This window comes from Anguilla rostrata, chromosome 13, assembly GCF_018555375.3.
Source record: "Anguilla rostrata isolate EN2019 chromosome 13, ASM1855537v3, whole genome shotgun sequence".
NCBI lineage: Eukaryota > Metazoa > Chordata > Actinopteri > Anguilliformes > Anguillidae > Anguilla > Anguilla rostrata.
In genome coordinates, this window is record NC_057945.1 from 8,489,489 (window position 1) to 8,543,772 (window position 54,284).

At 42.6% G+C, this 54,284-nt stretch overlaps 2 protein-coding genes across 5 annotated transcripts; both read right to left on the minus strand.

Annotated features, from left to right (window-relative positions):
- Positions 1–1,972: 1,972 nt before the first annotated feature.
- LOC135237712 (protein-serine O-palmitoleoyltransferase porcupine-like) lies at positions 1,973–15,744 on the minus strand. 2 transcript variants are annotated; one of them, XM_064305085.1, is made up of 15 exons: positions 15,585–15,744; positions 13,510–13,662; positions 12,822–13,014; positions 11,624–11,667; positions 11,111–11,292; positions 10,895–11,025; positions 10,445–10,465; positions 7,595–7,609; positions 6,754–6,879; positions 6,411–6,511; positions 5,341–5,417; positions 5,149–5,212; positions 4,689–4,774; positions 4,114–4,218; positions 1,973–3,693 (listed from the first exon to the last, which is right to left on the minus strand). In XM_064305085.1, exons 2-15 carry the CDS (start codon positions 13,643–13,645, stop codon positions 3,592–3,594), a joined length of 1,383 nt encoding a protein of 460 aa, XP_064161155.1. In that variant the 5' UTR covers positions 13,646–13,662; positions 15,585–15,744; the 3' UTR covers positions 1,973–3,591. The 2 variants fall into 2 exon arrangements, with proteins under 2 accessions (XP_064161155.1, XP_064161157.1); XM_064305087.1 differs by lacking the exons at positions 7,595–7,609; positions 10,445–10,465.
- Positions 15,745–17,009: 1,265 nt separating this feature from the next.
- Positions 17,010–20,471, minus strand: LOC135237937 (zinc finger protein 467-like). 3 transcript variants are annotated; one of them, XM_064305512.1, is made up of 2 exons: positions 20,295–20,471; positions 17,010–18,725 (listed from the first exon to the last, which is right to left on the minus strand). In XM_064305512.1, exon 2 carries the CDS (start codon positions 18,700–18,702, stop codon positions 18,097–18,099), a length of 606 nt encoding a protein of 201 aa, XP_064161582.1. In that variant the 5' UTR covers positions 18,703–18,725; positions 20,295–20,471; the 3' UTR covers positions 17,010–18,096. The 3 variants fall into 3 exon arrangements, with proteins under 3 accessions (XP_064161582.1, XP_064161581.1, XP_064161580.1); XM_064305511.1 differs by having other exon boundaries at positions 20,290–20,471; XM_064305510.1 differs by having other exon boundaries at positions 20,299–20,467.
- Between the last annotated feature and the right edge of the window lie 33,813 nt (positions 20,472–54,284).

The window sequence follows — 54,284 nt, forward strand, 5'->3', positions numbered from 1 at the left end:
TAGGCACTTGTGAGCACAACAAAGTGTGCCAACAACCACCACCAAAATTAATGTGATTTACTAAGCTGCACTGTTGTGTACAAACAAAACCCCTTAACTCCACAGCATGCTTCATTATTTGTCATTAACTACCCGCTAATGAAGCATAGTATTGCTTGGTTCTGCATTATTTTGAGTGGATGTCACAGTACTCACAGTTTTCCTCATAACACTCAGCTGTTTTAAACTACAACACTTCAAACAAAGGCTCTGAAGGCATCAGTATCTGAGCTGAGACTTAGCCTTCACAATCTTTAAACAATCTACAATCTTTGGCTTCCAAATGAACTTAAATTTTTCATGGTCAGTTAAATATTCAGCCAATATACTAGATTCAAAAAGGTTTCTTTCCAAACAGTTCCAGGACCATAAATGACCTCTTGTTGTACTACCCTCAGTTCCACACACCCTGACACACACGTCAGACCGTGGCATCAGCAGTGTATAAATCTGAAGTTTTACACTTGCAAGCCCAGCTCCAGAAACTTCATACATTTAGATTAATCAACCACATTGGCTATTCCCAACAGCAAAATCAGGTAGTTAAATAACAAAAAAATTAATGTGTGAATTTTTTCCCGCATTTATATATTAGTTTTTTTTTAACACTATTATTGTTTACCACTATTGCAAAAAAAAAAAAAAAATTTGTAGTGCCGACATGTTTTTCTCAGATGTGGTTGTTTGTCTACATTTGTGAATGTGCAGATGTGCTTTTTTGACAAACAAAACAACGTGTTAACATATTTTGCATTCCACATCTTCATTTCTGGAGAGCCCAGTCCTACCTGGTTATCTGTCCGTCTTATCTGTCCGTTTGTCTTTCTCTCGTAGGACAGCCGAAGGGAGAGAAGCAGTAACTGTCGGGCGTTTGTGAGAACAGCCCTGGAGACCCTCCTGGGGTCCCATCGCTGCAAACACGGGGGTCCTCCAGGCAGGCAGGGATGAAGACAACCCCAGCCTGCACCCTGTCTCCCTACCCACTCCCCCCAAAAACTCATCCCCAACACAACTCATCTGGGGTGAGTTCAGCAGACAAGTCTGCGAAGTAACACTTTTCCTGGGTGTTCTTGGGAAATGAAGTCCATATTCATGTTGAAGAATGCAGCTTCCAGACTTCAACTCCCAGCAGCACCCAGGTCGCATTGGGTTTCGCCCAACTGAAGTCACCTGACAGCAGACAGTGAACCATAAGTCGGCGACATGTCCGCCTTTCCTGCTCCAGACCCCCCTCCCCTCGCTGTCTGCCTAAGGTCTCCACCCAGCTGGTTAATGGACACTAGCTGTTAAAGCCATGCCAATGCCCTGAGCTCCACTGATCCCCCCCCCCCCCCACCCCCCGTCCACCTTATCACCTGATATTTGACTCCGCCCCTTTTTGATTGACTATATGATGGTCCCAACCACTACTGTAAATAAATCTCTTTCCTATGGCAGTCCTTGGTTGTTGCTTTGGCCTGGTGATCCGCACACAACCCTGATCACTTCTAGACCCATAATGCCATGCTTTAGCTAAGAGGCCCCCAGACTCTGGGGCCTGCCCCACTCCTAGGCTGTGAGAGGGACTGGGGGGGGGGTGCCACATAAATCACATGAGGGGGGAATATTTAACATATAATGCAGTCTATTAAATGCTGCTACAGCAGTTATAGTACATAAAGATGCTCTGAGGATTTCATTCTGAATCTGAATGTATAGGTGAAGCTATGTTGTAAATTGAGATTTATTACAAAAAAAAATCTGCTGAGCCAGTCATGGGGTCCATTTCTGATTTTGCACCTCCCAAAAGCTGTGTTCTGTGGACTCATAACCAGACAGGCCAGTTTAGCCAGAGCAATACGCAGACTCAGAGAAATGCACTCACACAGCTGCCATTTTTACTGTCACATAACAAGAATAAAGGATTTTATTTTTAAAAAATCTCAAAAAAGGATTAACGTTTCATATAAAATTTTAATAAAAACAGCCCAGGTCCATTGACAGGCTTAATCATGGTCAGGTAGGGAGTGGTTTGGGTTTTTCAGGTGGGGGGGAGGGGGGAAGAGGGTGATTTAAACACATAAGCAAAGTTTCACCAGCAATGGAGGGAGGTTATAATCACCACTATGGTCATCTAGGCATGAGCACTCTGACCACTAGAAGTTCCGCTGCAGCTTCGAAAGAGAGCGTTCAGGACGGTATGAAATGTAGCCCAGCACTGACTGACTGACCTCCCGGTTATCAGCAGTCAGTGTTCCTCAACCACGTGCTCACTGGACTTTATAAACACATACAGAAGGGTACCAAATATCCTCACCGCTCAGAGATGCAGAACTGAACTTGGTCCTTATTTCTCTGAGCACTGAAAAGTCATGTATAAACAGTACCTAAAAATACACGTTAGAACACCTGACCTACAGTATAAGCTGGAGTCGTACATGAACAACAGCATGTCCAATAAATGCTGTGCTCTCTACTGATCAATTCAAAGCTTTTTAATGGCACAAGAATGTTGCAAATCTTTGAATCTGTTCAGGTGTTTAACTTCTGATTTAAATTTAGGACAGTTGGAATCCATAATGCCCTTACCACTCTATATTAAATACTGTTTTGTAATTACATGGCCCAGGAATAAATAGCCAGCATTTGAAAACCATGATTTTAATACCTGATTGACATGTAGCCTAGTTGTAGAGCTCATCTGCATTACAGGTTTAACCCTTTGAAAAGTAGGTTTTTTTTTAAATGTTTTTTTCAAAATTTTAAGTCAGCGTTCCACAACTCCATTCCTTTCAAATACCAGTGATTGTTACATCAGCGTTATAATGTTCAGATAAGAACATTCTAATAACATATTTGTGATCGTACACCTTAAAGGGTTAATGAGTGCTATGTTCTAAAAAATAAGGGTACCGCCACCTGGGGCCAGTGTGAGTATCTACATCATCAAACACAGAACAAAATAAGTGTGGGGGGGGGCATATTTTACATTTGTTTCCTTTGGTGTCAGTATGTCCCATTAAAGATGCCCTTCTGGTAAAGTCCACTCCTCGTTTGTTCTGGCCAAGTGAACACAACATGTGCTTGGCAGAGGCTTGCGTATCTGTTAGACAGAACGTCCATGTTGGAGAGGGGCAGTCGGTCAGGGTCCTCAGAAGTCCTCCTATGGTTCTCATACTGCATCGTACCCCAAAAACGGGTCTAACCGAGAGGTCCTAAAGCAAGGGGGGGTGAGCGAGTGAATGAGTGAGTGGGGGATGAATGGGGGACTGGGAGTGAATGAGTGAACTCAAAGACAATGACCCGCTATAAGTAAAGCAAATTTAGGAAACTAAGACGGCCACTGAAGCTATGTTGGTGGGAGGATATTGCGTACCCAGATGCTGGGGCTGTCCTGAGTACTGGAAGAAAAGAAAGCGTAAAACTGTGATGGTAGGTAATGCACTTCAGTCCACTGCGTTCGGGAAAGTCTTGGAGGCAGAAGTGGAAGAGTCTTGTCCCAAAAATGGCCCCGCCTGCAAGCTCTTCGTCAAACCAGTCCGATTGCGTAGCTCTCCCTGTATCCCTTTGGGCTCAGCGAATGAGGCGGTAGAACACCCAGCAGCCGAAGGTGACCCAGTGGCTGGCCCAGCTCAGCTCGGTCCACTTCTGAATGGTGTGGTTTGCCACGTAGCCCTGAAACGCACAGGTGCCTTAATTATGACTGCTTGCCAAACGACTGAACGTGCTGTAATGTGGTGCTTAAGACACACCAATGTTTTCTTTGAAAAAATGTTAAAATTTTTCTTAAAGCACTCCTATTCTGTGAATATATTTATAACAACATCCATTTAGCTTCCACTGGGGATGTGAAACCACAACCTCCTAGCTTGAAACCCACTGCACTCTCCTTTAACCTTTACCCTGCACTGAACTGCCCACTCTTTCCCACTGCACTACACAAATCAGCTAATCTTTAAGACTTAAGACAGTTCATCTTTAATCACGTATTGTATGTCACTTTGGATAAAAGCATATGCCAAATAAATGCAATGCAATGTAAAGAGTGTTGGGCCACAGGCTGAGCTTCAGAGGAAGCCAGCGAGCGTCACTCACCTCGTCCGCCTCCATGGAGTCATTGTCAAACAGAGAGCCCAGGTAGGCCAGGTGGAAGATCGCCAGGCCGCCGAAGAGCAGGTTGATCCCGTACACCCAAAGCGTCTTAAAGAGAGACACAGGCAGGGGATTGACTTTTCCGAATAAACGTCCTGCTTGTGGAACGGGCAACCAGTCCACAAGAAAGATCAATTAATTAATCAATCAATCAAATTTTATTTATATAGCGTATTTCACAGCAATTGTCACAATATGCTTCATAGACAACCCTGGCCTAGACCCCCACAGCAGCAAAACTTAAAACAAAAGTGGCAGATGGGAGGAAACCTCGGAAGGAACCAGGCTCAAGGGGGAAACCCATCCTCCTCTGGACCGCTCAGGGTGTAGATTGGTGACCAACATGGTCAGTCAGTCAATGTTTACATTGCTTATATTGCAGCTCAGATGTCTGGCTCATATTGCAGCAAAGATGTCTGTTCTGTTAACAGATATAAATAATGAAGTAGAACGCAGAAATGCTGTCAGATTCCAGAGAGGACCAAAGCAGACAAACGGCTGAGAGAATGTTCCGGCACCTTCTTGTTCTGGTGACTGCAGTCAGCTGGACACCGCTTGGACAGGATGCAGGCACTGAAGATCGCAGACAGCCGCTTCCTGAGAACTAAAGTAAAAGATTTCAAACTATTTACGCTTTAGTGTTCTAAAAACTGCCATCATATCTCAACTTTTAAACTATAGAACTGATTAAACACTTAAAAAACATGTAAAGATCTAAAAGACTGATATGTCAATACATATTATAGGGTCTCCAGACCAGGACCCTGTGTTTAATAGTCTGATATGTGAATACTGTAGGGTTTGCAGACAGGACCCTGTGTTTGAGTTGTGGTGTTGTGGAGTTGTGTGCAGGTGTGGAGTTATGGAGGTGTGGAGATTTGGAGCAGTGGAGGTGTGGAGTTGTGGAGGTCTGGAGATTTGGAGTTGTGGAGTTGTGGAGGTTTGGCGGTGTGGAGTTGTGGAGGTGGGGGCTCGTACCGTGCTCCACGTACGTGATGAAGCCGAGGGACAGAAGCACAGCTCCCAGGTGGAAACTGAGACCCTGCAGGAGGGAGAAGACCTTGAGCTCAGCCAATCAGAGCCTGTCAACTGCAATGTCATTATGACATCACAACCCCCACAATCACAACCCCGGTTGGTATGGAAACCGGGCAGAAAGGGCATACTCACGTGCAGCAGGGCACTGGCCGTGTACGTCACCAGGATCGCGGGAAAGGTGCCGAGTTTGAGCGCACTTTTAAAAACATCTGCGCGACACAAAAGTAGGGCTTCATTCACTTTGGGGTGTGCAAGTAGGCCTGTTCGCAATGACATGCAGGCATATCCCCATCCCCATCTGACTAGTCAGACTCCATCAACCCACTAATTCTCACCCAGGTTACTCAGTCTCAACCCACTAATTCTCACCCATGGGGGGGGGGACCCACTGGTGATGGTAAAGTGGCCCCCCTTCACTGCCCAGTGCTTGCGATAGAGAGAGACACAATGTAAATTAGCCCATCATCATCCTTATCTTCATCATCAGTCACCTAGCTCCCTAATCCTCTGGGTTCCATTTGTTCCATATCCTCCTCCTTTAGTTTTCATCTCTGTTCTGTCCATAATAACCATGGTCTGGCAAAAGGAGGCTCCTTTCAAAGCCGCAAAAAACCTCACAGCCTGATCCTCAAGCATAGTCTACACTCGACTGTATCTAGGGTATAGCTAAAATAGATCCTGACACAGTTCTTCAAATGTTTCTTCCAAAATTAAAAACTGAATGAGCATAAAAATGAATCTGTCCCATACTGAACTAAACTAATCAAACACTGAATTAGTGACAGTAAAGTCTGCAGAGGTAAGCAGCGTTGCTTGGCAACAAATGTCATTCTGGAAGAAGGATAGCTTTTTTATTCTGTATATATTGTAGTTTTTCCTTAAATGTAATAATAGACAAAAGGGAAACAGAGTAAACACAAAACACATTTAAAAAATTATTTCAAAAGTTACCAAGCACCCACATCACCCTCATGAAAAAGTAATTAACCCTTAAAATAATTGGTTGCACCACCTTTAGCAGCAATAACTGGGAGCACTGTATCCATCCATCTATCTATCATCCATCCATCCATCCATCCATCCATCCATCTATCTATCATTCATCTACCCATGTATCTTTCCATAAACCTGGTTTATGGCGCTACACTGCCAATAGGCTCAGGGCGTGGCTCAGGTGAGGACCGAGGTCAGCTGGTACTCACAGGTGTTGAGCCAGCGGGACATGGGCAGGTTCCAAGAGGTCACGACCTCCACCATGGACCTGGGAAGTTCCACGCTGAGCGGCCGGGCGACAGTCATATCCCTGGAGACAGAGAGATACTTCCGCTGCTCACCCACACACAAAATGGCCGCCGTTGCACAAAGAGACAGGAGAGAAGGGTAGAGTAGACGGAAGCAGTGGACGCTATCACACCGTAGATAACCAACCTCGTCGACCCACATCGAGCCACGGTGGACTCTGCACAGTGTTTGGGAACGAGACTAAGAATGTGTCGTTTGAACTGACATGTGTTGCCGAGGCAACAGGAGTTTGTTTGCACTGACCACTTGACGTTGTCCTTCTCTTCAGTGAAGCCTGCTCCGGCCAGCGTGGTGGTGGTTTCGCTCAGGTAGCTAACGAAGTAGTTACTGAAGTGGAAGGACAGGGCGTTTTCATAGGCATAGAGCCACCTGCACATAAAGAGAAGAATGAAGCCCGTTAAGAATTTCCCCTTCTGAGACATTAACGAGGTTCCGGCAGGTTCCAGTCAAAGTGCGATATGCTGGGGGGGGGGTGCTGTGAGACTCATTCGCTGTTCTGTGCATAGACAGGTCCCACAGGCTGGTATAGACTCTGGAACGCACTGTAGCTGGCAGCCCTACAGGGTGACGCATGGTTAGCATTGCTCAGGAAATGGGAGGGTTCCAGTCAGCTGGCCTCATTGAGCAGCGGTGACCCCTGCTGTTTCATCGGGCGCACGCAAGTTCAGCAGTTGTTCTGAGGGTCTTCCTCCGTCTCGCGTCTGTGCGAGCTGGACTCGCGTACTGCCGTGCGTTAAGAAGCGGCGGCTGACATCACAGGCGTTTGTGTGCACTCTCCCAAATTGAGAACACTGCTAATGCTCAGTCGGATTGTCTGTCTGTAATCTTAATGGCCTGCGGATTTAAATCAGGTATCCTGGGACACAAGACTCAGCCAATGGCAAGCCAGTTCAACATATGAGCTCACTGCAGCAAATGCTGTTGTTTTCCTTTCAGACCCTCAGGGAGAAATAAATATCGAACTTTATCAAAGCTGATGCACAAACGGACAAGAGGGCCGCTGGCTGAAAGGACGGAGGGAGCAGCAGACCCCACAGAGACGGGCGTAACCCCCCTGGGGAGTGGAGGGAAATGGAGGACGTACCTGGCCACAGCGCCTCTGCGCAGCAGTAAAGGGGAGAGAGATCACAGAGGTCAGAACCCGCCAAACCCGCCGAACGACTGCCCGCCTGTCCAGTGTGCACTGAACTTCGGCTCCTGTCTGCTACGTCATCCTTAAGCGATTAAATCCAGCAGAGGAGGCCAGCGGCCCTTTCTGATTTAGGCAATCGCTTTTATTTATTTATTTAAAATACGCTGGCACTCAGTGTTGGGCTGTACATGTCCAACACTGCACACATTTTTCAACCCTGGTTTACTCAAGAGCTCCCGAAAAAGATCAGAGCATTATCAAATAAATCTGTGTAGAAATGTCAAAAAGTTCTTTATAATAAATATAATTAATTATATATATTATATACAATACAATTTTGGACCGCAGCATTACATTACATTACATTACAGGCATTTGGCAGACGCTCTTATCCAGAGCGACGTACAACAAAGTGTATAACCATAACCAGGAACAAGTATGACGAAACCCTTAGAGAGAAGTACCGGTCCAAGTGCAGGGAACAACCGCATAGTTCAACTTGGACCCTGAAGGTTAAACTGATTAACACTAACAACGAGAACAGCAACAACGCAGTCTATGGAAAAAATACAAGCAGTAGTTAAGACAGTTAATGTACCAAAGTCACAAAAAACAGCTGCCTAGTTACAACCCTAAGCTTACAGTCATTTACAGGGGGTAGGGAGGGATGGGGAGAGGTGCAGCCTGAAGAGGTGAGTCTTCAGTCGTCCTTTGAAATGGGTCAGTGTCTCAGCTGTTCTGACCTCCACAGGGAGGTCATTCCACCATCGTGAGGCCAGAACAGACAGGGAGTGCTGGAAGTGGAGGTGCAGGAGGGGGAGGTGCAGGCGCCATGAGAGACTACAGCACACAGACTGCAACTCAGACAAGACACAGACTGCACAAAGCCGATCCACAGCCGCAGGAACAGATACCCAGACACAGGAACCTTTCGAGGAACAGGCGTTCACACGCAGAACTAGGGTCGTAAATTTAGTCAATGGCCGGGGGTCAACCCCAACAACGTCCTGCTGGGAGGACTAGTTCCGAAAGTACAGGAACCTTTTGCGGGGAAGACAGCTGCACGAAATGTGGTGTGAATGAATACTTGATTTGGTTGTAGTTAATATCCCGATTACCCGCACACTTTGAAAATACACTGCAAAAATTATTTCATAACACTCAATCAAACTTGTAGTATGCGAGCGACCTACCTACTCTGGTAACGTCTGGAAGTATAACTGTGCTCTTCTGGTTATTTCGTTTTTCAAAATTTTTTATCCTACTTGGTGCGGCCAGCATTCAGTAGGTACAAAAAACATTTCAAACGGATTAACAAATTCGGACTGAATATTACTTGAATTTTCTTTGTACCGTGTAATTGACTCAAAACGTGTTAGACTCATGTTACTGTGACTAGTTCTGTACATTACATTGGGATAGACAAGCAAACTGGAAATACGAGTCCAGACACTCTTTACCGGGTAAAATATCGTTATTCTAGTCAATCCCTAGCATTTAAGACTGCCGTAATTATTGCCATTTCATCACAGAAAAAGACAGGAGATATGGACCATTCAGGCACTTGCCATAGGCTAAAGTCAAAACTTCTGTAACCTTCGCAGAATGACTGTAAAGGAAAAAAGGTGGATAACACTACTAATCTTCAAACAGCAAGTCGTTTTGTTCATCTGTCATTGCGATTAGCCTATAGGAATTGACGACAGGAAGTTAGAAAGCAAATTTTGAAAACGTGTCATGTTTTGCTGTTAAGAAGTGTTTGAGAGGAAATGAAAATCAATAATACAAAAGTAACCATATAGTGCATTGGGTAACCGTCTTATAAGGGAATCCCCTAACGGGATGTCTGGGAAGAAAAATGTAGGTTGGATGGAGATGGGTTACAGACAGTCAGCCATTCAGAACCGAGGAAAACTCGTCAGGGCTAATGTGCCCTAAACTTCCGGGTACTTTGACCCAGGCAAACGCAGACAACCATTGGGGAAGGAACCTTGTCGGTAAAGTAGCTCTGGGACTAAAGTTCGGGATTTGGTGGAAACGGGTAGCCAAAAGCAAGACAGGCAAGCCAGGGGACACGACCCGCGCCGACAGGAGCACAGATAGGGCACAGACAGGGCACAGACCGCAACACAGACAGGGACCAGACTACAGCACAGACAGGGCACAGACAGGGGCACAGAATGCAGCACAGGCAGGGGCACAGACTGCAGCACAGACAGGGGCACAGACCACAGTACAGACAGCAGTACATAGGAGTAGAGACAGGGGCAAAGACAGCTGCACAGATGATGATAATGTGGGTGATGAAATGCCACCAATACTTGAGGTTTGGCAGAGTAAACAAACCCAGTTTCTCTGTGAATTTAACCTTCTGAAAATAACTCTTCAATAAAGCTTTTAGCCAAACCCATGCTACAGCTCAAAGTGATTAAGAGAAGCTAGCCGAACTCACCATACACACCCAGCAAGACCAGTAAGTAGGTAGCAAACTACATTCTTCACAATGGAGTGATAATGTAGTTTTTCAAAATCTTTTTTCTCCTTCTCTGGGTTGCGCAGTCCTCAGCATTCAGCAGAGTACAAAATATAATTTTTAAATCAATAAACAGTAAAATATTCAGGAACATGAGATGGGAAACATGAAGAAAAAGTGAGAAACTGCTGCCCTTGGCTGAGGGGAGGTACGGGGTTAGACTCTGCGTTTACTCTAGCTGACTCAGGGATCGTTACGGTCGCCATGGCGATCTGTGGAATGAGCAGGGAGAACAAGCACAGACGGAGGTTAGGCCGCCACGACGTTACCTGTTTTTTCGTTTCTTTTTGCTGGACAAAAACAGCCAGGCAAAGAAAAGCAGAAAAGAAACAGACAGACAGAGTCAGAGGAGTAAAAAGAATAACAGCGCCATTTCCATGCAAGTCCATCCAGCAAAGCCACCTACTTCCATAGGCTTAAATTAAAAACTTGCATTAAAATTCATTTCAGTCAGGAACTGGGACTGTAAACTGATGATAAAATGATAAATTACTCTCTAGCTTCCAAATCAGAGAATGTTTTACTGTTGTACACACCTGTCAATCAACGCAAATGTGCTCCTTATGGGTACAGACAGCACACAGCAGTAATTGGTAGGGTGATGATTTATCGTGGGAAACGTGTAATAAGCATGTTGCGCGCAGAGCTTGTCGTGTACAAAGCGTGTCGTGGACAGGGCGTGTCGTGAGCAGAGGGCGTCGGGCATCTGAAAGACTCACTTGCGTAGCAGCCGGTCCCCGTAAATGGGGATGATGTAGGGGAAGAGGTAAGGAGCGATGCAGTTGGAGATGAGCAGGCACACCTGGCACTTCACCCAGCTCAGGCCCACCTTCAGGAACCAGGAGAAACTCTGCGCAGGAAACAGCAAGAGCCCTTACCGCCAGGGCTGGAGCCCACAGCCAAACCACACACGAGCTTGGGGACCTGAGACTCACCAGCTTGCGGCTCTCGATGGCCTCTCTGTAGCTGGTGAAGCTGATCCAGGGGCCGAAGATGACCGTGCCCACAAAGTAGATGTAGCCCATGAACTCCACGGGGGACGGCACGGCCGGGACCACGCCCCTGTCCAGGTCGAAGGCCAGGGATATGGCCTTCATGGCCACCACCATCTGCGAGCCTGCAGACGGAGAGAGAGACGGCACGGGGGGCCACAGGTCACACGACCAGGCCGCATTTCACACGACCGGGCCGAATGTCACATGACCGGGCCGCATGTCACATGACTGGGCCACAGGTCACATGACCGGGCCGCATGTCACACGACCGGACCACAGGTCACACGACCGGACCACACAACTGGGCCACATGTCACATGACCGGACCAGGCTGCATGTCACATAAACAGGCCGCAGGTCACACGACTGGGCCACATGTCACATGACCGGGCTGTTGACCCATATGGCTGCAGACCCCACAGACAGACTGAGGAAAGGGCCAAATCATCTCACCTCTCATTTTATGCCACGTCGCCGTGTCCATCATATGCAGCTCTCTGAAATTAAAAGCAGAGAAAAATAATGAGACCCCCCAGGCACAAACACATTTAACTACGACAGCACTACTCCAGAATAATAACCATGGTAACTGAATTTACAGCCAGCACAGACACACACGTCAAACTAAACCACCATCCTCATAAATATAACATTGGAAAACCAATTAAACTTCAAACATGGAGCAAGAAACAAGTAAATGAACCAGCTTGAATGAATAATGAGTGAACGCACTGAAGTGTAAAAGGCCCTCCAGCTCTGTATGTGACTCAGAGGTCAGTGCTTAAAGCTCTATATGTAAGTTAAAGGACAGCGCTTGAAGCTCTACATCTGACTCAGAGGACAGTGCTTAAAGCTCTATGTGAGTCAGAGGACATTGATTATTATTTTAAATCCTTCACCAAATGCCAATAAGCGAAACTGAAACTACAGAGAAAAGTGAAAAGAACATAAACACTGAGACACAGAAAAAGAATAAAATATTAGATGAGTTGTAAAAGAACACAACTGCACAATTATGATGTAAGGCCAAATTTAAAAGTTTCACTACCTGAAAACAGAACGTCCCTCCCTCCAGTCCCACAGCCCCGCCCATAGCCCAACTCCTAACCTAGAAACCCACACCCAACTCTTTCCTCAGAGCCCCGCCCCAACTCTTTCCCCAGAGCCCCGCCCCCTACTCTTTCCCCAGAGCCCCGCCCCCGACTCTTTCCCCAGAGCCCCGCCCCCGACTCCTTCCCCAGAGCCCCGCCCGACTCTTTCCCCAGAGCCCCGCCCGACTCTTTCCCCAGAGCCCCGCCCCGACTCTTTCCCCAGAGCCCCGCCCCCGACTCTTTCCCCAGAGCCCCGCCCCCTCTCTTTCCCCAGAGCCCCGCCCCTGCTCTTTCCCCAGAGCCCCGCCCCTGCTCTTTCCCCAGAGCCCCGCCCCTGACTCTTTCCCCAGAGCCCCGCCCCTCCTCTTTCCCCAGAGCCCCCCCCGCTCTTTCCCAGAGCCCCACCCCCGACTCTTTCCCCAGAGCCCCGCCCCCTGCTCTTTCCCCAGAGCCCCGCCCCCTGCTCTTTCCCCAGAGCCCCGCCCCTGACTACTTCCGCAGGGCCGCGCCCCTGACTCTTTCCCCAGAGCCCCGCCCCTGACTCTTTCCCCAGGGCCTACCCCATCAGCAGGTAGATGAGGATGGTCACAGACAGGAAGGTCCCGCGGTTCTGGGAGTGTCGGCACAGGAACAGGATGAGGTAACAGAGGAGACTGAGCAGCACGACCCACACCATGTGCAGCTCGAAGAACAGGTACAGCGAGTAGAAGCCTCCACACACCGTGCTCAGGTGCTTCACGTAGGACGGGAGACCTGGGGGGGGTCGGAGAACATTGAGCTTAAATTAACCAGGCAGGTCAATTCGTAACACAGTCCTGCAAGAAAGAAGGCAAAATATATACAGCGACTTCCCTGTACACATTGACACTGGATGTGTATCAGTTAATTTCTGCAATTAACTGATACACAACATCTAACAGCTGGCACCCGGGCTTGTTATACATATGTTATTAGAATGTATAAACTGCAAATGTGATTTATTTAAAAAAAAAAAACAAAAAAAAAACAAACAAAAAAAAAAGACATTTGGAAATGATACTGAAGAAACAGGGACCAGCCCACCAAGGTGCAGTCACTCAATTACGTTTAATCACACATTGCTTTGATTATGTTTATTAAGATTTGCCAATGCTTTTACTGGAGAAATATAATGTAATCGGGCAGCGGCTGACCTCCATATTAAGTAATTTGATGGGAAAGTCAGCTGCACTTCCATGATTCCATTAGCCCCGCCCCGCCCCAGCTCACCGAGTCTCCAGAGCAGCCGACAGGCCAGGCAGATCACCAGCAGCTGCCACACCTGCTCCACGCCCTGCTGCGCGGTGGGGAGCAGGCAGCCCTCGGCCAGCTCCTGGAAGAACTCCTGTCTGCTCAGCGAGCCCATAGCGTCGCCCCTGGGTCCTACAGACAGACAGCAGAGGCAGAGCTTGCTTTTATTAACCTTTATTTATACAGGGAAGGTTGACTGAGCACACGTGCTCTTCTACAGCAATGCCGCTCGTGTAGACAAGCATAACAAATAAACAAAAAGACCACTGCTAAAAACACATTAGATTCTTATTCTGAATCTAAAAAAAAGAAAAGTATTTCTCCTTTCCTGATTTCCTCTCTTATTGCATATTTGGCACATTGAAGTGACTTAGAAATGGCTTTGTAAACCTTTCCAGACTGATATATTTCTTGTCTCTTCTGGAATTTCCTTTAATCATAGTGTGGCATAGTGTGATTGTAGGAACTTTGCAGAACTTCACTCTGATGGTATGGTTCAATGAGTGAGGTTTAGATTTAACAGGGCTGGCTGCAATCAAGCCGGATGGATAGATGATGGATGGCTGTGTTCAATCATCCATCCATCCATCATCTATACCCCCTTATCCGGGAGGATGGTGGGGGTTGGGTGGGCTGTTGCCTATCCCAGCGTGCATTGGGTGAGAGGCGGGAATACTATACACCTTGGACAGGCCGCCAATCTAGCGCAGGGCAGACACACCATTCACTCACACACTCATACCTACTGGGAAATTTACAGTCTCCAATTAACCTAACCTACATGTCTTTTGGACTGTAGGGAGAAACCCGAGTACCCGGAGGAAACCCACACGTACACGAGGAGAACACACAAACACCACACAGAAAAGCCCAGGACCTTCTTGCTGTGAGGTGACAGTGCTACCCACTGCACTACCAACTGGTTAATTGGTTGATTGAGTAACTAAGGGGGAAATTACTTTTTCACATGGGTGATATGGGTTATTGATAACTTTTTTCATTAAATTAAAAAATTATTTTTAAAATTGTGTTTTTTGTTTATTCAGTTTCCCTTTGTCACATATTGCATTTTGCCTGAAGATCTGAAACCATTCAGAGTGACAAATATGTAATAATAGAAGTAATCAGGAAGGGGGCAAATGCTTTTTCACGGAACTGTCACTGGCATATAACCTGTAATGATCCATCCGCAAAAAGTGTGGAATATTTTCTCTGTCCCCCTCCACAAACAAACTACAAATCCCAGCATGCACTGCTGCTAAAGCTGCTGTGAGCCTGTGAACATCTGTATAGCCTCTACTGCAGAGGCTAAATTTCAGCAGAAATGAATTTTTTTTCACACAGCATTACCCGTTGCTTAGTTATGTGGGCAGACTAATCATCTTGTTTGGCATTCATACTAGTATAGCTGAAATGGCAAAATACGATAATTATTTAAAAACACTCCAAGATTGAATTCATAGCATTTAGCCCGAAGGCATGGAATGGGAAAACAGCTATGGTTTGAAATATGTCTATATGTACATAATAATTGTAACCCTCTTATTAGATACCAAATTGGATGACGCTGTCAAAGAACAAACTAGCACTAACGACCACGAAGCTACATCATGTTACCATTTCCCCTTAACTAGTTAGCGAGAAAGCATGTTAGCCGATCTATCAAATGGGATGCATTTACCCTCGATAATGCTCTACTCATTACGCTGAACTTACTTTAATTCACATGTGCTTATGAGCCATCGAGAAAATCATAAAAAAAAACTACGGGCACAGTAAACTCAGGCTAAAGACAACACAGAGCTTGCTAGCCGGTGCTGGGCGCAGTGCAGTAAGTTTAGGTTCGCTCGCTGCACACCTACGGGTTGTGTTGGGCACACAGCTCAGCGGTGGAATGCAATGGTAGCAATCATATTGACAATTCCAACTGCTGCTCACCAGAGACATGTAGCCCGCTAGTAAACGTTAGCTAACATGCGAGCCATGATTCAGTAGCAGGGTTTGTGTAGACCAAACACATTGAGTCTGTCTGCATGTGTAATTTAGTCCCTTACCTGGGTCAGTTCTTCAGTCGGCTGCGCTGAAGCGGCTTCGGCTCCGTTCCGCACACTCGGGTTTAATGTGCACAAACTGCCCAGATGTTGCTAATTTCTGATTCCCATTGTTACCAACCACATCACAGCCACTTCTGCCATTCCTACACAACGCAGATGAATGGGAAGCATACCGTCCAATAATCTACAAGTCTTGAAACGCTGCAGCCAATCCCGTGACTCCATTTGTTAGGAACTACCCAATCGACGCACGGGATACTGCAGCGGTTATCCAATCAACTAAAACAAGCCCAGTAAAGAACAAACCATAGAACAAACCCGTGTCAGTGGGGTGAAATATTGACCGCAATTTGATCTGAGGCGCAAATGTGTCCTCGGGGGGTCATTGTTTTCTCTCATGCCAACATTCAGAGACGTAACTAGACTAACATCTGCAGTAGGGCTGTAAACGCGTTTCAGTCACAGAACTGTGGTTTCACCAGTTTCTTTGCAGGGCGCTTTCTGACTTTGTTCAAGGGTCTTTAAAACGTGATCTTTCAGGTTTGTTTACTTTTGGGGGAAAACTAATACAGTTACATTGCAACAACTGGAAATCACCGTGGTCTGCTTTCAAAGTGAACAAGGACATGTTGCATTTAGATATGACCTCAGTATTCATCGTTTTTGGATTTGTTTTTATTTATCAGTTTGTTGTTTTTACTTAAAAAAAAATTTAATTTCCAGATTTGGCAAGGGACCGAAGCTCCAAAGAGTGGAGAACGTGGGTGCCAAATAAGTTGACGTTTTGATTTGTACATTTTTAAATAGCATCCTGTTTACTAGTATATCTCATTTTTAATAGGCCGCATATCAGGCCGCATGCAGTCAGTAAATCGCCAGTGTTGGGCAAGCTACTTGGAAAATGTAGCAAACCAAGTAAACCAGTTCTTCTACCAACTGCTCAGCTACATCAAAGATGTATAAACAAGCTACATGGCCAAAGTAGCTGCTACATTGATGCTACTTTTTTCTTGGATCTCGGCTGAATTTTATTCATCTCATCATTCCAAAATAAAAAGTAATTGAAAATGTAATTTAAAAAATCAATTATGACCCAAGTCACTTACCACTTAACATCAGCATACTGTCACACCTTCAAATGGTTAGATTAGAGGTGCAATATGGGAAGAGTTTGGGCCTACACACTATGTAGTGTGCTTAGATTTACCGCAGAATGGCAGAGTTCCTAGGTGACTGACCTGGTGGACATAAAAAATAATTTTAAAAATCAAATTAAAACTCAAAGTTAAGAGCAAGTAATTAGGGTGTGGGAACATGCATATTTTCGTGGGTGTTCTGTTAGCAGGGGGAAATGTGGAAGCATACATGCATATCCCGCTGCAACTCTTATTCGACCTGCTTTAGTAATTAAGGCCATCACACAAATTTATGAGTCATTTCCAGTAGGATTTATTGCACCCGCAAGAAATGACCAAACAGCTCATAATAGTGCCCCATCTAATTTATAAAGTAAAGACATAAAATAATACACAGTACAGTCCATGGCTATGTAAACCCTCAATGCGTGTATTCATGCAACTAATCTAAAGATTACAGTGTACAAAAAGCACAACTTAAAAAAAAAGGACTGGTTATATCAATGACTGAAGGGGAGAAACATGGTAAAAAGCTACAACATAATTGGGTAATGAATACATTCATTTCAGTGATTTCAGTAAAATTTTCCTGAAAATGGTGAAGAGAACTAACTGAAGAGAGTACTCGTACAAGGACAGACTCTGGAAAGGCACACTAAAGATACATTTAATATTCAAACCTACAACAAAGGCTTATCAGACATTCGTAACAGTGTAAATATGAGGTAGAGTATTACTGGCCCAGTAAACATGATTGTAGGATGCCCACAGAACTAGAGCCATACATAGTCTGTTTTACACAATGCTTCAATTATCCACGGCTATAAAAAAGAAATCAAAATTAAAAAAATTAACAAAAACAGGTGTAAGCACTTGAGCTGGAATATAAAGCTTTAAGTATGAGAGGATAAAATGAATATCTAATCCCAGACATAATCAGATTCTCCAGTTTTAGACTATACCATGCTTCGGGACTACAAGCACCCCCCCCCCCCCCCAAAAAAAGTCCCTTACCATTCAAAATGATCACTTCAGATTGATTTTACTGCCATCACAGATTCTATAGACTAACCAGATGCTCAGCTCCTGTATTCCTGAGTATAGCCAAGAACATCCATTGCCAGAGTGCCACATGTACTCACACCCCCTTTATTTAGCTTTGTGGGGTGCACTGGGCTGGAACTGTTCGGCTTCACCGGTAGGGAGCCGGAACTTTCTGCGTAAAGAATAAAGAGCCTCTTGGGTCTATAGAATCTGTGCTGTTTCTCCACACCCAGGTTCTATGATATTTATTACGGTATTTACGTTCATAAATACCGTACGTTTTTCTAGGTCAGAAGGGACACCCCCCCACCCCCGGTTTTTCCCTCACAGAATTAAAGCACCACTTCTATGTCATAGGCAATTTTATTCTGCAGCCCCCCCGCATTCCTGCGCAAGGTCACCACCCCAGGCTCCACCCCCTTGCGTTGCACGCGCGCCGCCCGATCCGACGGCGAGGGGCCCTGACCGGCCTTCTTCTTGGAGGCGGGGTGGGTCGCCGCGAAGGCGGCCTTCGAGGAGGACAGCGGGCCGGGGGGAGGCCCCGCGGCTTTGGGGTGCCGGCGGTGCTTGGGTTTGGGCGGGGCCCTGGAGGCGTTCTTGTGCACGTGGCAGAAGAGCACGCCGCAGCGGCGGCAGCGGTAGCTCTCCTCCTTCTCGTGGATGGTCAGGTGGCGCTTCAGGTTGTGCTGGGTGGTGAAGGAGCGGTCGCACTGCCCGCAGGGGAAGGGCCGCTCCCCGGTGTGGACGCGCTGGTGCTCCCTGAAGTGGCTCTTGCTCAGGAACCTCTTGTCGCACAGGGTGCAGGGGAAGGGCCTCTCCTTCAGGAAGGCCTTCTCCGGCTCCGACGCGGTCAGGGCCAGCGCGGCCTCGCGCACTTTGGTCGTCGCCGCGGCGGCGGCGGCTCTCTTCGCGTCCGCTTTCTCGCCCACCTCAGCCATCGGTGCCCGCTGTGTTCCTGAAGCTGGCAGAAGGCCTTGTGTTAAACCAGACTGTGCCTCCTCACAACGCGCACGCACCCACCCGTACTGCAGCCATCTCCACAGACAGTGTCTGACTAAAGCCCAGCCTCCCGACCGCGCGACCTTTGTTGCACGTCTCTCCCTCTCTCTTCCCTGCTCTTCCTGTCTCTCTACACTTGCTTCAGTATATATCCAGCAACGCAATGTAAATGAAAAAAAAAAAGTTGTAAGTCGCTCAGTATAAGAGTGTCTGCTACATGCCTGTAATGTAATGTAATGCAGTGACTGAAGAGGCTGAGTAAACTATTAATTATGGACATGAAGGACCAAGGCCTTTTGTGCCTGCAATGTGTCCAGGGAACAGGCAAGCAGAGCGACAGTTAACGGGGACCGCCAAAATATAAATATAATATAAAGAATACAATAGTTGTCAACAGACTTTTGCTGACATAGCACAATCACATCCTGGATTGGTATTCTCGGTCACCTGAGGAAGAGTTGCTTGTCTGCTTTTTCTTTGTGACTTAAGAACCTGCCATCTGTGCCCCAATAATGAACCCTCTTTCAAAGTCACTTTGTTTCCTCTTGCCATCTAGATCCAAAATCGAGGTCAACTGAGCCTGCTCAGCATTTTTACACATGCCACAGAGCATGATAAAATGTTAATTGCTCATGTGAATGACGAGTTTTGTGCATCTCGGGTGATTGAGAAGGTGTGTGTGTAAATCCCCTGAAATGGTCTCAGCGTTGCCTTTGAAATAACAAGTACAACAGCGACATGTTGTTTTTTGTGTCACAATGACATGCAATCAGTGAACAGCCACTAAATATGCTAAATCGTATCACTAATTATATTACGCAGACTACTACATGCCTTGATTCGTCATACATGCACTACCAAAATAATAACATTCGGACACGTGTCTACAGTCTATGGAGGTAGCCAGCTCTAGCCAGCCATCCAGCTACGCTAGCGAACTTAACCTGCTCACTAGCACAGGCTAGTGAAAAATGCAACAGGCTAGTTACAAACACGACATACACTAAAATAACCTATTTTTACTACATACAAACAAGCAAACTCTGACGGGGAACAGCTGGTGAAGGATTTAGTAACTGAAGGCGTGTGAGCAAACAGGTTTATAAAACACATTCTGCTCAGTCCCGTTTGCGAACTAGCGCTGAGCTAGCTAATGATAGCTGTGCGGGTCATAAGCATTTTATAGAAATAAATAAAAAATAATAAAGTAAGAAAATACAACGTTCAGGATTCCAGAGAAACAATAGTTTATGAAGAAGTATTGAAATATCTTTGATGAAAATATAAGGTGTAAATAAAACGAATGGCAAGCACTGGTATGATGTTTCAGCGTCTCGCTTGCTGCAAACTACTAGCCGATTTAGCCAAGTTAGTTTACGGTTCTGCAACTTGCTCCAAGAAACACAGATGGCTACATTCGAAATGGTAAAAATAACCAGTGTAGGTGTCGTTTTAAATTATAAGGAGATCTTAACGAAAATTGTGAAGATGGCGAGAAGATAAATAAAAGTAATAATAAAACAAGCCTTACTCACAAGAAGTATGCTTTTCCTCGTTGGGCGAGTGCACCCCACGGCCCCGCTCAGTGCAAACCACACGCTACTTCTAGAGGGACTTTGGTTCCTACCCCAAACACAACAAAGGAAAGAGCAACTCACACCGACTACGTTTAATGAACTGAGCACATTATTTATGCCTGTTCTATAGCTACTTAAAAGTATTTCGTTTCAAAAATAAAAAAATTGTGTCCAGGAAGTTTGTTTGGGCCAGTAGCTAATAGTGCCCTTTACGGATAGTAGTTTATGTTGTCGAGGGAATCGTAAACAACACGCGTTTTATTTATTACCGTACTTGGTGTTCTTTAGTTCTATGGGCACCAGTTTCTAACCAGGGGAGCAAAACGTTGTCTTTGAATATCAATGCATGCCATTCTGGAGCTGAAAATATGTTGACCTATTTTGATATGTAAATATATAGATACAATTATTTCAACAATATATTACGTAAAGAACAGGTGTATTCATCCACACAGAAAATCCATGTAACTTCATGATGTACAGTTTATGCTATGATAAGGGCCACCAGTTTGACTCCCCTTGTTTTCTCGCATGGTACTTCAGTCCTCCGCCAGCTAGAGGTCACTATAACCTCTCTGTTAAGCCCCTTCTCAAACAATCATCTCATTTGCACCACCTCAATGATCTGAGTTGATAAATTGCTATTAAGTACAAGCCATGACAGTGATGTTTACAAGAGATATGAAAAGTGCTGTAATTTCTATGTGATGAAACCAACATGTTTTAAAATACCCTTCAATAAAAGCTGAGAATATGCACTTAAACATCTGTCAATTGTTTGAGCACACATCTATAATTGTGTAGTACAGAGCCAAATCAAGAATAAAATATGTCTTTGTCCCATTTTTATTTTTATTTTTAATTTATTTAACCTTTATTAACCTAGGGTAGGTTCGCGGCTGCTCTTTTGCAGCAACACCCTGCTTCACACTCATACACATTCATATTCACACCTGGGAGCTGCCCAGTACAACCACAATCCTCTATTGTTGGTAACTGAGCAGCTCCACTGGAGGGAGAGAACATTTTTTAGCCAATTAAATCGGAATGATTAGGTGGCAAGTTTTTGTGAGGGCCAGATCTGGGATTTTAACCAGGACACCGGGGAACCCCCTACTCTTTGCGATAAGTGTCATGGGTTTTTTTTTATGACCACAGTGAGTCAGAACCTCGGTTTAACATCTCATCCGAAAGACAGCATTCTCGCACGATCCTGCCCTACACTGGGCATTGGGTTTTGACAGAGGGAATTGCCCTGCTGCCCACAATGCCACTTCCAGCAGCAGCTCAGTATTCCCTGGTGGTCTCCCATCCAAGTACTAACCAAGCCCACACTTGCTTAGCTTGAGCCAATCGGCAGGAGCAGAGTGCATGGTGGTATGGTGGTATACATTATTGAGGCCACTCTAATAAAAGTGCATCTACTATATACCAAAACTAAGGAAAGAACAGACATGAAAAATGGGATTTCAGCCATTTTCTGTAAACGGTTTCTTGCTATCCCACTCCAGTACCCTTCTTTCCAGGGATGATGTAGTGCTTGGAATATCCACTAGGTGTCCCTGTTGTTCTTTTCTGGTGGGAAAAATGGGAATCGTTGTCCGTATTCTTTGCTGAAGACCATGGTAAGTTCTCTCACCTGGGCATTTGCACTGGAGAATTCTCTAGCGCACCACTGCACACACCCCCTCCCGCCCACCTCTTCAGGCAACAGGGGTGGGAACTAGTGTGTGTGTGTGTGTGCATGTGTGTGTGCGCGCATGCGGGCTTCATCCATATTCACCTTCATTCCTTCATTCACGCGCCATGTGTTATGACAATAAATTGTATTTTATCAATGTCACAACGCAACGGTAAAATATTAGTCGTGTGCTGTTTGAGTGCCTTTAGGAATGACAACTGAAACACAAGTTTTTATCCCTGTGATTGAAAATGCATGTTTTTCCAATTGGTGGGCCAGTGAGATGCTATTAGATCAGGTTATAATCCTCCACAACAAGCACACAAATATGTTTTGGGTTCAGAACAATAAATGCACATTTACAAATATCTATCACGTTTTAAAATCACACGACAGTTTGAAACAATCCATAGTGTAATAGAAAAGCTTAAGGTAATTGGCAACTTTTTCATTTTCCGGGGACCGTACTCTGTTTTCTGCTCTGAATTAGTTTGCTGCATATTTTATTTGGAAATCCATCTTGGTCAGCTCCAGCATTTTGATGCTTCTGATTCATTGTACGGATCTCATTCAGGCCTGTGTTAGCATTCGGAGCACAAGCAGACTGCCGGTTGAATGCTGATGGTGTGTAAGAGCTCATAGCTCACATATGTCCTTGTCTGGCTGGAAACAAACAATCAGAGAAGCTCAGAACCATTGCTGAACTTCCATCCATATGCTTTCATTTGATCTTTGTCATTATTATGAAGCATGCAGAGAAATATATTGGTCAGCAATGATTATCACAGCTTACTGGAAAATGTGGACTTTCTAGACATGTGATAAGAGATATGATTCTCACATTGCCATCTGATGCACATCTTACAGAATGTGTATGCACTTTTTGGCATAAAAATATTGATTTGAAAATGTTTGTAAATACACAATTGCTTCTGTATCATTCACCATTTCGCAAACTGACTTCTGATCACAGGTCTTGAAAAAAAGGGAACAGTTCCTAATTACCTGTTGAAATGCATGCCTTTAGGTTAATCAGTTTTTACCCACTGCTGAAGTTGATGAACTGAAACACTTGTGCATTTCCCCTTGCATCTGTTACAGTTTGTTATGAATGAGCATTGAGTATCCAAAAACATATTGGGCTCCTAAATATGTCACTGCTTTTGTACCACTCTGATCATTCATCACAAGTCCCTGGCCATGAACACACATTTTTAAAGTGTGTGATAAAGGATGTGTGTGTGTGTGTTTGTGTGTGTGTGTGTGTGCGTGTTTGTCATTTCATTATCTTTTCCCCTGCGTTTTCTTTTCTATTGTTGATTGTTCAGAGTATTGAGATGGATGAAGAAGGGACGGAGAAAAGAGAAATAAATGGAGACAAAAGGAAAGAGGGACTGAAAGATGGAGTGATAAGGGAATACCATTAACACGGACAGAGGAAGCTGAAAGTGAGGACTCGATAATGGACGATAATGGAAATGTACCAAGGGGAAAGAAGCAGTAATTGTAGATATAATGGAGAGGAAAGATGAGAGAACATTTAGAAAACAGTGTCAATCTGCTTTCTTCATCTCTCTCCCTTCTGCCAAACACATTAAACAAACACTAGACCAACAGGTAGAACTGACAGATAACTATAATCAGATATACATGTACATAACCCACTGGTTCCTATACAAATATATCCCATAATCCAATGCAGAGCATTTGTGTTACCATGGTAGCTCAGTTATAGCAGACTACAGTAATGTGTTCACACATGTCAGAATCTGTCTTGAGAAAGGCATTATTCTTTTTTATTCCAGTACTTCACTGTTTCTTTCAATATTTCAGTGATTGCAGTTGGAATAATGTGTTAAGTTTCCACACATTGTGTGTATCATCACAGATGTGCATTGTGCATGTGTGAGGGAATGTGTGTGCTTGTGCAATAAATGCAAATGTGTTGTTTGCCATTCCCTGTCAGGATTCTATGGAATTTTACTCCAGGATTGTATTCTCTGTTCCTCTGTTGCCCTAGAAAAGGACGTGTTCCAAGCACGCAAACACACGGACTATATGAACACATACTCATGTATGCATGTGTGTGCGTGAGTCTGTGTGACATGGTTGTAGATATTCTACTAGAGCAGGTTGCAGCGATGTTTAATAGGGTGAACGCTGGGGTAACAGCTGTAGGCGGTTATCTCTCCACCGCCATAATTGGAATAATGGACACGAGAGGGCCAGGAGTGGAAAGCTCTGGTGAGACTCCGCTTATGTTTCCAGTCGCAGGGAGACCACCCCAGCCTGATTCACAATCAGCCCGCAGTAGGATGTGTCCATTGATTATTTTTCATACTCAACTGGAGAGGTGAATCGATACGTTTGTTGTGTCAGTGCTGCCCGAAATCGTTTCTGCAGCTGCACAGGTGGACGTGTAAGCACTGTGTGGATCAGAGCAAGCACAACACAAAGAACTGCAGTTTTCAAATTATTTTCAGCTGATAAGACAACAACATAATTTTGGCAGGAATGTTGATTCCAGACTTATTAAAATCATTAGTGATAGAGATCATATATATATTGCCCATGCCAATTCCCTAATTAAAATAAACCCAAAGAAGAGCCTTATTCACCAAAGGTGTCCAATTATTTTTCTAATTTTCAGTTATGAGCAGGAGATGAGCCTGGCATAGACTCCTGGGGACAGGGTTACCTAGCAGTTAAATTAATTAAATACAAAAAATTGAACACATTTGTAGAAAAACAACAAGCCAATTCAGGGACCTAACAGCTGTTATATTTAAACAGCAAACATATCTTTTTAAATGAAACAAGACCAGGTCAAAACCTAGTATATGGCTGGGCCGGCCGACCAATGGTGTAACTTCATCACTCAGGGTGTAACTTCATCACTCAGTCACTCTGTCAGACATTCGCGTTTGTAGGGCTGGCTCCGCTGTTGCAGTCCAGCCAAAAAGCTCTATAGTGCCACCATGTGTTTTGATTGGGTCAGTACCATGGAGGTTTATTGAGAGTTTCAATACATCGACCAAATATCATCTCTTTTGGTCAAACCACTGGGGATTTACAAACATTTTTCTGATAAGCTACTCCCACATGCGAGGTAATTGGTTTGTCATTTGGCCATCCTTTGACTAACCACAAGAAAAGTAATATCTGTACAGAGGAAGGTCCACTGATGCAGCATACTAAATTTCAAACTGGTGAGTTTTTGTAGAAGCATTTTAAGCATATTAATGTTTTCATTATAAGTCACTGATCAGAATACACCAATCAGCTTCCAGAGTTGCACTGTGATTGGATTATTGGAATACACCAGTCACTAACAGTGTCTAGAGTAACTTACAAATGCTATAGGCATCCATTGTCTGAATAAAATGACAAATTATACACTTGATCTACCAGTGTGTGGCAAATTTTTTGAAAGTCACAGGGGTGTTACAAAGATTAAGTGGCATCCATTAAAATTTGTATAATCCTCATTGCTTGGTGAAAGCATTCTTCTCTGAGATTTAGCGGGTCACCTTTGATTAGTTCAGTGCCCATTGTGGCAACTATTTTTCGATGGGGTGTAACAGAGGGGAACAAATTCCTACCCAAAGTCAAACCCCAAAGAAATGAGGCACAGCACAGTCTACAGACTACTTGTGCTTTACAAATACCCTCATCTAGCATCCAGAAACCCGGTTTGCTCTTCGTGCACTGCAGTTCTTTAATATTATTCAAAATATGGGGAGTCTAGCTTTTCATTATTGTACATGAAGTCAAGTTAAGCAGATGCTGTACTAAGCAGAAATGATGCTTCACAAAAATTATATATATTCTCTTCACATTATATTCTCATCCTTTTTCCTGTAATACTCAAGCAAAGCTTCTACTGTGCAAAAGCTTTGGGGTTCTCTGATTTCGTTAATTAAGCCTTGATAAGTAATTTTCTTGTGAAGTATTTTAGCGTGTCTCCAAGAAAGTTAATTAAAATGACTTATTGTTGATAATACAGCGTTCAGACAATTAAAGAGTAGGTTTGTGAAGCAGAAAATAGGACCTAAGATTATTATGATCCTTTCTTGACAATGATTAACTAATTTCCGATCTTAGAAAATTACAAATGGCTGTACAATTCTTTTTAATACAACACACAGTCCAGAGGAATATCACATTGATTTATGAGTTGTCCACCTCTACATATGACATGTGTGTTATTGAAATACCAGGCTTATAAACAACACACAAATAGACAAAATTAAACTTTTTCAGGCCATTGCTGATACTCTGTCTTCATCATCATTTGTCACCAGAAATCTCTAGCATTAGCTAACTATTGGGCCCCATAGTCTGGTTTATGTTACAGCACTATTCCAGAGTGTGGATGGGTCCTACAGTCCAGCATCTGTTATGGCACTGTTCCAGTGTATGGATGGGCCCCACAGTCTGGTTTCTGTCCAGGCACTGTTCCAGTGTGTGGATGTGCCCCACATGGTCTGGTATCTGTTAAGGCAATGTTCCTGTTTGTGGATGGAGCCCAAGGTCTGGCACATATCTGTTAAGGCACTGTTCCAGTTTGTGGATGGGCCCCATGGTCTGGTATCAGTTAAAGCACTGTTCCAATTTGTGGCTGGGACCCACAGCCTGGTATTTATTAATGCACATCGGTACCACACACAGGTAATGCACACTTCACAGTTAAAAATTCCAAAGCTTTTTGTTTGTCATTTGTATATCTGCAAATAACAAATAGCATAAACAAATCTCAATTAATATTGTTTATTATGTGCCATTGTCATAAATGGCTTCAGCACTCAATTCATTCATGCAAGTCCAGCCTGGAGTCTGCAGTGTTAGGAAGTGGTGACTGGCACGTACTTCAGGGGAGAACACATGCTTGTGGGTGCTTTCCTGAATCGACAGCTCCGGTTTCAGCAACGAGTTTTGATGAATATAACTGGGGGAAAAGGGGGCAGGGGGGAATAAAAAAATAAAAAAAATGAATTGTACCTGTCAAATAAACATATGCAAATGTTCCCCGACGCTGGGAAGCCAATAAGCCATTGGCTCAGTGCGGCACGAGAACCGTTATTTACAGCAGAGTAAAAGCTTTATGCATCCATCTGTCAGGCCTGTCTGCTTTGCCCTTCAGCGGAGTTCTGTGTGACAAACTGGATCCATTCACTTCTTTATGATGCTGTCAGTGTGCGCCCGCCTCACACACCTGTTTATTACAGCACAGGGGAAATTACACCTGTTTATTTATACTGTGTAGGTCAAACTGGACCCGCTACACACCTCTTTATTTACACACTGTACAGGTGAAATTGCACCTGCCGCACCTCAGCCTTGATATGGCAACCTCAGGCTAGTAATAGCAACGGCAAGTTTTATACAGCAAACCCAGGCTAGTAACAGAAACCTCAGGTTAGATACAAAAACCTCAGACTAGTAACAGAAACCCCAGACTAGATATAGCAACCTCAGGCTAGTAATAGCAACTGCAAGTTTTATACAGCAAACCTCAGACTAGTAACAGAAACCCCAGACTAGATATAGCAACCTCAGGCTAGTAATAGCAACTGCAGGTTATATACAGCAAACATCAGACTAGTAACAGAAACCCCAGACTAGATATAGCAACCTCAGGCTAGTAATAGCAACTGCAGGTTATATACAGCAAACCTCAGACTAGTAACAGAAACCCCAGACTAGATATAGCAACCTCAGGCTAATAACGGAAACCTCAGGTTGGATACAACAACTTCAGGCTAGTAACAGAAACCTCAGGTTGGATACAACAACTTCAGGTTAGACACAGAAACCTCAGGTTAGGAACAGCACCCTCAGGCTAGTAACAGAAACACCAGGTTAGGAACAGCAACCTCAGGCTAGTAACAGAAACACCAGGTTAGGTACAGAACCCTGAAGACAAACCTTCAGCCACACACAGGGTTACTACTGTGGGGAAAAGAAATGGCACATGCACGTATGAGCTTGCTTTTTCTCGCCCCTGAAAAAGAGATTACAGGTGTCGAGTGTGCAGCGTTTTCTGCCCTGTCACAGTGGTGTCCCTGGGACGGTAAACATGTGGAGCCGGTTCTGTTTACAACACCCCGCGGTGAGGAAAACTGCAGTATTATTTTAATGTGTGCATTCAGGCAGCTCAGTGACAGAGCCCTGCAGTCTCCGCACACAGCGGGTGCACTTCACCCCGCGCATGCTGACTACTGTGAGGGTACACTCCACCCCCTCCACCCCACGCATGCTGACTACTGTGAGGGTACACTCCACCCCCTCCACCCCGCGCATGCTGACTACTGTGAGGGGGCACACTGACTAAAATTCTAACTGGAAAAAAATATTTCCTGACTCTGGGTGACTGAAGTGTTCACACCGTGTTGAGCCCTAGTGCTCAGGAGGACACACGTCACAGTTCCTCCCTTAAAATTAGTTCCTTCCCTACGTATTTCACACTACCACTCATGAAGAATGGCCCACACAACCAGGCCAATATGTATCTACATAATTATTTTTGCATTTCAATATTTAAAACACCTATTTTTCAAACATTGTCTTAGCTTATGTAAAGCCATTCCCTTGTCTGTTTTCCTCAGAATCACCACTGGTGAAACTCTCAGTTTGTATTTGTGTCAAATTTTAAATATTAATATTCCGCTACGTTGCCTAGGCTGGGATAATTTTAAAGGGTGCTAATGAGCAAAGATTTTGAGTCCAATTAATGTCAGGAGTATGAAAGTAACGCATGAATGATGACGCAAGTGGCACTCAGACACTTGAGAAAGTTTACCCGTTGGGCGGCAGCCAAGTGAAATCTGCATGATTTACAGGGACGTTAAATCTGGCTAGCTGTCTGTCACTTATCCCCACTCTCCACCTGGCTGCCGCCAGCACACGCTGTCGAGTGTGTGCTCTTGTTTTAAACTCACACAAGGTTCACAATGACCACGGCGGTGGAATGATGTTTTACTTGGTGTGGTTGACACCAGAACAGACCGGTGCTGAATACAAGAGGACCGTGATGGAGGCATTTATGACCACACGCTTAACCTTGAGCTTTAAAATAGTGACCGTAACCTGGCCACTCACACACAGTGACCCAGACGAGGGCTTGTCCAAGGAGTTCCACTGTACTGGAATTCTGCCGGCCTCTTTGACCCAGGAACAGAAACTCTGACCGACAATTTGGGCCACTGCAAGCCGGGAGGTCCTTTGGAGGGAGGGGTCCGAAATCGTACAGTACCACAACTGACGAGACCACCGTTTGCAACTCCACTATACACACAGGATCTGAGTACATTTACACTACACATCCAGGATCTGAGCACATTTACACTACACACACAGGATCTGAGCACATTTACACTACACATCCAGGATCTGAGCACATTTACACTACACACAGGATCTGAGCACATTCACACTACACATCCAGGATCTGAGCACATTTACACTACACACACAGGATCTGAGCACATTTACACTACACATCCAGGATCTGAGCACATTTACACTACACACACAGGATCTGAGCACATTTACACTACACATCCAGGATCTGAGCACATTTACACTACACACCCAGGATCTGAGCACATTTACACTACACATCCAGGATCTGAGCACATTTACACTACACACACAGGATCTGAGCACATTTACACTACACATCCAGGATCTGAGCACATTTACACTACACACACAGGATCTGAGCACATTTACACTACACATCCAGGATCTGAGAATATTTACACTACACAGCCAGGATCTGAGCACATTTACACTACACATCCAGGATCTGAGCACATTTACACAAATCCAGCATCTGAGCTACTCAAAGTTAAGAACAATGTTGACTGTATCCAGCCCTTTAACAATAAATAAATAAATAAATGCACTAGTTTCTTTTTCTTTACAAACACAAGTTTGGAAGGTTCAGATACTGCAAAATGTACTATACATGCCAAAATGTGTTTGTGGAGAAAAAAAATATATTGCAACCCTTAAAAAAGAAGAATCCAAGCCTTGGTGCGAAAGAGGACTATTGAAATGGAACTTGCTTACATCACCACCCTAAACAAAAACCACGGCAGATTTAGGACTGACACACCACAGCGTTCTCATTCGCCACCTACATGTCGCATAATCCGATACTGCGCGGGTGCAGCGGCGCAGTCCCGCATGGCGTGTGCCGCATGCAGCATTGTTTCGGCGCATTGTGAGCACAAACACGGCCTAATTCTGCATTGTTCACAGGCTAAATCCCCACACAACACCGCGGCCAGCAGGGAATTTTAATTGTGATGTAATTCCCATAAAAGAGACTTTGTGTCCAGAGAAGGGGATTACTTTCTGTTTTCTGCTGTAAGAAACGCTCTGAGGAATACGGCTGAAGTTGCAGGGATCAGCGAGCTAGCAGTGTGTGTGTGTGTGTGTGTGTGTGTGTGGGTGAGTGTGTGTGTGTGCGTGTGTATGAGTGTGTGTGTTTGTGCACTTGTGTGTGTGGTGTGTGCGTTTGTGTGTGTGTGTGTGCGTGGTGCTGTGTTGTGTGTGTGTGTGTGGGGGGGGTATGTGTGGGTGGGTGTGTGTGTGTGTGTGTGTATGAGTGTGTGTGTTTGTGCACTTGTGTGTGTGGGTGTGTGCGTTTGTGTGTGTGTGTGTGTGCGTGTGTGCGTTTGTGTGTGTGTGTGTGTGTGCGCGTGTTGGTGTATGCATGCATGTGTGTGTGCGTGTATGTGTGTGTACGTGAGTGAATGTGTGTGTGTGTGTGTGTGTGTGTGTACGCGCGCGTGTGTATGTGTGTGTGTGCTGTATTGGATATTTTTTTCCTGTACAGACCTTCATCAGGCCAAATGCTGTGCAGTACATGAGTATGGTGGAGTGCCGTGTCGATTGCAGTGCAACTGCAGCACACAATCGTGGCTCATTTGCCATGTCCCAAGGCTCTGTGCAAATGGCCCTGTCCACCAGTCTGAGTGCATCGGGCTGCCACGTCCCCATCTCCAAGCCAAATTGGCTGAATTTTCAGATTTAGAGCTGACTGTTTCCTCCTGTGTGTGCAAAAGAAAGAGAGAGGGACAGCGTGTGTGTGTGTGTTTGTGAGAGAAAGACTGTGTGTGTGTGTGTGTGTGTGTGTGTGAGAGAGACTGTGTGTGTGTGTGTGTGTGTGAGAGAGAGAGAGGGAGAGAGAGTGTTTGTGTTTCCACCTGCCCCTTTAACTGCACTAATTTGTTTAGCTTAAAAGCAATGCATTCTTTTAAATGGGCTACTTGGCTGTAAGAAGCCAGTTGTCAGTTTTATCTTTTTATTTTTGGCATAATATTTCCAAAATAAGAGCTGCCTATACCCAGACCCCCCAATACAGACACTGGCAGGCTGGCAATCCAATGGCTTAACATTGATGAGGACTTACAGGTATAAATGTCAGAAATACTTTCAATTATCAGAAACATTATGTTAAAATGTAATGTTTTATAAAGATGAGACTGACAGAAAACTTGAGAAAGCACAAAAAGCAGTTACATTCAGGCAACATTAATGCAAAGTTAGAGTGACGTTCCATGCTAAAAAGGAATAAAAGCAAATAAATAACAAAGAGCAACAAGCACAGATGTTAGGATGAAGGCCTGTTTTTCCTGTCATAAAAAAGAGCTTTATTTAGTCAGTCTTCATTGTACTGAAAGTGTCAAAACCACAAGTTTCTGACAAGTCAGTTTTCTGAAAATGTCCATATAAATTATAGTAGCTTTTTAGCTTTTTTGTGGGAATGCATTTTCAAAAAAATGCCAATGAATTGGTTGATTCTCTGGCAAATCTGATTATGAATAGTCAAAATCATCCTAATCAAGACCTATTCAAGGGTGAATACTGGCAATGGCTGAAAGTCAAGTTTTTCAAAGAAACAGTTGGCGCTGTATTAACCCAACCCTCCTGGTTCTGTTGTCAAGGTGACACATTTCCATCTGTTTCCCTCTTCTCCTCCATCTCCCTTTTCCCCTATCTCTCCATTTGTCACAGTTGAAGATGAACGATTCCCTTCTTTCTTTAAAGAAATCCAGAGATTTCTTCCGCGAGCACAGAGCACATCATCTCACCCCTCATGATGCTCCTCTTCCTCCCCACACTCTTCTTCCTCCCCACAACCCTCTTCCTCCTCACACTCCTTTTCCTCCCAAGGCTCCTCTTCCTCTTCACATTGACTGCTTAAAAGGTTCTTTATCAATGTGACCTGTGGTCAGATTTGGGTTCGAACAGAAACAGTATAAATTAGCTGAATTTAGCATTTCATTATAATTATTATTGTTATTATTGCCCTTCGATAGATTGGCGGACTGTTCAGAGTGTATTCCTGCCTCTCGCCCAATGCATGCTGGGATAGGCTCCAGCCCCCCCGCGACCCTGCCCAGGATAAGCGGGTATAGAAAATGGATGGATGGACGGATTGTTATTATTATTATTATTATTATTATTATTATTATTATTATTATTATTATTTAAACCAAGCAGGTAAATTCAATTTGCCTGGTATCTGATGTTCTCTTGCACCTTCCTTGCTTAGAATCAATGGTTTACATTTTTATTTAAACTTAAATTGAAATCTGATTTCATGATTTCTCCCTTTAAAAAGTCTTTTTCTTGCCTTCGCACAAAAGAATGAAGAATTATTCCGTCTGTTCCCCTCCCTTCTTCAGCTCTCTGCATTTCTCACCATTTCTCCATCTCTCTTTTAATTACCCAAGTCCTCACCCTCCCCCCCCAATCTCCAAGGAGATGAGAGAGTGGAAGAGAGGGGGAGAGGGAGAGAGGGAAGAGAAGGATGGAGAGAGGCAGGGAGATGAGGCGACTCATGCCTTCCTTTGTGCAGTGCTGTATAAAATGCATGTGCGATGTCATGCTTCTAACTTGCTGCACCCAGACGCAGGCTCTGCGATTTATCATGTCTGCTTATTATCGCATACTCGTGACTGTAAATTAAAATGAATTATAGCTTTTGGGAAAAATAGGTGACAGTACCTTTACACAGTGTTCATTAAGACACAAGTAACCATATATCAGCGTTCAGTCTGACACATACTTTGTGAATTACGCAATGAGTGAAAAAAACATTTTATACTGTGCGGCTTAACACTACGCTTCCTACCATGTTGAATAACTGTGTGTTTGCGCACACTTTTGTGTGTGCTCCTGTACATGTGAGTGTGCAAGCATCTGTGTGTGAGCGTACGTGTGTGTATGCGTGTGCGAGTGTGTGTATGCGTGTGTATGTGTGTGCATGTGTGTGAGTGAGTGTATCTGTGAGTGTTTGTGTGTGCATGTGTGCATGCGTGAGTGTGTGTGAGTGTGTGTATGTGTTTACAGTGTTGATGTGCAGGGTGATAATAGGGTCCTGGGTGTAGTGTGTGTGTGTGTGTGAGAGAGTGTGTGTGTGTGTGTGTATGTGATAATAGAGTTCTGGGCGTACTGTAGTGTGTGTGTGAGGGTGTGTGTGTATGTGTGTGTGTGTGTGTATGTGATAATAGAGTCCTGGGCGTACTGTAGTGTGGGACAGGACCAGAGAGCTGGGAGCTGCTCCACCACAATTACACATTCATTTCACCTCCTCCTCCCATCCCCCCGCCTCGCCCCTCTCCCTCTCCCTCTCTCTCTGCGTCACCCGACTCGCTCTCTCCATCTCGCTCCTGCCCCCCTCCACCTCAGGAACCAGCTCTAGATCCCTCCCCCTCTCCCCCCTCTCCCTCTCCCCCTGAAGGCTCAAGTGCTTGACAGAATGGCAAAGGTACATAAGCTGGACGGAAGGCAGGAGCGGATGAGAGCGGATAGATGGATGAATGAAAGGAAAAAAGGACTAAGACAGAGAGGGAAGAGGGGAATGGGAGAGGGGATTGAGGATGGGTTCAGTGTGTTTCTCTGGCGATGCCTCTAATACAAGTGATGAAGAGAGCGTGAAAGAGAGAGACGTAGAGAGAGTGAGAGAGAGAGGGGGAGGGGAGAGAGAAGGAGAGAAATGTGTTAATTCTGCAGATCCAGACAGGTAGTGCATGAAAGTGATGGAGAGAGAGAGAGAGAGAGAGAGAGGGAGGGAGCGAGGAAGAGAGAGAGGCAGGAGAGGGAGGGGAGGAGAGAGGGGCAGACAGTCAGAGAGGGAGAGAAGCAGAGAGAGGGGGTAATGATATATTGATCTGATATGGCCCGAGGCTGCACTGCCACTCCTAACTACAGACACCTCACACCCCCTGCTGTGCGTGTGTCTGTGTGCGAGTGCGTGTGTGTGTGTGTCTGTGTGAGTGTGTGTGTGCAAGTGCGTATGTGTGTGTGTCTGTGTGCGAGTGTATGTGTGTTTGTATACGAGTGTGTGCGTCTATGTTCGAGTGTGTGTGTGTGTCTGTGTGCGAGTGAGTATGTGTGTGTGCAAGTGTGTGTGTGTGTGTCTGTGTGCAAGTGCGTGTGTGTTTGTATATGAGTGTGTGTGTGCGTCTATGTGCGTGTGTGTGTGTGTGTGTGTGTGCGTCTGTGTGTGTCTGTGTGCGAGTGAGTGTGTGTGTGTGCAAGTGTGTGTGTGTGTATGCGAGCGTGTGTGTGTGTGTCTGTGTGCGTACTTGTTAGCACTAGAGTCTATGCAGTGTGTGTCATTTCATGAAACAGTGTTGGGATTCATGAGTATACTACAGCTGATTTTTTTTTTGTATCATGCAATAGCAAACACCTCCAATAATCCCACACTGTCTCTCTCCAAATTACAACACCCTCAGGCCCCAAACAACAGGCTTAAATGAGAAAATAATTAGGCAGGTATTTTTCTCTTAACGCTTGTCAGCCCAAGGTCTCCGCAGTAGGGCTGGGCGAGGATAATATTGGCTCTGCAAAGCTGGAGTCAAACCCGATGGCGGGACTTAGAGAGAGAGAGAGCCAGAGTCAGACACCAGAACACAGCTGCTAGCAAACAGATAACTCAGCCAGAACAATACTCCTAAAGAAATAAAACTCTCAAATTCCACACCGAAGCCGGTAGGAATCGAACCGCGCTCTACCCCAGTCGTCTGACTGCTCCTTTCTCACCGAGTGATAAAATGAGAGCTGCAGCTTTGTTTGGCTTCTGGGTGGAACCCTTTCATTGGAACACCGATATGGAAATTTTAGGCAATATTTTGTAACATATGTGGGCCTTGCATTGAAAGGCTGGATCCTGTCCAGTTGCGCTACGGTCCTTCTGTGCTTATCGATGTTCCAGGAGGCCGGTCTGTGTGCCGCTGAACGGGTGGAGGGGGTGCCCATAGCCAGCCAGACGGGCAGCGGGCATCAGACGCAAAAGCGCAAGTACCCAACACCCCATTTCCCCCAAATGGCCAGGCGGTCAGAACAAATCAACAGAACCCCACCAAAACACAAGGCCCCTCAAACAAACCCAGACCACCCCAGGGACATTTAGCATGCTATAACATGCTTTTAACATGATTACAGCCAGAGACTTCCACCGTCCATGAAACACACCGGAGATTAGGCCTTTCAGCTGAGCCAGTCCGATGGCCCGGGACAGAGATGATCATGATGGGGAAAAGATTCCTTCGCCCCAAGCAAAAAAAGCTTTTTGGATGTGCAACCAGTCCCCTGATGAGACTTTGTATAGGGCAAAGGAGCACGGCTCACAGAATATGTCGCCCATTTTTTAATAAATTGTGGATCTTCCTTTCATCCCCATTCTGTAGACGCCAGCCTCCATACCACTAGGGGGCAGTGGGGACCGGCCATTTACATCATATAGGAAGTACAGCCATTTTTTAATACATATCTGCCCCATTTTAGCAAATTGACAAACGAACATGATCTTAAATAAAGTCCTCATATTTAGTACATGCAAATCCTTTGCATGTGATGAACGCCTGTGGCCCACAGACATCACCATAGCTAGGGTATCTTACCTGGTGATGCTCTGCCAGGCCTGTACTGCAGCCATCTTCAGTTCCTGTCTGTTTCAGGGGATTTTTGCCTCCAGTCTTGTCTTCAGCAAGTGAAAACACGTGTTCAATTGGATTCAGATCGGGCGATTGACTTGGCCAGCTAAGAACATTCCACTTCTTGGCCCTGAAAAAACTCCCTGGTTGCATTAGCAGTGTGTTTGGGATCATTATCCTGCTGCAAGGTGAAGTGCCTTCCGATGAGTTATGAGGCATTGGGCTGGATCTGAGCAGAGAAGATGCTTCTCTACACTTCAGAATTCAGCCTGCTACTGCCGTCTGCAGTCACATCATCAATAAAGACAAGTTATGACTTGCCAAAGTCATAACAATATCTCCACCATTGGGGATGAGGCTGTACACTTTGGATCAGAGCAGTTCCTTTCTTTCTTAATACTTTCCGCTTTCCATCACTGTGGTACAGTTAATACATGTCTCATCTGTCCATAAGACTTTGCTCTAGAACTCACAGCTAGAATTGACACTTCTTTGGTCCTTGTGTTGAGAGACAACAGCAACAAACGGAAATGCCACACAGAATCAACTCCAGACCTTTTGTTAGATTTCCTGTGCGTGAGGAACACACAGCTGGCCACAAAACAGCTGAGTAGACAACCGTCCAATTATTTTTCTTCCCTAAAATGGGGTGGGTGGGGGACTGTATAAAAAGGGCTGTAGTAGCTAAACAGAAGATCCATAATGGATGTAAATTCCCTGAAATTAAAACTTAAATTCTGTATTTTAACCCCATGTAGTTTCATCTCAAACCCAATGTGCTGGGGGACAGATCCAAAACAACAAAAACGGTGCCACTGTCCAAATACTTATGGACTACACTGTATATAGACTGCACATAACACATCTATGCACGGTGTTTTTATTAACAAATATCCCACTAGAAAATTGCAGCATAATATAAAAAGATATTCAAATGACATTAATATCATTGGAACACACTGGAAAAATGAATTTGCCAAAATAAGGAGGTAATCTTTATGAAATGGCAAAAAATAGGAGCGAAAATTATTTTGAATGTGTACAAATTTCCTTTGACAACCAAAAGGGAGAACCACTCACAGCAATGCTTCCCGGTCTTTGCAAAGCAAGAGCTCAATAATGCACATGGATTGACAGACCTGACAGATTGATTCATGCTCCACTGAGATTATCTGCTTTTTCCAGGACATCAACACAAACTCACTGATCTCTTAAGTGAACGACCAGGGTATGCTCCCAGGCCAACGGGCTAATGTAACGATTACTGAATCTGCGTTCTGCCTGTAGACAGGCAGGAGATGGTACAATATGTGCTGAGCTTAAATAAGACATTATTATCATCTTAGGCAACACAAAGGAACAGTGCAAACATGTTACTATTTTCATAATGAACAACAAAGTTGGTTTTTCTATGATGCAGGGACAAGGAAACAACAGCATATTTGCAAACTGCAAACATATTTACAAGTCACCCTAATTAAGATAATATCTCCACACCACTGTCAAACCAGCCTGTTTAAAGAGCCTACAAACTAAAAAGGGGAAAAACAGCTATATTGGATTTTCACAGGACACATATCATGGACAGCTATACTTTTCAGGCTCATAAACTCACAGTATGCTCACCGTATGCTGTGACTGCGCAGTGTAACTGCGAGGACCAGCTGCGGTGAGTGCTGTGGGTGCCTGAGGGGACCGGGGCGTCTGCACAAATGAGCAACGCCATCCCGCTTGCTGCTGGACTGCTGCCGCCCAGAACGTTCTGTCAGGCCCAATCACCTCAGAGCTAATCGAGTGAAAAAAAGAGGCTAATTCAACGTAAACACCATCTCCACAGTGAGGTTATTGAAAAGGACTTAACTAGGCCTTTAAATGTAACCTCCTTTTTAGCGAAAATGTGTTTTCCCCTCTTGGGCACAATTAACCTTCTGGAGGCAAGCCTTCATAGTTGAGCTGACTTTGTAAAAATTCCATATGCACAAACAGCTATTCTGGGAGCTGAACGGCTGATGCTAATTTTTTAAAAATACTACAAACACAAAAAGCAATCGTTAAGGGAGGCTGCAAGCAGCAACCACTGCTGCTCCAATGAGGATTCAAACCCGAGTCCCTTAAGATCAACGAATAATGGATTCTAACTCTCAACACTACACCTCCATGGGGGTACGCTCAATTCCGGATCACTCTCTTATATCACTCTATCTTGATCTTTTACACATGTATCTTCATCTAGCACTTTTGTGTTGCACTTGTGTTATCACCTTAATGTTGTAACTCTTTATCGTATCTCTTGTAATCATACCTCACTGCTAGTTTGACTTGGCGTAACTTTACTAAGCCTATGCTTACTGTACGAACTAGACCTGATGTTCAAGGCTATGGATAACTGATACTTTAATGAGAACTGTATCTTTTTGGACCTGTGTTCTGATGGTGTTACAATGACCTTTAGTAAGCACATATTGTACATTATTGTACGATAAATGCATCTGCCATAAATGTAATGTAATATAATGTAACTATACCCTTAAAATCAAAGCAAAATCAAAATGGAGTCCACTCAAACCAAACAAGTCCCTTTTAAATCAGAGCAGAGAAGAAGCTCAAGCATATCCTTCAAAAAGGATCATCCTCTCCAGAAGTCCATGGAGATGATAACTTTGCCAGTTGACATAAGGGATTATCATGTAAAATATGAGTGTTCTGTTCATCTGGGTTGGATATTAACAGGTACAATAAAAACGATCGCATCAATAAGCCACAGTCCAACAGCAGCACACTTTATGATCGCATTACTATCCTTGAGCTTAAGCTGAATCAGTGGTTCCAGAACTGTGGGTTGTTGGAGGGATTCATTTACTGTAACACACCTTCCACTGGCGTTCACAGCAGTCAGACTAACACTGTACTTTTTAAAGGCACTGTATCACTGTTCCTGTTCTTGCTCTTGACACGTCAAACAAAATTATTATAATTCTGTATTTCTGCAGGTCAGTCTACACTTTTAAAAGGAGTGGGTCACAATTATTATATTTATTGACAAGTCAAACGAAATGATTATAATTCCACATTCTTCCATGTCGATCTACACTTTTAGAAGGAATGAGTCACAATTATTATATTCATTAACATGTCAAACAAAATTATTATAATTCCATATTTCTGCATATTTATCAGAGTCCATATTCATAACATCTCAGAATGGGAATACTGATCTATGACCACAGTGTGTGATTCCCCTCTTCTATGCCCTAACCTGAACCAGCATGTGCAAAAACGAGACCAGGTTAAAACCTAGTATATGGCCGGACCTGACACACGTGATCCGGCCGACCACTGGTGTAACTTCATCACTCACTCAGTCGCTCACTCAGTCAGTCACAGACATTCGCGTTTGTAGGGCTGGCCCCGCTGTTGCGGTCCAGCCAAAAAAAGAAAGCCCAAACTGATCCTAGATCGGCAGTCCTGCTCTGAGACTGCGGATGGGGCCCACGGCTCGCTCGCCTTGCCTGAGACGAGATCTCAGATCATGTGACCGCCATCCATTGATCTACGCTGGAGACGTCCGTGATCAAATTAGGGAGCCGTTGAGAAGGAGAGAAGAACCTTGGTGAAAAAAAAAAACAAATGAGATTCTCTCCGGGTGCTTTGTCCGTAATTTGTTTAGGAGGTCAAATAAGATGATGGCAGCGATGCTATTACCGCGGATATTGATTGAGTCCAACGTGTATTTACGAGCCAAAACAAAACCGTTTCTTGACCTAATAAAAACAATAACTAAAGAAGCAAGATAAAATAATCACGACTGGGCATTTTTGTCTTTACAAAATAACCAATTGCAGTTATTTTATTATTATAAATTCCTATATTAGAAGGATTATGGAATCAAGCTGTTTCTGTGTTTTTGTGTTGAATCTGAAAAAAATAATTATTGAAGGGACACATGTTTCTGCACTGATGGAGTTGACTGGAACAAACAGGTATTATTTTGCTCTCTATGCAGTATTTGGAAAAAAAGAAAACCATTCTCACCCCTCCCAGAATTCCCCCAGTGTCATTGCAGTGCTGTTTTCTTGAGCACATAATTTGTAATTGACGGGTTTGGAAGAACAGTTCTCATTAAATCCTGGAATCAAGTCAGGGGGGAGTTTTGTTAAGTCTGCAAGTTTGCTTGGGGTCGAAAACCTAACAGCCTCAAGGAACTTGTGCAGCGAAAAATAAGTTATTCAGTGTCTTCTGGAGTGTGTTTGGGTTGCAATATGTCGATTCTTAGAACAACACATTGGTTATTTATCATTTTGGCCGCACTGTGTCTGCTGAGCCATTTTTCAGTTTGTTCCGCCCTTACCGCCAATTTAATGTATGCTGATTTCGCTCCTCTCGCGCAAGCAAATCATTTCAACGAGGCTTCGCCACGCTCTTTGATTAACGGGAGCTGCGTCCGCCAACGCTCGTCGCGCAACAAGCTCCCCAAGCTCTGCCAGCACGGCGGTATTCAGTGAGACTTCCATCCGCGGGCTTCCTGGAACAGGAATGTCGGCATCGGAGCGGCGCAGCGCGGTGCGGCGCGGCGTGGCGGAACACCGGCCGGTCTGCTTTTGCGCGGCTCGAGGGGGGGGGGGCCTCTATTGGCGGGGCCCAATCCCTGCTCTGCTATTGCGCTCCTGAAAAGCACCGCACAGAGCAGCGGCGCAAGAGCCAGAGAGACGCACGCCATGCGGACATGTTTCCTGCGCTCTGCGGGCTGGATGGCGAGTTCACTCTTCAGTCAGAATTCTTCTGCTCCCCCCCTCTGTCCGACCTCCATCCCTCCATTTGTCCTTCTCCCTGCCCTGTTCCCGCCGCCCCCGATGGGGGGCTGCTGTGAAACAGGATTGAGGCTGAAATGGGAATTGGTGTTTTCCCCTCTCTCTTTCTAATTCACAGGCTTTTATAGGCATGACAGGCAATTAAGGGCTGCCAGCCCCTCGCATAACCTAAACAACAGCCCCTGACACGCACTAACAATCCAATCTCTCTCTCTCTCTCTCTCTGTCTCTCTCTCTCTCTCTCTCTCTCTCTCTCTCTCTCTCTCTCTCTCTCTCTCTCCCTCTCTCTCTCTCTCTCTCTCTCTCCCCTCCATTCCACCACCATTCCCAGCAATGCTTTCGATGAGCCTTGTAGAGCATGGCAATAACAGTGTTGCTACCTCGTAGATTCAGTTTTACATTTTTGAAGGATCGCTATAAAAAGTACAAGTCATAAAAGGTTCATAACACAGGAAGGGCATCTACTGCTCTGGATTTCATAGAACAAAAACATGTAGGCTATAATTAATTTTCCCTGTGGTTCATTGCTTTATTGTGGATGTTGTTAGCTAGCGTGCTACCGGAGAATTCTGAGGTTCTGCTTAGTTCAACAGACGGATGTTGTAAGCTAGCATGCTACTGGAAGACGCTGAGGTTCTACTCAGTTTAACGGACGGATGTTGTGAGCTAGCGTGCAAATGGTAAACCTTGAGGTTCTGCTCACTTTAACTGATGGATGCTATAAGGTAGCTCACCCCCCTGCATTGAGCGCAGCGTGTGTGTCCCCTGTGCTGATCAGATGCAGCCTCGTTTCAAACTGACGCGTTCTCGTGGAGATGCACTCAAGCAGTAATTCTGTGGCACTTTACTGCTGCCTCCCTGAATGAATCCGAGGGTCTGTGAGAAGCCCTCTGTAAAAAGTAGGCTGCTGCATCCTAATGCCCAGGCGGAATATGTGGATTATTTCGTACCATAACCCTGTGGTATATGGTACCATAATTTTACCATGAACCTATCTTTAAAAAGCATCCAAAAAGCATCACAATAGAACTAATACATTGTCAAAATTGTGTCATGATGTTGCCATAGTGCCATGAAAAGTATTTGCCCCTTTCCTGATTTCCTGTATTATTGCATATTTGTCTCACTGATTTCCTGATATTTAGAAATAATGTAATATCAGAAAAAGGGAATCACCCACGTGAAAAAGTAATTGCCCCGTAGTTTCTTAATCAACCAATTAACCACATGTAATTGATAATTAGATTCAGCTGATTGAACATAGACAGGTTTAATTGCAGCCAGCCTTGTTGAAGGTAAAACTCATAAATATAGAGCCTTACCATCGGAGTGAAGTAGTCACCACAAAATTTTAACAAGCACACTATGCCACAATCAAAGCAAATTCCAGCTGTTGAAATATATCAGTTTGGAAAGGGTTACAAAGTCATTTCTGAGGCCCTGGGTCTCCGCTAAAACATTGTAACAGCCATTATCTCCAAATGGAGAACACTTGGAAGAGTGGTGAATCTTCCCAGGAGTGGCCGTTCTGCCAGAATTTCTCCAGGGGTGCAGGGACAACTCATCCAGGATGTCACAAAGATCCCTGAAGAACATTCAAAGAACTGCAGGCCTCTCTAGCCTCAGTGTTCATGACTGCACAATAACCATAGAGACGGGGAAAAAATGGGATTCATGGGAGAGAGGAAGGACAGAAGGCACTAAGAGAAACATCAATGCCCACATCTGCAAAAAAAAAAAAAAAAGAAAAAACAGTTGGATGATCCAAAAGCCTTTTGGGATAATGTTCTATGGACAGATGAGTCAATAGTGGAACTTTTTTGGATGACATAGGTCCCATTATGTCTGGCAAATGCAGCATTTCATAGGAAGAACATCACACCAACAGTCAAACCTGGCAATGGTAGCGTAATGGTGTGGAAATTCTTTGCTGCCTCTGGACCTGGATGACTTGCCATTATTGAAGGAATCATGAATTCTGCCCTGTACCATAAAATTCTTAAGGAGAATATTCAGTCATCTGAACATCTGAATGGCTGAAAAGAAACAAAATTAAAGTTTTGGAGTGGCTTGGTCAATGTTCTGACTTGAACCCAGTATAGTATTGACATGCTGTGGCAGTAGTTCATGCTTGACAACCAATCTGTTTGTCTGAATTAAAGGAGGTATGCAAAGAAGAGAGGGTTAAAATTCCTCCACAGTGATGTAAGACTGATATCAAATTATAGGCAGAGTTGGGTTGCAGTTATTGCAGCTAATAGTGGTGCAATCAGTTATTAAGTCTAAAAAAACAATTACTTTTTTTGCATGGGTGGTATGGGTGTTTTATAACTTATTTCATTAAATAAATGAAATAATATTTTTTTGTGCTTTCTCAGATTCCATTTGACTAATAATACATTTTTCTAAAGATTTGAAACCATTCAGTGTGAAAATATGCTTTCATAGAGGAAATTAAGAAGGGGCAAATACGAATTAAATGCAAAATAATATGTATGAGGTCATTTAAAAAAGAAAAATGTTCTCCCTAAGAAAAACAAGCATGTATTAGACATTTTGTATGGTCATGGGTAACATGCTACTAGACATTTTTTTGCTTCATTCAAAATCAATAAAACTCATGTCCCAACCTTTCTTCAAGCTGCTGAACACAACCGTAAACTTGCCTCGACCCTCAGACTTAAACGTTTTCCCAACCCTAACCCTAGCTGAACCCTAATTTGAGCCCAAAACTCTAATTTGAAGCCATTGGTACCATTGAAAACACCTGAAACCATTAAAATGGATGGAAAACAAGGTAAATATCATGAATACTATAATTTAAATGCAAATCATATGTATGAGGTCATTTAAAAAAGAAAAATGTTCTCCTAAGAAAAACATGCATGATTAGACATTTTGTATGGTCATGGTACACATGCTAATAGACATTTTTTGCTTCATTCAAAATCAATAAAACTCATGTCCCAACCTTTCTTCAGCTGCTGAACACACCGTAACTTGCCTCGACCCTCAGACTTACCGTTTCCTAACCCTAACCTAGCTGAACCTAATTGAGCCTAAACTCTAATTTGAAGCCATTGGTACCATTGAAAACACTGAAAACCCATTTAAAAGATGGAAACAGGTAAATATCATGAATACTATAATTTAAATGCAAAATCATATGTATGAGGTCATTTAAAAAGAAAAATGTTCTCCCTAAGAAACATGCATGTATTAGACATTTTGTATGGTCATGGGTAACATGTACTAACATTTTTTGGTTCATTAAAATCAATAAAACTCATGTCCCAACCTTTTTCAAGTGCTGAACACAACCGTAAACTTGCCTCGACCCTCAGACTTACCGTTTTCCTAACCCTAACCCTAGTGAACCCTAATTTGAGCCCTAAACTCTAATTTGAAGCCATTGGTACCATTTAAACACCTGAAAACCCATTTAAATGATGGAAAACAGGTAATATCATGAATACTATAATTTAAATGCAAATCATATGATGAGGTCATTTAAAAAAGAAAAATGTTCTCCCTAAGAAAAACAGCATGTATTTAGACATTTTGTATGGTCATGGGTACACATGTACTACACAATTTTTTTGGTTCATTAAAATCAATAAAACTCATGTCCCAACCTTTTTCAAGCTGCTGAACACAACCGTAAACTTGCCTCGACCCTCAGACTTACCGTTTCCTAACCTAACCTAGCTGAACCCTAATTTGAGCCCTAAACTCTAATTGAAGCCATGTACCATTAAAACACCTGAAAACCCATTTAAAATGGATGGAAAACAGGTAAATATCATGAATACTATAATTTAAATGCAAATCATATGTATGAGGTCATTTAAAAAGAAAAATGTTCTCCCTAAGAAAAACATGCATGTATTAGACATTTTGTATGGTCATGGGTATACATGCTACTAGACATTTTTTTGCTTCATTCAAAATCATAAAACTCATGTCCCAACCTTTCTTCAAGCTGCTGAACACACCGTAAACTTGCCTCGACCCTCAGACTTACCGTTTTCCTAACCCTAACCTAGCTGAACCCTAATTTGAGCCTAAACTCTAATTTGAAGCCATTGGTACCATTGAAAACACCTGAAAACCCATTTAAAATGGATGGAAAACAAGGTAAATATCAGAATACTATAATTAAATGCAAAATCATATGTATGAGGTCTTTAAAAAGAAAAGTTCTCCCTAAGAAAAACAGCATGATTAGACATTTTGTTGGTCATGGGTAACATGCTACTAACATTTTTTTGCTTCATTAAAATCAATAAACTCATGTCCCAACCTTTCTTCAAGCTGCTGAACACACCGTAAACACCCTCAGATTACCGTTTTCCTAACCCTAACCCTAGCTGAACCCTAATTGAGCCCTAAACTCTAATTTGAAGCCATTGTACCATTGAAACACCTGAAAACCCATTTAAAATGGATGGAAAACAAGGTAATATCATGAATATATAATTAAATGCAAAATCATATGTATGAGGTCATTTAAAAAGAAAATGTTCTCCCTAAGAAAAACAGCATGTATTAGACTTTTGTATGGTCATGGGTAACATGCTACTAACATTTTTTTGTTCATTCAAAATCATAAAACTCATGTCCCAACCTTTCTTCAAGCTGCTGAACACAACCGTAACTGCCTCGACCTCAGACTTACCGTTTTCCAACCCTAACCCTAGCTGAACCCTAATTGAGCCCTAAACTTAATTGAAGCCATTGGTACCATTGAAAACACCTGAAAACCCAATTTGAGCCCTAAACTCTAATTTGAAGCCATGTACCATTGAAAACACCTGAACCCATTTAATGGATGGAAAACAGGTAATATCAGAATACTATATTAAATGCAAATCATTTATGAGGTCATTTAAAAAGAAAATGTTCTCCCAAGAAAACGCATTATTGACATTTGTATGGTCATGGGTACACATGCTACTACATTTTTTGTTCATTCAATCAATAAATATGTCCAACCTTTCTTCAGCTGCTGAACACAACCGTAAACTTGCCTCACCCTCAGACTTACCGTTTTCCTACCTAACCTAGCTGACCTAATTTGAGCCCTAAACTCTAATTTGAAGCCATTGGTACCATTGAAACACCTGAAAACCCATTTAAAATGGATGGAAACAAGGTAAATACATGAATATATAATTTAAATGCAAAATCATATGTATGAGGTCATTTAAAAAAGAAAAAGTTCTCCTAAGAAAAAAGCATGTATTAGACATTTGTATGGTCATGGGTAACATGCTACTAACATTTTTTGTTCATTCAAATCAATAAACTCATGTCCCTTCTTCAAGCTGCGAACACAACCGTAAACTTGCCTCACCCTCAGACTACCGTTTTCCTACCACCTAGCTGAACCCTAATTGAGCCTAACTTTGAAGCCATGTACATTGAAACACCTGAACCATTTAAATGGTGGAAACAGTAAATTCATGATCTATAATTTAAATGCAAATCTATGTATGAGGTCTTAAAAAAAATTTCTCCAGAAAACAGCTGTTTAACATTTGTATGTCTGGTCACTGCTACTACTTTTTGTCATCAATCAATAAACTCATGTCCCACCTTCTCAAGCTGCTGACACAACCGTAAACTTGCTACCCTCAACTTACGTTCTAACCTACTACTGAACCCTAATTGAGCCTAACTTAATTAACATTGGTACATTGAAAACACCAACCTTAATGATGAAAACAGTAATATCATGAATACTTATTTAATCAATCTAGTATGATATTAAAAGAAAAATGTTCTCCCTAAAAAAACAGCTTATTAGACTTTGTATTTCTTTTTGTCTTCAATAATAACCATGCCCAACCTTTCTTCAAGCTGCTGAACACACCGTAAACTGCCTCACCCTCAGACTTACCGTTTTCCTAACCCTAACCCTAGCTGAACCCTATTTGAGCCCTAAACTCTAATTTGAAGCCATTGGTACCATTGAAAACACCTGAAAACCCTTTAAAATGGATGGAAAACAAGGTAAATATCATGAATACTATAATTTAAATGCAAAATCATATGTATGAGGTCATTTAAAAAGAAAAATGTTCTCCCTAAGAAAAACAGCATGTATTAGACATTTTGTATGGTCATGGGTACACATCTACTAACATTTTTTTGGTTCATTCAAAATCAATAAAACTCATGTCCCAACCTTTCTTCAAGCTGCTGAACACAACCGTAAACTTGCCTCACCCTCAGACTTACCGTTTTCCTAACCCTAACCCTAGCTGAACCCTAATTTGAGCCCTAAACTCTAATTTGAAGCCATTGTACCATTGAAAACACCTGAAAACCCATTTAAAATGGATGGAAACAAGGTAATATCATGAATACTATAATTTAATGCAAAATCATATGTATGAGGTCATTTAAAAAAGAAAAATGTTCTCCCTAAGAAAACATGCATGTATTAGACATTTTGTATGGTCATGGTACACATGCTACTAACAATTTTTTTGGTTCATTCAAAATCAATAAACTCATGTCCCACCTTTCTTCAGCTGCTGACACACGTAAACTTGCCTCGAACCCTCAGACTTACCGTTTTCCTAACCCTAACCCTAGCTGAACCTAATTTGAGCCTAAACTCTATTTGAAGCCATTGTACCATGAAACACCTGAAACCCATTTAAAATGGATGGAAAACAAGTAAATATCATGAATACTAATTTAAATGAAAAACATATGTATGAGGTCATTTAAAAAGAAAAATGTTCTCCTAAGAAAACAGCATGTATTAGACATTTGTATGGTCATGGGTACAATGCTACTACACATTTTTTTTCTTCAAAAATCAATAAAACTCATGTCCCAACCTTTCTTCAAGCTGCTGAACACAACCGTAAACTTGCCTCGACCCTCAGACTTACCGTTTTCCTAACCCTAACCTAGCTGAACCCTAATTTGAGCCCTAAACTCTAATTTGAAGCCATTGGTACCATTGAAAACACCTGAAAACCCATTTAAAATGGATGGAAAACAGGTAAATATCATGAATACTAAATTTAAATGCAAAATCATATGTATGAGGTCATTTAAAAAAAAAAATGTTCTCCCTAAGAAAAACAGCATGTATTAGACATTTTGTATGGTCATGGTACACATGCTACTAGCATTTTTGGTTCATTCAAATCAATAAAACTCATGTCCCAACCTTTCTTCAAGCTGCTGAACACAACCGTAAACTTGCCTCGACCCTCAGACTTACCGTTTTCCTAACCCTAACACTAGCTGAACCCTAATTTGAGCCCTAAACTCTAATTTGAAGCCATTGGTACCATTGAAAACACCTGAAAACCCATTTATAATGGATGGAAAACAAGGTAAATATCATGAATACTATAATTTAAATGCAAAATCATATGTATGAGGTCATTTAAAAAGAAAAATTCCCTAAGAAAAACATGCATGTATTAGACATTTTGTATGGTCATGGGTAATGCTACTAGACATTTTTTTGCTTCATTCAAAATCAATAAACTCATGTCCCAACCTTTCTTCAGCTGCTGAACACAACCGTAAACTTGCCTCACCCTCAGACTTACCGTTTTCCTAACCCTAACCCTAGCTGAACCCTAATTTGAGCCCTAAACTCTAATTTGAAGCCATTGGTACCATTGAAACACCTGAAAACCCATTTAAAATGGATGGAAAACAAGGTAAATATCATGAATACTATAATTTAAATGCAAAATCATATGTATGAGGTCATTTAAAAAGAAAAATGTTCTCCCTAAGAAAAACAGCATGTATTAGACATTTGTATGGTCATGGGTACACATGCTACTAGACATTTTTTTGTTCATTCAAAATCAATAAAACTCATGTCCCAACCTTTCTTCAAGCTGCTGAACACAAACCGTAAACTTGCCTCGACCCTCAGACTTACCGTTTTCCTAACCCTAACCCTAGCTGAACCCTAATTTGAGCCCTAAACTCTAATTTGAAGCCATTGGTACCATTGAAAACACCTGAAAACCCATTTAAAATGGATGGAAAACAAGGTAAATATCATGAATACTATAATTTAAATGCAAAATCATATGTATGAGGTCATTTAAAAAGGAAAAATGTTCTCCCTAAGAAAAACATGCATGTATTAGACATTTTGTATGGTCATGGGTAACATGCTACTAACAATTTTTTTGTTCATTCAAAATCAATAAAACTCATGTCCCAACCTTTCTTCAAGCTGCTGAACACAACCGTAACTTGCCTCGACCCTCAGACTTACCGTTTTCCTAACCCTAACCCTAGCTGAACCCTAATTTGAGCCCTAAACTCTAATTTGAAGCCATTGGTACCATTGAAAACACCTGAAAACCCATTTAAAATGGATGGAAAACAAGGTAAATATCATGAATACTATAATTTAAATGCAAAATCATATGTATGAGGTCATTTAAAAAAGAAAAATGTTCTCCCTAAAAAACAGCATGTATTAGACATTTTGTATGGTCATGGGTACACATGCTACTAACATTTTTTTTGTTCATTCAAAATCAATAAAACTCATGTCCCAACCTTTCTTCAAGCTGCTGAACACAACCGTAAACTTGCCTCGACCCTCAGACTTACCGTTTTCCTAACCCTAACCCTAGCTGAACCCTAATTTGAGCCCTAAACTCTAATTTGAAGCCATTGGTACCATTGGAAACACCTGAAAACCCATTTAAAATGGATGGAAAACAAGGTAAATATCATGAATACTATAATTTAAATGCAAAATCATATGTATGAGGTCATTTAAAAAAGAAAAATGTTCTCCCTAAGAAAAACAAGCATGTATTAGACATTTTGTATGGTCATGGGTACACATGCTACTACACAATTTTTTTGGTTCATTCAAAATCAATAAAACTCATGTCCCAACCTTTCTTCAAGCTGCTGAACACAACCGTAAACTTGCCTCGACCCTCAGACTTACCGTTTTCCTAACCCTAACCCTAGCTGAACCCTAATTTGAGCCCTAAACTCTAATTTGAAGCCATTGGTACCATTTTAAACACCTGAAAACCCATTTAAAATTGATGGAATACAAGGTAAATATCATGAATACTATAATTTAAATGCAAAATCATATGTATGGGGGGGGGGGGGGTTTTTTTTTTTTTTTTTTTTTTTTTTTTTTTTTCATTCAAAATCAATAAAACTCATGTCCCAACCTTTCTTCAAGCTGCTGAACACAACCGTAAACTTGCCTCGACCCTCAGACTTACCGTTTTCCTAACCCTAACCCTAGCTGAACCCTAATTTGAGCCCTAAACTCTAATTTGAAGCCATTGGTACCATTGAAAACACCTGAAAACCCATTTAAAATGGATGGAAAACAAGGTAAATATCATGAATACTATAATTTAAATTTTTTTTTTTTTTTTTTTGTATGGTCATGGGTACACATGCTACTAACATTTTTTTGGCTTCATTCAAAATCAATAAAACTCATGTCCCAACCTTTCTTCAAGCTGCTGAACACAACCGTAAACTTGCCTCGACCCTCAGACTTACCGTTTTCCTAACCCTAACCCTAGCTGAACCCTAATTTGAGCCCTAAACTCTAATTTGAAGCCATTGGTACCATTGAAAACACCTGAAAACCCATTTAAAATGGATGGAAAACAAGGTAAATATCATGAATACTATTTTTTTTTTTTTTTTTTTTTTTTGTATGGTCATGGGTAACATGCTACTAGACAATTTTTTTGTTCATTCAAAATCAATAAAACTCATGTCCCAACCTTTCTTCAAGCTGCTGAACACAACCGTAAACTTGCCTCGACCCTCAGACTTACCGTTTTCCTAACCCTAACCCTAGCTGAACCCTAATTTGAGCCCTAAACTCTAATTTGAAGCCATTGGTACCATTGAAAACACCTGAAAACCATTTAAAATGGATGGAACAAACAAGGTAAATATCATGAAATAACTATATTTAAATGCAAAATAAGTATGAGGTCCTTAAAAAAAAAAAATGTTCTCCCTAAGGAAAACATGCATGTATTAGACATTTTGTTATGGTCATGGTAAACATGCACTAACATTTTTTTGCTTCATTCAAAATCAATAAAACTCATGTCCCAACCTTTCTTCAAGCTGCTGACACAACCGTAAATTTGCCTCAACCCTCAATTACCGTTTCCTTAACCCTAAACCCTAGCTGAACCCTAATTTGAGCCCTAAACTCTAATTGAAGCCATTGGTACCATTGAAAACACCTGAAAACCATTTAAAATGGATGGAAAACAAGGTAAATATCATGAATACTAAATTTTAAATGCAAAATCATATGTATGGGTCATTTAAAAAAGAAAAATGTTCTCCCTAAGAAAAACAAGCTGTATTAGACATTTTGTATGGTCATGGGCTACACATGCTACTACACAATTTTTTTGGTTCATTCAAAATCAATAAAACTCATGTCCCAACCTTTCTTCAAGCTGCTGAACACAACCGTAAACTTGCCTCGACCCTCAGACTTACCGTTTCCTAACCCTAACCCTAGCTGAACCCTAATTTGAGCCCTAAACTCTAATTTGAAGCCATTGGTACATTGAAAACACCTGAAAACCCCTTTAAAATGGATGGAAACAAGGTAAATATCATGAATACTATAATTTAAATGCAAAATCATATGTATGAGGTCATTTAAAAAAGAAAAATGTTCTCCCTAAGAAAACATGCATGTATTAGACATTTTGTATGGTCATGGGTAAACATGCTACTAACATTTTTTTGCTTCATTCAAATCAATAAAACTCATGTCCCAACCTTTCTTCAAGCTCTGAACACAACGTAAACTTGCCTCGACCCTCAGACTTACCGTTTTCCTAACCCTAACCCTAGCTGAACCCTAATTTGAGCCCTAAACTCTAATTTGAAGCCATTGGTACCATTGAAAACACCTGAAAACCCATTTAAAATGGATGGAAACAAGGTAAATATCATGAATACTATAATTTAAATGCAAATCATATGTATGAGGTCATTTAAAAAAAAAAATGTTCTCCCTAAGAAAAACAGCATGTATTAGACATTTTGTATGGTCATGGGTACACATGTACTAACTTTTTTTGGTTCATTCAAATCAATAAAACTCATGTCCCAACCTTTCTTCAAGCTGCTGAACACAACCGTAAACTTGCCTCACCCTCAGACTTACCGTTTCCTAACCCTAACCCTACTGAACCCTAATTTGAGCCCTAAACTCTAATTTGAAGCCATTGGTACCATTGAAAAACCTGAAAACCCATTTAAAATGGATGGAAAACAAGGTAAATATCATGAATACTATAATTTAAATGCAAATCATATGTATGAGGTCATTTAAAAAGAAAATGTTCTCCCTAAGAAAACAAGCATGTATTAGACATTTTGTATGGTCATGGGCAACATGCTACTACACATTTTTTTGGTTCATTCAAAATCAATAAAACTCATGTCCCAACCTTTCTTCAAGCTGCTGAACACAACCGTAAACTTGCCTCGACCCTCAGACTTACGTTTCCTACCTAACCCTAGCTGAACCCTAATTTGAGCCTAAACTCTAATTTGAAGCCATTGGTACCATTGAAAACACCGAAAACCATTTAAAAGATGGAAAACAAGTAAATATCATGAATACATAATTTAAATGCAAAATCATATGTATGAGGTCATTTAAAAAAGAAATGTTCTCCCTAAGAAAAACAGCATGTATTAGACATTTTGTATGGTCATGGTAACATGTACTAACAATTTTTTGGTTCATTCAAATCATAAACTCATGTCCAACCTTTCTTCAAGCTCTACACACCGTAACTTGCCTCGACCCTCAGACTTACGTTTTCTACCTACCTAGCTGAACCTAATTTGAGCCCTAAACTCTAATTTGAGCCATTGTACCATTGAAAACACTGAAAACCATTTAAATGGATGGAAAACAAGGTAATCATGAATACTATATTTAATGCAAATCATATGTATGGGTCATTTAAAAAAAAAAATGTTCTCCTAGAAAAACACTGTATTAGACATTTGTATGGTCATGGTACACATGCTACTACAATTTTTTGTTCATTCAAATCAATAAAACTCATGTCCCAACCTTTCTTCAAGCTCTAACAAACCGTAACTTGCCTCGACCCTCAGACTTACCGTTTCCTACCTAACCTAGCTGAACCCTAATTTGAGCCTAAACTCTAATTTGAAGCATGGTACCATTGAAACACCTGAAACCCATTAAAATGGAAAAACAGGTAATATCATGATACTATAATTTAAATGCAAATATGTATAGTCATTAAAAAGAAAAGTTCCCTAAGAAAACAGCATAGATGTGAGGTATGATAATTTTTGTTCATTCAAAATCAATAAATCATGTCAACTTCTCAAGCGCTGACACAACCTAACTTGCCTCGACTCAACTTACGTTTTACCTAACCCTAGAACCCTAATTGAGCCCTAATCATTTGAACATGGTACCATTGAAAACACTAAACCATTTAAAATGGTGCAAAATCATATTAAATGACGGGGCATTTAAAAAAATGTTCTCCCTAGAAACAAGCTGTATTAGACTTTTGTATGGTCATGGTAACATGCACTCACATTTTTGTTCATTCAAATAATAAAACTCATGTCCAACCTTTCTTCAGCTCTGAACACAACGAAACTGCTACCCTGACTTACGTTTCTAACCTACTAGCTACCCTAATTTGAGCCCAAACTTAATTGAAGTGGTACCATTGAAACCTAAACCATAAAGAGGAACAAGTAATATCAGATCTATTTAATGCAAATCTATGTATGAGGTCATTTAAAAAAGAAAAATGTTCTCCCTAAGAAAACAAGCATGTATTAGACATTTTGTATGGTCATGGGTACACATGCTACTAACATTTTTTTGCTTCATTCAAAATCAATAAAACTCATGTCCCAACCTTTCTTCAAGCTGCTGAACACAACCGTAAACTTGCCTCGACCCTCAGACTTACCGTTTTCCTAACCCTAACCCTAGCTGAACCCTAATTTGAGCCCTAAACTCTAATTTGAAGCCATTGGTACCATTGAAAACACCTGAAAACCCATTTAAAATGGAAGGAAAACAAGGTAAATATCATGAATACTATAATTTAAATGCAAAATCATATGTATGAGGTCATTTAAAAAAGAAAAATGTTCTCCCTAAGAAAAACAAGCGTGTATTAGACATTTTGTATGGTCATGGGTACACATGCTACTAGACATTTTTTTTGGTTCATTCAAAATCAATAAAACTCATGTCCCAACCTTTCTTCAAGCTGCTGAACACAACCGTAAACTTGCCTCGACCCTCAGACTTACCGTTTTCCTAACCCTAACCCTAGCTGAACCCTAATTTGAGCCCTAAACTCTAATTTGAAGCCATTGGTACCATTGAAAACACCTGAAAACCCATTTAAAATGGATGGAAACAAGGTAAATATCATGAATACTATA

Coding starts and splice junctions, on each gene's coding strand:
- LOC135237712 (XM_064305085.1), bottom strand. CDS start 13,645: ATGGGCTCGCTGAGCAGACAGGAGTTCTTCCAGGAGCTGGCCGAGGGC. Junction 11,293..11,623: donor GACGTGGCATAAAATGAGAG/GTGAGATGATTT, acceptor CTCCGTCTGCAG/GCTCGCAGATGGTGGTGGCC. Junction 5,418..6,410: donor GTCCCGCTGGCTCAACACCT/GTGAGTACCAGC, acceptor TGTGTCGCGCAG/ATGTTTTTAAAAGTGCGCTC.
- LOC135237937 (XM_064305512.1), bottom strand. CDS start 18,702: ATGGCTGAGGTGGGCGAGAAAGCGGACGCGAAGAGAGCCGCCGCCGCC.